Source organism: Lepisosteus platostomus, chromosome 12 (assembly GCF_059453375.1).
Source record: "Lepisosteus platostomus isolate fLepPlt1 chromosome 12, fLepPlt1.hap1, whole genome shotgun sequence".
Classification (NCBI taxonomy): Eukaryota; Metazoa; Chordata; class Actinopteri; order Semionotiformes; family Lepisosteidae; genus Lepisosteus; species Lepisosteus platostomus.
The window spans coordinates 31,595,006-31,667,094 of record NC_142622.1 but is presented as its reverse complement, the minus strand read 5'-3'; the positions used below and the strand labels follow the sequence as shown (position 1 = coordinate 31,667,094).

At 36.3% G+C, this 72,089-nt stretch overlaps 1 long non-coding RNA gene across 1 annotated transcript; it reads left to right on the top strand.

Moving 5' to 3' along the window:
• Window positions 1-38,320: 38,320 nt before the first annotated feature.
• Window positions 38,321-46,041, top strand: LOC148651404 (uncharacterized). The gene is made up of 2 exons (XR_015925533.1): window positions 38,321-38,596; window positions 45,500-46,041. It is a non-coding gene; the product is annotated as an uncharacterized LOC148651404 (long non-coding RNA).
• Window positions 46,042-72,089: the final 26,048 nt, after the last annotated feature.

The following is a 72,089-nucleotide window of genomic DNA, read 5'->3' as shown; positions in this document are numbered from 1 at the left end:
GTTGTTTTTTGTACTGTGTAAAATAGGCCTAATAAAGAAATGTTACATTTATTTAACTCATTTAATGTTCCTCATAAACTTTAAGGTTTGTCTTGGAAAGAAATATGCATTTCATGGCTGAACATGTCAGGTTTCTATTAAGTTATAATAGAATAGTAATGTACAGAATTATAATTTAAAAAGCTATGTATAGTAAAACGAGTAATTTTCCATTTAAAGGCTGTTAGATGAAAGACTTTAGATCATTTAACAATTACCTCTTTGTTCCTGCCCCCCACCCACAGCAATAAGGTTTATTCTTAAGGGTACTTTAGCTACTTTGTGACATTTAATGTCACAGCTTAATGTATCAGGTGGAGTAGTCTTAATTGCAGGCTGGCATAAATTAAATTAAAACTTACAACCATAGTGTCCACAACGGGTTAGGTGCCACACTAAGAAATAATTTCTTGGAGCTCTTTGAAAACAAGAGCCACAATAATGAAACATCCTCTCCTGTTCTCTAGACAAATTCAAAGCAGGTGATGGCAAGTTCATTTCCTTTCCTTGAGCTCCCTGCTCGTACGTACAGTACACTGGAATTTTCATCTCTAACAACAAAGTCTTCTCTATGTTTAATATACAGTAAACATATCCACATTACCCAGGCTCGTTGTTACTACTACAATATATGTACCCATGGAAAGGAAAATCACAAGTTTCCTTTGCACTTCAAGCCTAGGATAGCGAGAGCACATCTCCCAATCATAATTGTATTTTAAAGAATTAAAATAGTATTTGCATTGAGGGCAAACCACTTCTGTACAGAAGGCCAGCTATAATAGTATAATATCATCTTTCCTACAATTCATTAGGAAATTCCAATGATTCAACCACGTTTTAATATTCTTTTTTCATAAGATTTGTCCAGTTTATTAGATGTCCTTGTTGTAAGTGCTCTTTCTACAACAAATTATTATTTTTTTTCCTTTAAGGTAGAAGTAGGAGGACTACCTCAGCTCAGCCACTTTTGTGAGATATACTGCAACTATATTGTACGGACTCTTTTCTGTTTGAAGTTAGTTATATTTTCTTTCTTAACCATATTGTGGAGTATTGTCTCATAGAAACATGTTTGGTAATTTTCAAACAGCATAAATATGTAGTTTGCAAAAAATGGATTTGAATTTCAAATACTTTACCCAGTTATTTTTCAGCATGCCAAGAAGTTATCCACACATTGCCTTTGAAATACTTTCCTAAGCTCCCTTTGTGTGGGAACAATCAGTGCATGTTTTATATTGGTGTGCCAGGAGAGAGCCGATTGAGCCCTTTACCTCCTTGTTATTATGTGTCAATTCCCACAACATGACAGCCAAAAACCTACACAGAATGTTTTCTGTTAAAAATGAATATAGTGCAATAAAAAGTAATTTCAGTATCGACCACAGCTAAAGGAAAATCGTATTGCCAACATAGAAGGAAAAGTAAATGCGATTTGGTATACATCTCAGTTTCTTTACTTTTCTGTAGATGCTTTCATTGTTTCTTTTTTTTTACAAAGCTAGCTTTCTTACTTATTTGGAAATGGGTTGATTTTTTTTGTATGCACAGTAATGTCTTCTCAGGCTGTCTAAAATGCAGAAGGTTGGTACATGTGGAGACTTTAACACCATAAATTCCAATTATTGTGGCATCATCAAGAGATACAGTAAAGGAAGAAGTTGTTCTCTGAGCTGCTGAGTCTCAGCTTCTAATAGTGTACATGCGAAGCCACTCAGCTGTTTCTCACCTCTAGTCCAGCTGAAGAACATGAGCATCACACACTAACAAACAGCCTCCTACAGCTGGGTCTAGCATGTGTGGAAGCAGATGAATAACAGAACCAGAAACAATTAAAGATAAGTAATTATAATAACTATTGTTTAAGGAATAGGACAAAATTTATATCTGGAGCACATTGGTATTTACTTGTCTAGTTGTTTCTAGCTAAGCTCTATAAGTTTCAATGTTGATTATTGTCTCCAACGATTGCTTTGGCATTGTGAAAAGGCAGAACTGAGCAATACATTCACGTATTTCTAAATCATTCAATTTTGAGAATTGCAATCTGACAAGTCAGAAAAATCAAGGTGTGTCAAAAATCAGGTCAACAAGTTAAAGTTTTTTGTAATTCCAATGTGGGTATAAGATCTGTAAAATTTAAGTCCTTTCAGATAATGTTGCTATTTGACTAAAAAATGTATCTGGTTGCTTTTCTATGAATGAATTCCAGAGCAGTAATATATTTTTTTACACGGTGGGCAAAATATTTTAAATTAAGTCTTACTATTGCATTGAGCATAACATACTGTATGTTGATTTAAATTTTGCTCTGTTATTTATATATTCTTCATTTTCTTTACCTTTTTATTGCCTTCCTACACTGTCAAGAAGACGTAAATAATGTGTCATCATAAACATGTCTTTCTCATACATATCCTCTTCAACTCAGTGTATTACATTTTGCATTTAGAGTTTTTTTTTTGATTCCCTCATGACCTTTTTGCTACCTGCATGATACAAGGAGTGAAACTGACCATGAGAATGTTTGGATTATATTCAGTAGAATTTACTACTACCTGTTTTAACAGGAAGAATAGTGATTCTTGTGGCTCATGTATGCAACATTGAGTGGTACTACTACCAGTGCTCAAGTGCCATGGTTTCAATTAGTACAGACAACACATCTACAGTATGTGTTCATTACCTCAAGGTCATTATCATGGCAATTCAAAGAAAGGATTAATCGAATAATACCTGGTGATTCAGAATTCAGAATACAATTACAATAATTTCCAGTTTTAAAATGTAATTGTAGAAACATAAATTCAAAATAGTCTCCTGATGTTAAAGTAACCATAAGTCTTTAAAAGGCCCCACTATTTCTCTCATGATTCACTAACATCTTATATCATACATTGAACGTGGCATTCACTTCCCAGTGATGAGTACTTGAAATCTCTCATTTCCTCCTGCTTCTTAGCTGAATCAGTGCCATATCTGGGATGGACTGAGGCACATCTAAACACAGCCAGGGATGAAAACAGCTTAATCTTCACACTGTACACATGCATGCACGTGATAACATGGATGCCTTTTTCCATACAGGGTTGTTATAATCTTGCTGCCAGGGTGCTGCTTCAGACAATGTTGGTGTTTTGTGGTGATATTTGTTTAGACTGAGAGTATTGCACTTAGGAGGTGGTTAAAAACACACTTTTTATGGAATTTGTAAAGAAAACATTAAGTTATTTTAAATACATTTTTGTCACATAGAAAGTAAAAGATAAAAGGAAATGCTATTCATATTTAGTACTGTACTTTATGAATGTTTTCATAAAGTACAAACTTTTGAATGTTGATTAAACCTATCAAAATCTAATTTACAAAATAGAAGTAAATGTTTATGTTTTATGTTTTATGTTTTATGTTTTATTTCATTGCATTTCATATGCTTAGGTACTGTATACAGTATATAATGAGAGATCTACCACTTCAACATTGAACACAATACAATTTCATATAACATTCTTGCATCTTGGTGGAATCTTAGCAAACCCTAGCTATAGTTTGTCCTCCAACTGTAGTAACAGTTGTTCAAATCTTACAAGATGACTTTTTAATGATCTAGGAAGGGAGAGACAATATGGAAGAAAGGACTAATTATTAGAATGTTCAATGGCAATTCTTCAGATTGTGAATAATCTTTTTGTAGCTCAATTTGCAATCCTACATTGACTCCCCAACCATTGACTGGGGGTAGTGGTGTTTGTATTTTCCTTATGATGTCTACTTATGATGAAAATTAAGAATTCTGCTTTCAGAAAGTTCTGTGCGAGAACATCAAGAGGATGTTGTGTTAAAATATCTATGATTTCATCAAATGTCGAAACAAAGCAAATCTCTTGTTTATGTTTCTGTAAATTTGCCACAGAAGTATGTTTTTGTAAAATCAAGCACTGTGACCGTAGTGTACAAATTAATCTTCATATACTTTATTTAATGATGCATAATACTTAAGCAACTGATAAAATTATATATGATAGGTTGAAAGATATCTGCCTGTTTGGAAAATGAGAAGTCTAAGCCATGTTCTTAGGACATAAAAAACATTATGTAAATAGTAAGAAATTACATAGTGTTGGTTTTAAACACACGCCTTTGCCTTCAGTGGAGTGTGTTATTGTGTTTATGAAATGGGCTATAATTATTTAGAAAATATATTTGCATATTATTATTTAAAAGTATATTTTGCTAGATTTACTTACTATGCAGGAAAAAAAAAACATCATAGCAACTAAACTTACTCAAACAGCAAATTATTTTGTGTACTTGGTGAACATACAGTATCTCTGCCAGGAAATGTTCAGTTCACTACATTAAATGGCTTGCTGCGTATTATGAGAGATTACCCAGTAGATGGCAATGTTTTCTGGATACACCAACTACACATGAAAATTTTAAACTCCTAAAAGAAGGTTGGTACAATGAGTAAAATTTCTAAATATCTAATTAGTATTTGTTGCCATGATGTGTTTTCAGGTGCTGGTTGAATTGATTTTAAGATCTCAAGGGTGGACTTTTGGAGTTGTATTTTCCACAAGAAATTCTACTCGTGAATAACAGATGTTTATTGCATTTTTTACAATCCTAGCACAAAATATACTAATATATTTGGCTATATGTTAGTGCCAAGAATTCAGCTGAATATACCAGCTGATGAAAACCATCATAAAACCAACACAGAATAATCAATACATTATACTTTTGTGAAAAATAATGTTGCTGTCTTGCAAGCAATCCACCATAAATTAATGTGATTCCATAAGCCACAATAATATTGTTTGAGAATCTGAAGACCTGTATCAAAACCAAAGTGTGGATTATTTTTATATTTTATTCATGACAACATTGCTTTGTATGTACCGTAATAATAATCTTTATTTTTATACAGCACCTTTCATGATACACCATCTCAAGGTGCTTTAAAGTAAATGAAAAAACAGACAGTTACACATAATTCAGTAAATAAAAGCTAGAACATTAAAGTCAGTTTTAAGAAAGGGTTTCAAAATTAGAACTGTCTTGCAAGGTCTGATGTGAGCTGGGTGAACATTCTGCAGGTTTGGACCAACAGAAAAGAAAGTGTCTCCATGTGTTCATAGTCTCATTCTGGGAATTTAAATAAACCCAGAATCCAAAGAGCAAACAATATGTAGGTGTATAGGGAATTAACAATTCGAAGAAATTTAACTGTAATTTCTTTTCATTTATAACCTTATTCTTAATAGAAAATATGATGAATATCAGGTTAAATGGTAAATGTAATTGCACTGGCATTCTTAATTTGTCAAAATGCATTAGGGCTATTTTTCTCTTCATCTTGTCTGTTAAAAACTGCTGTGCAGATGTGTTTAGCAACATAAACATGAGTGGAGGTGGCTTTTGTTCTCAGAACAAACCAGGTGTGAGCTGTACCTAGGTGTAAATTGTATTGCTTAAACACCTGTCATCATCACAGACTGGAGCAAACTACTTTGACCACATCCTGAGGAGTGAGCTGACACAATGCTAACAATCATAACACACATAAATACACAGCAACATCATCTCGTGATGTTGGTTATCTGTGTTTCAGCTGTCCCTCACATTTGCTCTGCCGTCATGCTCATAGTCTTTATTTATCAGCGATCAAAGTCAGAATATCAGCAACAAAGAAAAAATGCTTAATAGACCAAAAATGAAGAAAAAAACGTATTCAATATTCTGTATATTAAGTGTCTAAGGAAGGATAAAACTTTTGGTATCAATCTACAGTAAAGATTTTAATGTTTGTGAAGATGGCTTTTGTTGAACTACAAATCATAAAACAAATGCATAAACATATGGAGACTGTAGTTCTCAATATTTATCATCGTATGATAAAAACAAGAAATCCTGGAATGTAAGAACTGCTATGCACAAAATGCAAGAACAGGCATGCCCCTGATATGGGTTTTCAAACTGAAGAAGTTGGATAAACTGCCCTTGCAGCAGAGCAATCTTGTGCAATACTACATACTTACTTTGAAAACAAGTACAGTACAGTACACAAACAGCACAACGACAAACATGATGAAGCACTTTAGTTGAGTGTATGTGATGTTAATAAAGGAGAATAATGCAACAATGAAATGTATTATTGTTTGTTGTCATTTTCACTCTCAAATCAAAAGGTTGAGATAGAGTAGAAGAAAGTCCTCTGCAAACTATTCTAACTTGTTTACTTGGAAAGTTAAAATTGACTATCTTAGCATACAGGGCACTTGACACATAAGCAGTAAGTAAAATAAATAAATAAAATGAGACACAGGGAGCCAGAAAAAAAGCAAGAACACATTTAGACAAGAGTCAGGAAAGGTGACTCCTCTAAAGTTGACTCAACTGTAATTATATCCCAAATCCTGTAGATGTCAATATTGCTGGCTAATACAAACCCTAAAAACTAAAATAAAATCCTAGATAGTATTAGACCAGTAAAAACTAAGTTGTTTTCTTTTTGTTGACTATAAAATTAACATTTTCTGCATAAAGCTAAATATTCTGGGCATAGACAATTTTGTGACAGACACTTGCTTATACATACAGACATGACTTTCAGTCTGAATGACTGAAAGATAAAAATGTCTGTGTTAAAATCAATATGAAAGAAAAGTAATTAGATGAATAAATAGAATATGTGCACTTCTAAAACAAACATTTACAGTATGAATAAGACAGTCAGCTATTATATTAAAGATGTAGATTATTTTGCCATATGTTGCCTAAAAACAAAAAGAATTGCAGAACCAGTTTATCCTGAAAAAAAAAATACTGTGTTGCCACTTCCATCCAGTTTAAACCATTTCATCTGCTTCAGAGTAGTGGGGCAGCCAGAGTCTACACCAGAAAACAACCGGAGCAAGGCAGGATATTTTCTGGATGTGATGTACACACAGACATTCATACTAGGGCCAGTTTCCCCAGAAAATTAACCTACCTGGAGGAAACCCATGTGAACATGAGGAGAACATACAAACTCCATGCAGATAGCATCCAAGACATTGATGCCAGTGTCCCTGTGCTGACAGCAACATTCACCACTGTGCCACTATGCCACCAACATTAAGATCTTTCTTAATTTATCCAACATTTTCTGTTTTATTCCATTTTAGAGCTTAGACAAGCAGTTAAGAATTAAAGATAAAACACTCTTTTGATTAGGAGTTACAGTATGCAGCCCCAGAATGTATTAATAGAGTGTTAATTGAATGTAATTAACCTGGTGTAACTGAACTCAAAAAGTGAATAATTACCCATTATTGACAAAACATAGATATTTCTTATATATAAAAGCTTTGTGAATGTATTATTTATATTATTTATTATGCAATTATATGTTCTTTTGTTGCCAAAATTATGCCCCAATGTTGCCAAAATTTGGATTTTGTACATAATAGTTTTCCATAGTACTAACCTCTTCCACTCTCAATGCACATTCTGGCTTCAAAATAAAAGGGCAAGCACCATATTAACAAAACACTACAGGAAAAACATTGGTTTGCATACAGTATTTCACTGATTACTCTTCTCGTCAAAATCAAAGTTTGAATAATGGCTTGGTTATGTTAAAATCATGAGAAATGCTTTATTGATGTTGCTTCATACCAAAGCACAATATGAAAAATACTAAATCTCTGTGTTGTGTTAGTGTTTTATTGGTGGAAGTGGCACCTTTGGCACTCATTCCACTTTCAGCTCTGTTAAAGTTACAGAGCTTTTTACCTCTGCCAGTGTGTGTCTTTCCCAGAATTATATATTTTCTTTTCACCACAGTTTCTTGCACGTTTAATACAAATCTTCACATCAAACACAAAGCGATTTATTATGATTGCATTATCATAAATGATTTTATAACATCTGCTTGTCAATAATTATTGCGCAAATTTCTTTGACCCATGGCCCTGGCATTCGATGAACCCCAGGTGTACAATTACGTCAGTATAATGAGCTTGTTGGTGCTCCTCATTGCTTAGTATTGCTTTAAAATGAATGTACGACTTCAATTAGAATTAGAGATTGTGTGACTGTATTGTAAAATGAAATAGTAAATAAGATTGCTTTCTTCATAACCGTTTACTGTTGGCATACTAAAGATGTTATGTATTCTTCAGTTTACATTTACACTGAAAGTTAAAGCTTGAAATATGAAACAGCTTACTGTCACATTTAATAATGGCATCTTTATGCTTAGTAAGCAGCCTGACCTCTCCAGTCAACATGACATTGGCTATAGCTTTCAGAAATGTTTCATGGGCTAATTAGATTATCTTGTAGTTTCTTGATAGTTTAATTACTCTGTTTTGTTTTTGTTATGACATCTCAAAAGCAGTTCATTGTAGACCTACTGTATACATTGTGTTTATTTTAAGTGTCAAAACCATAGTTTTATTTTTTAAAGTTCAAAGACTAGGAGGAGCAGATGGCACAGATGTACTGTATGTATACATACTGTAGAATATACTGTATAGTATCGTGTAAGTATACTGTATGCCTCATGTTAACTATAGCATTTTGTGGGATATAATGAGGTGCCTTAATTGTATACTTATTAATGTATTAGTTAATTAAATATATTAAAGGGTTGATATCTACTGTAACTATTTTAGCAAGATCCCTTTCAGCCCTGGAAATCTGCATATTATATTGCATTTTCTGTTGCATTACAACAATATTTTAATTGTTTCACAAACTATTGCATATGAAACTGATTTCCAATGCTCTAAGTACAACCATTAAATTTGTTTTTATAACAGTGAAACTATTTTCTAATAAACCAGCAAATTAATGACATAGCACTGACCACAACAATAAAGACGTCGAGCACAATGTGTGAATTTCATCATATTTTACCTGTAAAATTAAAACACAGCACTACAAACATATCATAAGAAATAAGGCCATCCTCACCTTCAAACTGTTATATTTAAAACAACGCATTCTTTTTATTTATGAGACCATTTATCTGGTGATGCAGTTCACAGATGCCCTAAAGTCCACTGATATTTTTGCCGTTTTTACAATAAAAATACAATTACAAAACCAAAAACTATCTAAAACTCTAATGTAAAAAAAAAAACCAAAACCATGCATGTAAATGTGAAAATTTAATCTCTATTGAACACCTACTCCGTTAAACCCAACTACTCCTGGGGTGCTGTATAAATGGCTTACCCTGTGCTCTGACCCCAAGCTTCTCTCCCTGTCTGTGTGTCTCATGGAGGGCAAATTGGGGTATGTGAAAGGACAAATTCCTAATACAAGAAATTGTATATGGACAATTAAGTGATCTTATCTAGCTTATATTATCAGTATGCACTTAAGGGCTAGCAAGGAGCTTTTTTACAACCTAAACACTCTAATAGCCGGTAAGTGTGCTACAACTTGAGAAATTGACTTTTGAAAAAATAAAATAAAATGTTTTTTGTATTTTCTGTTTTGTCTTGGATATTACTTCTTAATGTGTGCAGTGTCTGTAGTGAGTACGACATATCGAAAAATCTGAAGGTTGTGTCTTGATACCCAATTAGCTTCAATTCAAGCCATCACCCAGGCCTCTACCATTCATACCAAGATGTTTCAGGGCACATCTTTCCATGTGGAGACAGCCTTTGGAGGGCTGGGCTCAGAAATGGTGTTAAATACCTTTACGTATCAAGGTTACATGGATTATACTTTAATAAATCTTTTTTTCATTTTCTATAATATATCCATTATGGGGGACTATTTTAAATATTTTATACGGTATATTTAAATGGGGTCTGATCAGTTTTGAAGCAAAAAACCTTGGTCATAGTAAAAGGACCAAAAGCATTGAAAGACATGCCCAGATGACTTTTGCCAAAGATGTACACAATTTAAGTATATACCTGTAGCCTCTAGAGAAATACAGTAAACACATTGAATAAAGAAAACAAGTGGTCCAACAGATTTAGCCTCTAGAGAAATACAGTAAACACATTGAATAAAGAAAACAAGTGGTCCAACAGATTTATTCAAAATCTGTACATATAACTACTGTAGATAGACTATAATTTTTTTTTCTCTTGTTTGTTCTCAACCTCTGAATGGGCAATCATGTTGGGGTCACATTTCATGTTACATTTGGCTGTTTCAGGAAGAACAAGTGTCTATAATCTCCAAAATGACAAGTCCATTCCTTTTATACATTTTTAAATTTGATTATTTTGAGTATATGCAGAAAAATGGACTGATATTACATTTGCAGCTGTAAAATATACTAAAATTACTTTAAGACGTAAAAAAAACTTTACATCTGTAAATTTAGCCACATTTCCTCTAAGTATAGAACTTGATATACAGTAGTACAGTACAATAAACAGGAACATGAACAAAGACCCCAGTACCATTGTGTTTCTGGCTAATAAGAGCTGACACTTTGTGGTAAGACAGCCGAAAGACTGAGTAAAAGAAGTCTTCTGGGTCCTTGGGCTCTCTGATTTTGAAATAGAGAATCCTGTAGTTTAGAAGAAGAACTGTTCTACATTTGTCAATGTCAGACTTTCATGTGCTAAACACAGCTCGCATTCAGTTTTTTAACCTTATATAACGTCACCACTTACATTATCCCCACTGTAAATATGTACACTCTCAACTGAATGCATTGACAATTTTGGCTAATGAAACTCCACTGAATACTTTTTTGGAAGAACTGACCAAGGCCAAAATGAAACTAAAACATGAATCTATAAAAAAATTATAACACAAATACAATATAAATGTTATTTTGTGGCAAACCTTTGTTAAATGTATTTTTAATCTGATGAGAAGTACTGTATTGGATATAGAAAATTGTTTGAAATTTTGATTTGTTTTCAGTCTTTTGACTTAATCAAGATGTTAAGAGGGTGAAGATGACTAAAATAGTTCATCATATTTCATTACTTTTTCATGCAGAGCTTTCTTCACCAAGTCAAATTTCATTTCAGCTTCATTCTGATATATTTCACAATAAGGTTGACGAAATAATTTCTTTGGTGGGGAAGTCCATCAGCATGCATTGGATGGAAAGGAGTGGTAAAGGTTAATTTTATGTTTAAAAATAGAAAAAATGTTTTAGCTAATTCTTGTTATGTGGAATTTAATGCAGAAAAACAGAGGATACAGAGATTAGCTATTATATGATCAAGATACACCAGTGTATATGTATCTTATGTGTGCTGCAACTGACTTGACATGTTTTGACTGGTATCTGTAACGCCATGGCTGGTTACAGCAGCTAAGGTGGTGATGTGCCAGAGCCCAGGCGCAAGTGACTCTAGAGTGGCAGAACACTCAAGGACACCCGACTAATATAGGGCTAGAATGAAGTACAGTAGTTCAGGTGGGGAGCCGCATCAGCATACGTAGTCCTTTTTCATCAACAGAGGATAACCCAACCATGTTATTGACAGGGCCCTCATCCTAGCCAAAAACAGCCCCCGGACCATCAACTCGATCAGGAACCCCTGGCCTAACAACTGCATTCCTTTGGTGCTTCCCTTCCACTCTAACACACTTTCTATCCCCAGGACTATTAATGACACCTTTTCCATCCTACAGGCTGATCCCTCCACTGGGGCCCTCATATCGCCAACCACCTAATCTGTGTAACCTTTTTGTTCACATCATCCACACCAGGTATTTTCCCTTGCAACAGAGCTTGTTGCATCACCTGCAAGTACACATCTAACACCACACTCATTCAAGGCCCCTCAGGACAATTCTGAATCATTCAGATGACATCTTGTACCTCCAGCAACCTCATTTACTGTATCCTTGCAGGAAATGCCCAGCTATCTACGTTGGGGAAACCGGAAGGAGACCTATTCAGAGAACATGTTAGGGCTGTGAAGATTAAAGAATTCTCCAAGCCCATAGTTTCTCATTTCACCTCAGATGGCCATGATCACACTGAGCTCTCCGTCTGCGTTCTCAAAGAAGCGTTTCTGAACTCCCATAGCAGAAAGACATCAGAAACAAAAAATATCCTAAAACGTGGTTCACACCTTCCCCCTTACCTCAATGACAGACTTGTTTTCATGTAATTTTCTCTATTCACATGCAGGTTTCGACTTCACACCTCCCTTCACCTCTCTCCACTTCGTACCACCTGAGTGGCCTCTCTGCCTCTCCCCTGCTCCTGCCTCCTCCACTCTCACAGCTTTTGTTCTCCTATGCTATTTAATCTTTGCTGTCTGTCCTGTCTTTCTCACACCTGAAGAAGGCTCCACAGCCAAAATGTTGTGTTTTCTTTCTTCTCTTTTCAGCATGGAATAAACCTATTACTTGTTTCTAGGGCTTGGATGCTCTGGGATAAAGGGAAAGTGAATGGGATGGAATTGACTACCGATCCCAAAGAAGGTAAGAGACTGAGACCATACCCAGGCGTCCACTCGACCAAATGAAGGAGACATCTGTAAAGGACGGGAGGCAAGGACTAGTCCTACATCCCTCTCAGTTCTCAGAGCCCTGAGTCATCACAGCTGCAGGAAGGGTACCAGTCAGAGCCCGTGAACAGGAATCTTCAGGGAGCTCAGGCAAATAGGGAAATGCTCTCTAGACATGGATGCCTGCCTCCTCAGGAAGGAACAAAAGGCTCTGCTGTGATACTGGAAGGGGACTAAGGAAAAAGGTGAAAAAAATAGAACCCAGACATCCCTGAGAGACAGAAGGGTGAGGAATAGGTAAGAGCCCTGAACCAATAGAGGAAGCCACCTCCAAAAGCAGTCAGAAGGGTGGCCGGAAAGAGGACAGGGAAAAGAAAAAATGCAAGGGACAGGAGTCTATGGAACAAAACAGGGCCGTGGACAAAGAGGTGAGGGGAATGTATGGACAGAGCCTTGGGGTCCTTACAACAGAAGCTGCAGGACAGAACCATAAGAGGAGGCCAGCAGGAAAGAGTCCAGGGTTCCCAATGTGGAGCAATCAGAAACTGGGGCAGAGGTGCAGAGCTACACAGGGAGAGCCCTTGGATTTTAGACAGAAGAAGCTGCATTCAGCATGCAGGATGGAACTGTGGGTACGCGAGGCCAGCAGAAAAGAAGTCCAGGGAGTTAAGAGCAGAGACCAGGTGCCCTCATGCTGTCTGGACTGGAACTGAGGTGCAGGGCTACACGGGAAGTGGGAAAGACCAACGAAGATGAGAGGCCAACAGAGGAGTAGTCTAGTGTTCCCAGGGTGGAGACCAGGTGCCTGTGTGCAGTCCAGTTCAGAGGCTGCCATACATAGCAAAGTCCTGGAGTGGAATAAAACAGGAATGGAGAAGCGAGTCTGCACGGGGGCGTTCTGGATGACAGAAGCTGCCTCCTGGAAACGGACAGAACCACAGGGAAGGGAGGCCAGTAGAGAAAAATCCAGGGAATCCAAGGCAGAGGCACAGTCAGGAACTGGAACAGAGGATGCAGTGCTGAGTGACGTCCAGAAACTGGAGTGATCTGGATCAGAGTCTGAGCAGACAGCTTCAGGAGCAAGGGGTGAAATTGGTCAGCCTCCAGCCCGGAGTATCTCAACCTTGGTGAATCAGCCTGTCAACAGGAATGGGGCAGCCTCGGCTATACAGAGGAATTCTGTGCCGAGCTCCCAGGAGAAAAAGAACACTTGAGTAACTTGGTCTTGGAACAGAATCCAGTTGCCAGGCCCCAAGGGGAAATGGGAATTCAACTTTGGAGTGGAATCCTGGCACCTAGAACCAAAAACAAAAAAGGGGTGCAAATTGAGCTTTGAGATCCAGGGTAAGATGACCACCTGGAGAGGCTGCTGAGGCACCTGCCCGGGGAACCAGAGAACAGGAACAGACAGGACATGGTAAAAATACTGTATAAACAGAATTGAGAAAAAAAGTGCATACATGAAACTGAAAGGGGGTGAAAAGAACAATGACAGAGCGCCATTTATGCGGAGTTTCAGCTTTACTTAAAGAAAGAAAGAAAGAAAGAAAGAAAGAAAGAAAGAAAGAAAGAAAGAATTCAGTAATGAATGGAATGGAATAATTGGTAAACAAATGCTGGTCACCTGGCTTATGCAGCAGGCCCTGGAAAACCGGGAGCCATCTTGAGAATGTGACAGTTTTCCAGGGCAACGACTAACCGACAGATGCCATACATGGGCACGATCATGACAGTATCTATATACAGTATTTACTAGTATCCAACCTGGATATGTAATATCTAACAACAAATGTATATTTATTGTTAATAATATTAATAATAAATTATTAGGTTGTTGATTTTATCCAGCGTAATAACATTAAAAATCTATTTACTCAGATGGATATTTCACTGATGCCCATTGGAGAATTTTGCTCAAGGAGAAACCAACAGCACTTCACCTGGGATTTGGACACAGAGCGTCATAGTTATACATCCAAAGCTCATTGTGGAGACTTTTCTGCATTACTAAGCCTGATTTAAGACCTTTAGATAGATTTTTGAATAAAAGGTATGAAACTAATGTAATGAAAGATGGGGGGAAATTGATATTCACTTTTGGGAACAGTTATTTGCTTAACATTTCCTTGCAAATCAGTTTTGATTATGGTATTAAGTGTTTTGCATTACATTTTAATAGAGTCACATCAGGGAGGTGCTCTCAGTGAAATCCGCAGGTCAAAAATTCTGCAAAATATAAAAATGTGGATAGATAGCAGGAATTAAATGTCCAAGATCAAGAACAAAGAAAGACAAAGCTAAATTTCAAACATATAAAGATTAATATGCAGACCCACACAGACTGTGTGGAGTGTATTATGTGTATATTATATATGTGTGTATTGAGGTGGTGGCTCTGTGACGAAGGATCTGCACCTGTGGCTGGAAGGTTGCTGGTTTGTATTCCACAGCCGGCAGAGGAATCCTACTCCATTGGGCCCCTGAACAAGGCCCTTAACCCCAGCTGCTCCAGGGGTGCTGTATAAATCGCTGACCCTGCGCTCTGACTGTCTGTGTGTCTCATGGAGAGCAAGTTGAGGTATGCAAAAAGACAAATTCCTAATACAAGAAAATGTTTATGGCCAATAAAATAATCTTATTATATGACTTATCTTCTACTGTTTATGTCCCTGTATCAGAGCTCTGTGGTGATTTTGCCCTGTGCACAAATTCAGGCCTATACTTTAAAATGTATCTTAAAATGCCACAAGGGACAAAGTCCTCAATATGCAGTACTTTCCCTGAAACATTGCACAGTTCACAGATACTTTTGCCCTTGTCAAGATGGCCAACAAGGGAAACCGTTCACAAAATGGCTTCTGTCAACAATAGCTGGAAAAAGAAACAGCTATGTGCCCTGTTCCAGTCTATGTAAGTAGATCTCAGAGCTAGAACAGACACAGATGCCAACTTGTTGGAAACAGGGAGGGTGAAGGTGAGAACTAAACAAGAGAGGGACATGCTGAGTGTGTAAAGTGAAACCTGTGTATGACTAGGACTGCAGGAGAAGCTCCACTGCAGAAAAGACTTATTGCTGTCAACCTGGATTACGAAGGTGGAAATCTCTTTGTTTTAACTCTTTGGAGACAGTGCTTTGCCTTTGTGGCTGAACAATCACAAAATACGAGTAAGCAGCTGTCTGGTATTTTCACAGGGAATATTTAAGTTTAGCCAGGAGCTCGAAGAAGAGCTAGGCTTTCTTTTTTTTTCCTTTTTGTTTCTTAATTTAAAAAAGTATTTTAAATTAAATAAAAAAAACATTAAACCTGAACAGTTTGTCTCAGAGTACATCACAGGTTCAGGAGCTGCCTATTTGTTTGCCCAGTTGTGACCATGTCACAATCTTAAACAGATACTAAAAATAGATAATTCAGTTTGTTGTTTTCTCTTTGTTTTTGCTGAGAAAATGGACATTAACGAACAGAAGAAGGGGTGGTATTCAGGGTTTCGGTACTCTCGGTATAATTTTTAAATATCACAGTGAATTTACAAATAGACTCTGATTTGACATGTCAGCATTTGGCAGTTACTACAGGTAAATATTAAATTAAGCACAAGAAGATATAACACATTGCCTATTGAATTAAAAGTGCCTTTACTCTTATTCTAAGGCAATATGCAATAATAATTATTATTATATTGTCCCTGGCTCTTTTAAAATATTTTTTTACCATTGTGTTTTTTAGTCAGTCACTATAAAGAATTCATTACATTAGGAGCTATAGTAAAACAAGTCTCACAAACTGCAAGAGCACTGTCTGACTAGATAGGAATTTCATCAGAAGTCTGTGTTCTCTAGAGTCCTTGTTGCAATTGACTGTATATGACATACAGATTAGACATTTTTACAATAATTCTCAAATAATTTATTCTGTTTATGTGGCTAATGGAAAAAGATACATTACCTGATCAGAAAACAACTTTCAATATTGAATGTTCCTTTCTTAAATATTGCCATTATGATAGTTTCATAATTATATTTTACTGGATTCTTCATGAGTGCTTCTTAATTATGTAAATTCAGTCCTTATATGGATACTGTTAAGGGCAACAATTTTTTACTATTTGTAAAGGAAATAAATCACAAGCTGTATGTTGGTTTCATATACTATATAAATGTAATTAATTATTATTACTGCATATAATATTGGCATATATTATGAAGAAAATGGCAAACATCATATACAGTAAAGCATTTTTTCCAGTAACAGTTTATTATTTTCCTTAGATGGCCAATAAAATGTTATTTGTTAGTGTTAGAACCAAGTACATTACATATTCATTTTGAGTAATTCATTGATTTATTAGCATATACTGTATGGTCATGGATATGCACAATAAATTCATGTAGGTGATCAAATGTAAAAATGATCGAGAACTATATGAAACCTATAACATTTGTAAAGCTTTTTTAAATCACACTACACAATAAATGCATGCTCATGTATTTGAAATATGGGCTGTATCTATTTAATATTGAACCATTCCCTTTTTTCTTTAAATAGCAGTCTAGTTTTGCTGGAAGAAACAACAGCAATGTCAGATGCAGCTTTTAATTGGAAAGTTAATTATCTTTTTGAAACCATCAGTTGTCATTTAGGTAGATCAGATTCTAGTGGTGTCCCTAGGGACTAACTTTATTTCATTCTTAATGGCTGGGGACCCACCATTTTGCTGTGTATGAACATTTGGTCACTGAATGCACCATTTATAGAGTATTGTTTAATTAAAGAGAAATTAAGAGAACTGTGCACAGAATTTAATTTCATGTATAAATTCTTTTAAACACAAGGCTATATGCAGACAATCTAACTTTTCATTATCCTTGGTTCTCAAGAGGTGTTTGTATTTTATTTTTGTCATGATCTTAAAGTCTTTGTTGACTGTTTCTGAATGGTTTTCACTCATACAGTACAAATGAAAGGTAAACATTCACAATGTACCACACCTGCCCATGGGGATTTTAGACTTTTTGGAAAATATTTTCAACTATTTTTTAACACATAATGAAAGTTGACAGAAATAGACATCCAAACTTTATGTGCTTTAAAACATAGTTAAATGTTTCATTATATTTACTCACAAAGCTCTGCTAAATGTTAATAAATGACCCCTGCATAACCTGATAACAATAACAAATGTGTCATTTCATATTCTTATATTAAGTTTGAAAGATAATTACAGAAATATAGTAATGTGGTAAGAATACGTAAACATCTGAAAATTAGCAAATGATAGGAATAGTTTGGTCTATCCTGTTTGTCAGGTTGTCAAATCCACATTGATCAATTAGCCATATTTTTCATTAGAGGATTGAGTGGGGAGCTGTATCACTGCGCAGACTGCAAAGAAACAAGTAGAGGTTAATTCCATATTGAACAGTAGAAGGAAAAAAACACCTACCATTTTAGCTTTTAAGCCTTCTTCAAGCCAAACATTTTTTTCTTTTCCTTTTTTTTAACTTTTCAGAATGGAATTAACCTCGTATTATTAATTTTCACAAAAGTAAGTTTTGGCAATTTTGCAATTGTTTTACACAAATGTAAGCTTCAAAATATTCCTTTATAAAAATTGTATTGTAGTTTAAATTTATGATTGGAGCTGCAAAAGTGGTTTTGATTTTGTACATATGTTTTGCATTCATTATGTCCATACACTTTCAACATCTCTAACACCTTTGTATTAATTCCCCTAACCTTTTTGCAATACACTAGTATGTAGAGTATATAAATATTTCAATTTAAATTATTTACATATGTACTGTATATATCCAACCCCTTCATATGCATTTGATATGTTGCATTATTGTTTTCAAGGAGGAACAACAAGAAAAACATGAACAATGGGAGCTCACAGACTAATAATGAAAAGCGAGAAAACTTTGCAAGATTGCAAGGTTGTGAAGATTAAATATAGCCACAAGTCTTTTTGTCAGAGTTTTGGCACTGGTGATCGATATTAATTTCCATAAGAACTACGTCTGTGAACGAATGCAACCGAAAGTGATTTGGTTGAAAAGTGTATCTCAGTCTCCACCTATGCTACGAGGGTAGGTTTTTTGGCTGTAATTAGACTTGCCAGTCAAAGACATTCATGTTGGATTATGAAAAGTAATTTGAGAGTTGCTATTGAGAAGGAGCAATTGGGGATTAAACAGTACAAACACATTAGGCACATATGAAAGAACTTTAGGTACATACACCCGAAGATGTTCTGTCACAAGAGACTCTCAAAACATGTGTATTGTAGGTATATTGTACTGTAGTAGGTACACTCTGAGAGCATCTCTGAATCAAAACCGGTGTTCCTAACATAACTGCTCTTATGGGCTTCTCCTGTATGGCCAGGAAGTTTACAATAATTATCCATTCAAAAGGAGATGGTCATCTCCTTGAGTGCTGAAAATTAAATGTTTAATTAGTCTAATTAAAGTTTCCACAATTAAGTGCATGACGCTGTAATTGTAAGATCCAGTATTGAACTAAACAACCTCAACTGGAAAGGCCAATCATATTGTTTCAAATTAGGAACTGCTGACTCACCAAATGCTTTGAAGCACTGTAAAGCTGTAAACTGGATGCTTGACCACTTACATCTCCAAGTGAAATATACTGTAATGCAATTTACTTGTTCTAGGTATTTTAGAGGGAGTGAAACAGGGATAATTGAAAATAAGAAATTATGTGAAGAAGAACATTCATTTTCATGCACAATATTCTCTCATCAGCTCTACTTTCATTTGGTTCAGGACCTTAAGCATATTGTGTCTAGTAGCCTGTTTCATTGGCCCAAAGGAAAGAATAAAACACAATGGAGATACTAAACAGCTTTGTTTAGTACTTATATCCTGAGTAAATTGTAAGAAATGAGCTGATTTGAACATAATGTATGAACTATAGACACTATACTTTTCACTGCTGTAGAAAGTTATCTGTGGCTTCTCTCACAAAAGCACAAGCACACAAGCAAAACATAAGAGTCACATAAAGTCACATGAAATCACAAACAAAAATATGTAATACATAAATAGTTTAAGAAATTAATAGGTAGAAGGGGGGATACATTAACATACCTTCACTGAGTAGTTTTATTGCAGAGGGTACAAAGGACTTCTTATAAATGTTTTTGTTTGAATTTGGTACCCTATACCGTCTTCCTGATGGGAGTATTATTAATTGAGAATGGAGTGGGTATGTGGAATCAGCTGTGATGTCCCTTGCTATTCTGAGAACTGTATTATGATATAAATTGCAGAAATGGTACTGCTGTTTCCCAATTATTTATCCTGCCATTTTCACAATCCGGGACAGTTTGGTTTTGCTTTTCAGTCCCAGGTTTCCATACCGAACTGTTATGTTAAATGCCAGGATGCTCTCGACAAGGCTTTTACTGTACTGTATATGCCATCTCTAGGAGATTTTGACTAACATTAAAGTTCCTGAGTCTTTAGATTAAAAACAGCCTCTGACTCGCTTTCTTAAAAATGTTATGTTCTTAGTGTAGATCATCCTTAGATCTATATGTGTTCCTAACTATTTCAATATTGGCCACATTTATTTCCAATGCGCTGGATTGGCACCAGTTTTCAAGGATATTGATGTTTTTAAAGTAAGTTTGCTCACCCAGAGGTTGGTCCTTTAAACAGAGTCCCACGAGAACCATGTCATCTGCATATTTAATCAGATTGGCTGTGTTCCTCTGAATCTGTAACCCATTAGTATATATTGGAACAGAATAGGTGACAATACACAACCCTGGGGAGCACCTGTATTTAAAACAAGTTCGTCTGAGAATACACCATTCATGTGGGCTCTCTGAGGTCGATCTGTAATGAAATCTTTGATCCTGTGTATAACATTCCCATTCACATTCAAGTCACAAAGACGTCATAAGAGAGTATGAACTTGCGTAGTGTTAAAAGCAGAGCTAATATCGATGATATTTGCTTGCACAAAAGAAATTGAGTGTTGAAGGTGCTTGGCTATGGAATTAACTGTTGCAAATGTAATGTTGCATCCTCTGTCCCCCTGCATGACCTGTATGCAAACTGTAGTTGATCCAAGCCATAGATCACTGATGACATCAGGTGTTTATTTACAACTCTTCCCCTATATTTGGCTAAAACAGAGGTGAGAGCCACAGGTCTAAAATCTTTGAGTAATTTAGCCACTGGCTTTTATGGAATAGGTACAACCGTATATACTTTCCATGTGTCTGACACAGTATGGACATTAAGCAAGAACTGAAAAGGCTGACTGAAAAGACCTTTAAGTTGACTAACACAGACTTTAAGCACCTTCCCCCTTAAAACCCCCTTAAAACCCCAGGTCCTGGTGCTTTGTTTGTTTTGATGCATGCTAAACATGCAGCTACCTCCTGTTCTGACAATTGTATGAGTGGGCATATGGGAACTTTATCACAGATCTCCTCACTTTTGCTTTTGGAGTGTGTTGAGTCAAATCTTCTATAAAACTGATTACGTTCTTTGACACAACAAGCACAGTCTACAATATATATGTTTTGCCTGGTCCTCTCTCTCCCCATCATTATATTTAGCCCATCCCAGGCCTGCTTTGCATTACCGATGTAAAGTTTCTGCTCAACTTTATTTTTAAAATCTGTCTTAGCCCTCCTTACTTTAATCCTAAATTCCTTCTCTTTCTCCCTGACCATACCTGTATCACCTTTAATAAAGGCAAACCACTTCTCATTTAGACACATCTTAAGTTCTTTCGACAACCATGGCTTATTGTTAGTAAAAGACTCTGATAGTCTTTGTATTGCCGTGTCTTCACAAAACTGGATATTTAATATGCTGGCATCTGTTAGCTCATGTGCATCGAGACATGAGCCAAAAAACGCCTGCCAGTCCGTGGTGTCAAAGTAGTGTTCAAGTTCCTCCTTACTCTCCTCCGACCCCAGCTGTACAGATTTTGAAATGGGTTTTTCACATTTAATCTCCTGTCGGTATTTCGGCAGAAGGTGAATAATATTTTGGTCAGATTTACCGAGGGGTGGCTTGCACACTGCTTTATAAGCGTCCGTAATTTTCCCAAAGCGCTTATCCAGGATTCTCGTTGAGCGAGTCGGACATATTGCTGAAGGGCAGAAAAGTGAGCAGACAAATCGCAAGTATTAAAATTTCCGAGCACAAACACCGGGTAATTCATAGACCACATTAGTGTATCGTTAAAGCATTCCGTGATCTTGTTGGCCGTTTCACTGTTGTTTAGACCCGGCACGTAAACAAGAAATACAGTGATCTGTCCAAACTCGTGGTGTAAATAAAAAGGTCTGATTGCAACAGAGATAATCTCATAGTCACGAATGCAGACATTTTGGAGTATTTTATACTGCACTGTCCAGGTGTTGTCGAAATATAAGCAAAGTCCTCCACCTGTTAATTTTTCTGCCTTTTGTCATGGTCTGCTCCGATGGCAGTATAGCCCTCCAGATCAACGTTGCAGTTGTTCTCAGTCAGCCATATTTCAGTTGAGCATATGTACATTGCCGTGAAAAAGTATTTGCCTCTTTGTCCTCTATTATAGCACATTTTTGACACGGAATGTTTTCAGGTCTTCAACCAAAATATAATATTAGATAAAGGGAACCCGAGTGAACAAATAACACATTTTATGCCTATTTCATTTATTTAATGAACAAACTTATCCAACACCAACAGGCACTGTGTGCAAAAGTAATGGCCCCCTAGTTAAATCAACCCAATTAAAGGGTTAATTTAGAGTCAGCTGATTGAACAAAACCAGGCTTGATTACAGTCAGCCCTGCTCAATATAAACCTCACTTATTTTGACCCTAACCATCAGACTCATGTTGCCAACACAAAGATTCAACAAGCACATTATGCCACGATCAAAGAAAAAAGGTTGTTGATATCTATCAGTCTGGAAAAGGTTACAAAGCAAATTCTAAGGCTCTGGGACTCTACCAAACCACAGTGAGAGACATAATCTCCAAATGGCGAACACTTGGAACAGTAGTGAATCTTCCCAGGAGTGGCCGGCCTGCCAAAAGTTCTCCAAGGGCGCAGTGTAAAATCATCCAGGAAGTCACAAAGGATCTTATAAAAACATCCAAAGAACTGCATGCTTCTCTTGCCTCAGCTAAGGTCAGTGTTCATGACTCCACAATCAGAAAGAGACTGGACAAAAATGGGCTTCATGGGAAAGTAGCAAGGCGGAAAATACTGCTAATACTGCTATTGGATAACTTTGTTTATTAAATAAATGAAATAATAAAAATTGTTATTTTTTCACTCAGGTTCCCTTTATCTAATACTAGATTTTGTCTAAAGTTCTGAAAACATCCAGTGTGACAAATATGCAATAGTTGAGGAAATGAGGAAGGGGGCAAATACTTCTTCACAGCACTGTATGAGATTGTAAATGAAAAGATCATATAAATAAATAGCCAAGGCATTCTAGAACATCCCATACTGGCATACTGTATAAAGAAAACACTGAAAAGAGCTACCTGTAGGTAAAGAGGAGCTGAATCTCGGAATCATCATTCTAGCTGGAATCATCCACCTTTTCTGGTCAATATACGTTACAATGTGACATGTATCTCAATCTGCTTAGAAAGATTCTTATAAATGCAGTTTAATATAATGGTTACAAAACTAAATTATTAAAGCAATATGGTCTTTACTGTTTTAAGCAGAAATGAAACGTGTTTTGATCTGTATGAAGTGAGCTAGATTATGATGAAAAACCTTTGGAGTTTACTACAGCTCGTGGAATTTCACCTAAGCCTAAGAAATTGCTGCTTCTGCATCGGTTGCATAGACAGGGCAACTGATTTTAATCCAAAATCTCAGCCTGTTCAGAAGTTAATGTATGTAAAGTTTACTTCTAAGACAAACTAACTAAACCCATTCTGTAAAAAAAATACATTTCTGTTCTATTTCTAAATGTAGAAGTGGATCTTTTGTTAAGTTTCTAGACATCTGTTTGCTGTGTTTTTGTTTTCAGCTTAGAAATTGAAAGAAAAGGGAGGATCTAATAAACAATTACTAGGAGCACCTTCTATAAAGAATATTTGAGTCTATAGTAAAATAAATATTTTACATTATCATTTCTCAGTCACCAAGCTTAATGTGTGATCTTGTGCAAGGGTTAGGAAACATTTAGAAGCAGAAGGAAGGGAGAAAGTAGTTGGAGAAAAGGTGTAAAGATCTGTCAAATAACATAAAAATTATTTTACTGCTATTTGCACACACTGGACATTTGAGAGTGTACATAGTGGATCTTATGGATAAAAAACTGTGTTGTATTAACTAATTGCAAGCACACATTAATTATTTGCACAAACAACTTTTAGTATCACTAATAAAACCATTGATGATCAAATTTATCTTTAAATGCAATAAGCACCACCTTTGTTGATTGATTATTGTTGTTCACACAATGATGAGCAATTTCTTTATAGGGATTATCAGTGAATTTTTAAAACTAATCCTTTATTTAACTTGATAAATCAATTGAGAAGAAATTATTTTTTGCAATAAGACAACCTGGAGAGTATCCATTTTTATAGCAGGGCAATATAAGGTAGCAATTTCATTGAAATGCTGTACCTTGCTCTAGGGTGCATATACTGCATTTCATTGGGATTTGAACCTATGATTTTCAAATCTAAAATTCAGAGTACTAATCATTACTCCACATTGTTCAGTATGTGGTTTAATGTAGTAAAAAGGGATTTTAAAATTCTTAAACCATAAACCCTAAACATTTTGGTTATTTGATTAGGAATTGAAGCCACAAAGGTTCTAGGATATAACATCATAAACAATCCAGTTCAAGAGATTTAAAAACACAGCACTGTAGGGCAGCTACATCCTTAAGATTTTGGACATCCATCCATTTTCTAACCACTTTATCCAATACAGAATTATGGGTGAGGCGGAGCCTGGTGGGCATCGGGCGCAAGGCACCCTCGACAGGACCAATCCATCACAGGGCACACACAGACGCAAACACACACACTCGCACCAGGGCCAATTTTCCGAGAACCCAGTTAACCTATCAGCATGTGTTTGGAGTGTGGGAGGAAACCCACATGAACATGGGGAGAACATACAAACTCCACACAAAAGCCCAGCAATTGAACCCAGAGCCCCAGCGCTATGAAGCAGCAATACTAACTACTGCACCACCGTGTTGTGTGCCAGAATTGGAAATATGTAGCACAAAACATTAGTAACAAGCACAACAGAAAAAAAATAAACTTGTTCTGTGGTTAATGCAGTGTAAACATACAACCAGATGGCAAATACAGAGCCACAAACCACTTCAGACAGATAAACCCACAGTAATGGTGCTATAGTGTACAAATGTAAAAACAGCACCCCAAAAGCAGGGCACCCTCCAATAAATAGAGTATAATAAAAAACCCTCCACTCAGAACAATTTTTGTATTTCAACAACAAGATAAAATAAAAATAAAGGATCAAACTCCAGTACCTAAAAATAGGTATATTGTGTAAATTCAATATTGTGGATATTGAAGTAGCTCCAACATACTGTATACTCTACTTCATGTGCTGTGGTATACAAACTGGACTAGACACTGTGGATGATGATCAATTTAGATAGGAAAAGCAGTAAACTCCGCACTCCAAGCTACAGTATACCAAGGTATTCTGCACCAAGGTGAAATGAATGCTGCATTATGTAGTGAGAGCAGAATATCTGAGTTATAATGCAAACTGCTTTCTATAATGCAGTTTTATAATGCAAAAATGTTACACTATCATATTATCCTATTTTTCTCTGGATCAGTCTATGTCATTGTGCATCAGTGCAATCATAAGTACATAAGTATTGTGCTCTCGTGGCTTAAATGGACCTGGTGGTGCTAATTGAGATTAGCCTTGGTTATCTTTCTAAAAAGTTACAGTATCGTGTCCCTCGAAGCTTTCTTACAGACCAACAATACACAAGTTAGGCTGGTAGCTTTGATCCATCAATTCCATAAGACAATATTTTGACCAGGGTTATCTCCTTTTTCCCTTCCTGATGTTGCCATATTCTAACACTGCTCAGCCTGCAGAATATTCACCAGCTTGTCTCATCAACAGAAGACAAAGCAGCGGTTGTCTTGCAATTAAGTGTTGCTGAGGGTGAGGCAGGTTGGTCCACAGAGTATCACAGACAGATGTAAAATAAGCAAGGAGATTGGTATTCAGAGTCCCTGTGTCAGCCGATCAATAAAACCCCTCAGTGAGCATACAGTAGCTGCTTATCAGAGAGCCATGGTGGTTCTCTCAGTGTTTACACAGGAAAAAGTAGTGTCTGGATCTTCAACCTGTGAGGTAAGGTTCCTCCTGACTCTGATGCCATGAAAAAATGCTGTAAAATTAATTTTAATGTGAGTTTAAAAAAGATGGGTGCTGTACATGACAATGTCCTAACAACTCTGGCATTTTAGGGGTATGCCATTCATCTGCTGTTTTAGACCTGTGCTCATGTTACATGCTTTGAAAACGATTACTCCCTTCAAAGTGAAAATGCAAGACAAACTCCCACCCCCTAGATCTCTTGAATAATAAGAATTTGCTGAACAAGTTAACTTACAAGGCTCGAATTGCCCCTGGCTATAAGGAGGCCAGTGTGCATTACAATTTAAAAATGAATCATTTAAAAAATGTGTTTATTCTGAGACGATGATAGTACATGTTGACCTTATCTCCTGCATTTTGCAGGTTTTTTTTCTTTGCTACAGCTTTGCATCCTTTTGCAACCAGAATGATTTCCTCCAAAACAATATGCTTCAGGTGCTCAGTTGGTATGCAAAGCTGGTCTTGGTTACCTGCCAGTTTTAAGCTTTCTAAATTGTTGGCTTGACTTCTCCTCTGTGATGTTTTATTCACAATTAGATTCAGGGCTTTGCTGTGGCTGATGCAGAATGGATGCAGCCCCTGAAAGATGGCAGAGGTATAGTTCAGATTACTGGTCAGACCAGTTGTTGTTGTTTTTTTCTTTTTACTCTGTATCAGTAACTATGAGAAATACTTTTTTTCAGTCTACCACTATGGTTGAACACACTTTTCTTCTCAAAATGTTTTATATAGCAAAATTTCCCAACTTTTGTATCACTGAAAACAGCACTCAGCTCAGCTTTATTAAAATTAAATAATTTAAAATGGCTATAATTCGTCTGTTAAACACCTTTTTTGTGAATATTAATAGTGCTTCAATGATTGCAATTAAACTTCTCAATGTATGTTATATGTTCTTTATATAATTTGTAGCTTATAAAATTTAACATAAGTATGAAGAGCTGAGTAAAAACTGAGATAAATATATCCATGCTAATACATCTCACTATAAATCCATTTTGTTTTCTATGTCTTGCTATAAGAACAATTTCTTATGAGAGTATGAACATGCTCAGTTTTATGGAAATAAACAGAAAAATCTACAGTATATTAGGTATTTTGTAAAGTTAATATACTGAAGTTAATAGATAGTAAATTGCCTCAGTTAAAGAGAACAGCTAAAGCATCACCATCAACTTTAGTGACTGTTTTGGCTCGGATCCAATTTTATTCATGAATGTTTTTGTCTACCACTTCCTTCAACACTTTGACCTCTCCTATCCACAGTTCTTCATGTCTGCCTCTATCCTGTTATTTGCTATTTATTTCACTTGCAGTACTCTACTTTTGGAGCATATTTTTTTTGTCAATGTGTTTTGTGATATTGTTTCATGAACTTATTATGTTTGTTTATATTGATATCATACTAGCATATTTTGCACTGTTAACATTTTGCATTTCAGAGATTGTCACTTTGGATAAAGGTGTTAAATTATTATAAGAATAATAACCTTGCTGTAAGTATAGGTGTTAATGCTCTTCAAAAAATATGCTACACACAAGAAAGTAGTCTCACTCAATAGACTGAGCAGAGGAAACAAAGCAAAAAGGACTCAGATCTCCAAATTTTACTTTAGCTGCCCATTACATTTCGTTTCTTGAAAAAATATTGTACTTGCAGAAAGGTTATTCTTAAATTCTCTACTAGGTTGTTGCAATTTACATAGAGAATGTATGAGAAGGAATTTGAAATAATGTGGTGTGATGTTCTTCTTGAACTTGTTTCTGTTGTGGGAATTATATGAAGCATTGTAATCCTTTAAAATTCTTTACCGAAAAAATATATTTTGTTCTTGCTTTAATAATTCTGTAGGACTTTATCATTATCAGTCTGGTTTGCTGTACTTGCTATTCTTTTGTGTATTCTGTATGGACTGCATACCATATACAGTACAGTATATAGTAGTCTTACATCATTCTTTGTACAATATTGCAAAGACTAATAGAAAAAGAAGAATCAGGAGAAAAAGTAAATGGACATATGTGAGACATATTACAATGGATATACAATATGTACTTTAGCTGTATTCAAACAGTTTCGTTATTGAGCTCTTCATACATTTGTTTAATTTTTCTAAGCTACAGTTTAAATAATAAACCAGAGTTATATACAATACTTTTAAGCTACAATATACCATTAGTTTTAATGAAGAGGTTTTCAGAGAAGTTTGCAAGACACTTTAATAGTATTGGGGGCATCTTTTTTTTTTTCTTCTAATTTGGACATTTTCCCTAATACTGTTTTCATTTTCCATATGTGAATTTATCTACTACAATTGATCTACAAGTGATTTTCCATCATGTACTGTATTCACATTGTATACATATTTCATAATAATCTAGCAGGAAAAAAAAATATTTTTTGATGTTTTGAGTATACAGTATCCTATAGCAATATTCTTTGATATAAAAGAAATTAATTGGTATTTGCAAAATATGTGTGGGGAAAAAAAAGAAAAACAAAAATGTGTTCCAAATACAGGTTTAAAACGATCTCATTTGTTACGTCTTCTCAAGATCATTTAGAAGGTCAAAGTTATTTTAATTGATTCTTTGTCTACCTACGCTACTTATTACTACAGCAAGGTTCTCCATGGGAACGGCTAATTGTACCTCCCTGGTGGCTATTTTGTGAGAAACAGGCACCTACAGAACAACAGTGAATTCAGCTGTCCACAGGGAGCATCTGTGATAGAAAGCAGTATTTCAATTCATAGTGGGCCAGTCATAGCGTTCCACTGGATATGGGAAAAAACAATTTACTTAACATATTGTAACGAGCAGTGGGGGTGATCACAGCCAGGGGGAAAAGAGTAATTCAGACCAGAGACATCAGGCAATGCAGAACGAAACCCCTGGTGAGGCATTGTTTTATTAAGGATAGCTCTAGTTACCACTGGGCAAGGGGAGGGTCTCACTTCCTTCACAATCATTTTGTTTAAGTCTCTGTCAGAGACCAGAGACATCTTTTACAAATCCAGATTCAACCAAATGTTTAAAAGTAAAGTGCACTATCTAATTTTGATTTGTGTGTGTGTGTGGGGGGGGGGTAGTGATAAAAAAATGCATTGCTGAAGCTCATAAAACTTACCATTTTAGATATTTTAAAATAAAGCCATTTGCTTTACATAGTTTAATCATTTTCAACTTCAAATAAAATGAGCATATACTGTACATTTACATTCATCTCTATTGAACAGCAAAATAAATGTATGATTTTTTAATGCATGCATGTTTTAGAAAAAAATAAAGTACTGTATGTGGATTTTGAATATTGAAAATATCTTGTCAGCATCATTCATTCATTTATCATTCAAGATTGACCATTATACACATCTTGTTAGTGAAAGAGCTGATGGGGCACAGATGGTGAGGTGAGTAACCTGTTGGATGTCAAAATCAAAAAGAAAAACACAGAAAAGGATTATAGTAGAATATTTCAGGTGGGTAGCTGCGCCAGCATGCATAGGCTGCAAAGGAAGAAGTAATAGGTTTATTCCATGCTTTAAAAAAAGAAGAAAGAAAACATGACGTTTCGGCCGTGGAGCCTTCTTCAGGTGTAGAATAATGCCTTTGTTCCTTCTGTATTTTGGTGCAACATTTCAGATGAACTCGCCAGCAATTGTAAATGTCATTTTTAGCATTGCAACAGAATTATGTGGACCACATCAGAGGACCACCCATATAGGCCTTTGACATACTGTAGACTTGCAAATAAGATAATTCTTGAGTACAACAGATTTATTAATAGAGAGCTCCAAAGGTCAATGGTCATTGTTTTGAAACAGTACATATATGCCATTGTAATTTGATGTAATATGCAATACAGTATACAGAATACTCAATTCCAGTTTTTGAATATATCCAATTTTGTTACTCACACACATTTTGTAGCTTTACTTATCACTGAAAAACATTTGATGTGTTTAATGTGTGCTGTTCACATACTCAGGCTGTTAGAAGACACATCTGCATGACAAAATCAAATAATCCACACATCATGAGATGTGTGAAAAATGGTCTATAATAGTCTATATCACAGAACTCATTAATATAACTGAAATGAGCATATCTCAACTCATCTCAGTTTATACAAAGAGCTTTACTGAAAATCAACCATCAACCATTTGCAGATCAGTGGAACGTTGGGGATCATTTCATAGGTTATTTATTGGCTATTGCCATTTGATCTGATTTTAACATAGAGTACTAATGTTTCAGTACAGATTTTGGCACAGAATTTTGTTTCAGATGGCAAGGTTTTAATAAGGTTGCCCTTATGCAAGAGTAATATCACTGCTTAATATTTGCATAGTAATGCTGCCACTCCTTTTGGCTGTCAGTTACAGTACATCTTATTCTGTATCATACTCTCCAATCATCATTCTGTTGTTCAGTTAAATTCATAATATGAAACTTTGTACTTTGATATTGAGAATAAAAGCATTGGTTATAGTATAATGTCCACCTGTCACACCAGCTGAAATGTTTGGTTTTATAAGAACCTAAAGGAAGGATATGCTGTTCTAGTACCCTGAGGATTCTGTTCAGTGCGGTCAGTGGTCTGTCTAATCATGTATTACTTTTGTCAGGACTAATGGCTAATGCTTTCTGCCTTGTTCTCAAAGCCTCAAGGGAATCAGACTAATTAACATGTCACTTAGTAATGCTTTACAATATACTTACTTTTATTATATTAATTAAGTACAATGAAATAAACGTAGGAACACATGTAACATATTGCAATTTATAGTACATACAGTATACAGTATATGTGAATTTGTAGTTTATTTGAATGATTATAAAATAATTTGTTTTGACAAAAGTCCATCATCTGTTATGAAGGAATGTAACCACATTACCACAACCGCAGTAAACTTGGTGTTGTTATGTGCATGGCATTGTGATGATAGCAAAATATAATGCTTATTCCAAGAGGATACACAGTACTCATTGTGTTCTCATTTCTTTCATTCACATGAATCAACTATTTTCTTGTCATATTATTTTAAATACTTTCTATATTCTACAAAGCGGTAAGCTAATGATCTTTTTGTTTCTCCATCTCATAGTTGTATAGTTGATTGTACGTATTACATGTAAAGAGCTAAAATACTCCTTTCGACATGCAAGTAAAGATGTAGTGAATGGAGACTGATGACCCAGGGCCTCTAATGTCTGTTCAAGGATTGATATACTATATTTGCAGATACGTTAGAAGATCTTGTTTTTTTGCCTAGAAAAGCTTCCTAGAAGGATGAATCTCACAGTTGATCAATGGTTTCTTGTCCCATTCTATATGAAATTAGTGGTAGTATTTTAGAAATACATTATATAGATGTGTCTATGACTGATATTTTAAAAAGTAGTTGTAAAAAGATTTCTGTAGAAGAGCACACATTTAAAAAATGCGATAATGCTTTAGAAAACAGTAAGATACTCACAAACACTCATTTCCACCCAGCCAACATCAAATTATAGAAATTACAGAAGACTGTACATAGGACATTTTAGCCATGTCTATAGGACCTTTTTAAAACACCATCATTAATATAATTTCAGTAGTTCGGCCCTCTGTATGAATATAAAGGGATAGCATAGTTAATATTTTAGTGTTTGGCATTAACTCAGTTGGCTGAACAAATGCCAACCTCCCTCACTTACAAGTGAACCAAAGAGACTGTTGTAGGGTGAGGTGGAGATGGTATGGAGGGAGCAGTGCTAGAAAAAATGAACTCAGGAAGCATTTAAAAGAGTGGAACTGTAAGATTAAAATTTGACCTCATCCTGAACTTCTGGTTAACAAATCCATTTCAGTAGTTTGGTCAAATTCTAATTATGATGAAACAAGCCAACAAATACAAAGGGAAAATGCTTAATATTTTAATACTTTAGTGTTTGGTGTTAATAATAATAATAATAATTGCTTACACTTATATAGCGCTTTTCTGGACACTCCACTCAAAGCGCTTTACAGGTAATGGGGACTCCCCTCCACCACCACCAATGTGCAGCATCCACCTGGATGATGCGACGGCAGCCATAGTGCGCCAGAACGCTCACCACACATCAGCTATCAGTGGGGAGGAGAGCAGAGTAATGTAGCCAATTCATAGAGGGGGATTATTAGGAGGCCATGATTAGTAAGGGCCAATTGGAAATTTGGCCAGGACACCGGGGTTACACCCCTACTCTTTTCGAGAAGCACCCTGGGATTTTTAATGACCACAGAGAGTCAGGACCTCGGTTTTACGTCTCATCCGAAGGACGGCGCCTGTTTACAGTATAGTGTCCCCGTCACTATACTGGGGCATTAGGACCCACATGGACTGCAGGGTGAGCGCCCCCTGCTGGCCCCACTAACACCTCTTCCAGCAGCAACCTTAGTTTTTCCCAGGAGGTCTCCCATCCAGGTACTGACCAGGCTCACACCTGCTTAGCTTCACCTGTTAACTTGCCTGGCTGAGGTAATGAGATCCCTGACCAAAAAAACAGAGTTGTTACAATGCCCAAAACACTGATGTATATTTCTTCGATATGGAGCCATTGTTGTGTGTCAGATTGAATACAACGTTTTGCAGGAAGAATTGGAATTGTGCACCACAGAGAAGTGTGTATGATGCACGTGTATGCTTTGAATAGTTAATTGGATTAATCTTATTTCTTGCCTTTTGAAATCCACTTAATATAGAATATGAATATGGAATAATGTAACTAAAAGGGACATTTTGGTTGTAGAAAAAAGTTATATTGATGTATGAATGTAAATATAATATAATATATGACATCATACTCCACTTTCTTCATCAACAAAGTTCCCACTCCATGGTTGCCCCTGCCTGTAGCTGTTGCAGAGTAGCATGAGACCCGCTAACTGGGCACTTCTGTGTGGCAGAAGCCACAAGTGTCCAGATGGGAGAAGTTCAGGAGAAGTTGTCCCTCAATCTTTGCAGGGTCTTTAGCACTCCAAAATGCCCTATGTTAGGGTCACACCCTCTGCAGCCAGAGGGTGCTCTCACTCTGTCCTGTCCCTAGGTTCCTGTGCTTTGCTCTCCTTCCAGTGTCTCTCTCTCCCTGGGGCTATATATTTCCGGTTCTTTCATTTGCCTTCGCTCAGCATTGACGTTCGGATGTCCTGAGACCCGCCTAGCACCAGGTCGCCCCACGTCCGCTACCTGAGGGCATAGGTTTCTATACAGCATTTCCTGAACAGCTAAGCCCGAGCTAACCCCCGTCTCGCTGCTATGCATAGGGTCTTTTTCGCTCTCCTGCCATTCCACAGTTCGTCCCTTCCGACATCCGTGACAGTTAGATGCACCATGGACTATCTTCAACGTTGTCTTACAAAGTGCCCTTGTGACCAGCAGCATCCACTGCATCTCACGAGTAAAAGGCACTGTCCCGTTCCATTACAGCCCTTATTGATGGCTGCCAAAGAGTCCCTAAGGGCCACCAACCCCTTCACAGACCGGGAGAATGGCTTTGCTGTCTCTGGCACCTGTCTTTATTCTAATCAGTCCCACACCAGTGCCAGGTCTGAGTCTTTCCCCTGGAATATGCTGAGCTCATAAAGTTATGATCCAGATTGGGTGGGTTTTCTTTTTCTAAGGTATGTGGTTTTGTATTAATTTGTGTTAGTCTGATCCTTTCTATACCTCATTAATGCACAATCTAAGTCTGGTGACTCCAAATATGTCAGGAACAGTTCATTCCTGGCCCTATGCGGACGACACGATCCGAAAGGTGAAGAAACAATAGGGAAAAATATAATGCAGGAGTCGGTCTGGAGACAGGGGGGCATGTCCGAGGTGAGCAGGTGTCCAGGAGAAGTTTGTCCGGGGCCAACAATCCAAGCATAAATCCAAAAGGGAAATCCAAAACGGGAGGCAAAGTCCAAGACCAGGGTATCAATCCAAAGTAATTTAAAACCAGAACCGGGTCGGGACAGCCGGAGCAAGGAATCAGGAACAGGAACAGGAAACTAAAACCATAATGGAGCCAGACACGGCAGAACCCCGGGCTCTCACGAAACGGGATTCAATGAGAAGCCCCGGGCAAACGCCTGCGTCTGGCTTTAAAGGTGGAACTAAAGAGGGGCTGGAATAAGGAACAGGTGTGGGGAATAGGACAGAACAAGGAAGGGCTGGAGCACCCTTAAGAGGAGGAGTAACGATCGTGACAAAATAGAAGTCAGTCTAGGGATACAATAAAGAGAGCAGCTCTCCTGGTAATCTTTTACAGAAAGACATTTTTTGTTGTGATTCCATTTCTAGAGCAGGTGTGCCTAATTCTATTTGCTAAGATTTTGAGGTAATTAAAGGGCAGCTGTTAAAAGTTCATGTGTGGGTGGGTAATGGGTCTTTGATTTTTGTAAATGTTTATGCTCCAAATAATAGGAGAGAGAGAAGCATTAAAAATAAAACAATATTTTAACACAGTGTCAGGCTGAGAATTTTATATTCTTAGCTGGTGATTTTTACTGCAATGAAAATGAGCAGTTGGAGAAATAAAGCACAGAGCCTCACCCCAGGTCTGCCAGGAAGCCTGTTACTGTGGAACCTGCAGATAAACTGGTGGATGTTTGGCAGAACATCCACTCAACTGTCAATAAATACACTTAGGCTAAAGATTTTTCTGGTTTGGTTTCCTTAGCCAGATTGGATAGATTTTGTTGTTTATACATTATGGTGCTGGAAGGGGCAGCATTCTCGAGGGACAGTATATTCTTTGTTGCATCTTTTGTTTTTTAGACAGGTCCCCCTGCCCAAAATGGCTGACCAAAATTGCCGGCCACAGTGTGACATCTGCTGGCACTGGCACAGGGAAAAGCTTTGCACCCTTATCGATCCTGTATAAATACAGTAGATAGCTGAGTACCAGGACAGAACTTCTACAAGGGTGTGTAGCTGGGAGTGAAAGAGGTAGTTCCTTGCGTGCAGCACAGAGCTTGTGAGAAAATGTCACTGGAAGCCACTGAATGGAAAACCACATGTCTAAAAAGCTGCAAAGGCAATGTGCAAGTATCCTGTGAGGTACAACCTGCTGTATGGAAGTTACTGAATTGAGGCCACTGAATGGAGAGGAACTGTATTCAAAGCTGCTATGCGAAAGCACACCTCTGGAGGAGGACACTAACAAGACATTTTGCTGGTAAGTAAGTAAACTTTTAACACTTTAGTAAGAAACGTACGAGGAGATAGGTTTCAAGTTTATGACTGCATTAAGAAAATCACCATTTTTAAATCTAACCTCTGGCCTTAGAGTATGCCTGTGCATTGGCTCCTGCCTGGATGTGTACCCTCTCGTGACCATCCCCCTGAACCCCCCCACCACCGACAACGTCACAATATCATTTAAATCTACTGACTGATTCCTTTATTAACCTAATTGATTTTCCTGATCAAAGCATGGTATTTCTTAATTTTATTGTTCTCTTGCTTAAAGGTTCAAAGCAAAACTGGATTTTAACACAAACCCATTGAAGGATGTACACTTTTTTTAAAGGTTTCATTTTTTTCCAGGCAGAAGTATGCTTCTCCTTCACTGAGGCTGTGGTGGGATGTGGCCAAGGTGCAGATAAGATGCCTTTGTCTAAACCTATTACTCATAGCTATAGAAATGAGGCAGCTGGAGGAGGACATTACTGAGGACATTACTGAGCTCCATGTGGCTCTCAGTTCGATACACCAACTCAGTTTTTCTTTAGATTACAGAAGAAGCTGACTGAATGAAAACTGATCCACTGCTTTAAGACACAGACTAAGCAGGAGCTGAGGGTGTCCAGGGCAGTCTGGAGGTCATGCTGACGTTCTCTATGCAGATCTGTATACAGCAGAGGCTGTGGACAAGTCCTGGGAGTCAAAACAGCTCCTCCAGTATCTGCCTCAGATACAAGAAGAAGAGGAGGATAACCTTAAAGAAGAGTTGAGCTTTGAGGGTTTTACAGTGGCTCTGGAGGTTTTAAACAGCAGCAAAGCACAAGAGATGCCCATTGGATCTTTAAAAAGTATTTTGGCAAATGTTAGGGAGAGACCTGTTTGAAGTCTTTGAGGAAAGCATATGGGATATTGAACTGCTTTCACTTAACAGTATTGATCCTGTTTAAAAAAATGGAGATTTGTGTGATATGAAGAATTGGAGTCCCATAAATTGTTGTCTCCTTTGCTTAGATTAAAAGATACTGTTCATCCTAATGATACATACAGGTACTGTGTAAAGAGATCTGGTATTGATAACTTTTTAAATACAGGATCTTATTTCTGCCTCTAGGATTTTTAGTTTTGGTTTTGTTTTTTTGATCATGAAAATTATGAGTAGGTTATACATATGTATTGTTTTTAGTTTTTTGTGTTTAGTTCCAGTTTTGTCAAGAAAATTCAGCTGCTCTATAGTAATGTGTTCAATGTACATATGGTGAACAGTGGGTTGAGTTTTCCTGTACAGAGAGATTTCCAATGCTCTTTGTTTGGAATGCTGTATTTCCTTTCCATTGAACCATTTTAGAACAACTATAACGTATTTTTCAAGGCTTGTCTTTTCCCAGTGTTCCTACTTGGTCATTTAAAGTGGTGACTTGTGCAGATGATGTAAATTTATTTGACTGCAAAAATCAGGATACTGCAGTTTTATATCAATGTCAATTTTTGAGAGAGGATCCTTTGCTAAAGTAAATCAGGGTATTACAGAATTGAAAGGGTGTGGTTGATAAGATGAAGGGATGGTAGCAGAGTTGGAGATGGTTCTTATTAAAGGTGTCTTACAGAGACAGGGCCCTAATAATCAATAACTTAGTTTCATCAAAACATTGGCACAGACTGATGTGTGTGGAACTCCAACCAGCTGTTATGACAAAAATTCAAGAACTGCTAGATATTTTCTGAGATTGATTGTATTGGGTAAAAAAGTGTGGGCTGTTTTGGCAATTGACAAAGGGGGCATGGCCTAATCGACATCAGCAGATGGCTTCTTTCTGACACTAGGCGCTACTCAGATTATTTTACTCTCATCTGCTCTGGAGAAATAATTATTTTGCCTTCTTTCATGAAGCAGGAAGTTTGTTTATGAATGTTTAGAAGCTGACCATGTCTTGTTTGCCTGTTTTTGTCACGGCATGTTACTCACCAACAACACCCCTTCAACAGAGTGTCCTTTTAAGAGAATGATCAAATATGGTGACCTTAGATTCAACAGATACTTGTACATATATCAGACATCAGAGTGTGTACTTATGTGAATATAATCCTGGATTTGATAGAAATTTATACAAATTAAATCAGCACCATACTAACCTTCCCACACACCCTGAAGCAAAAGTGTATCCTCTTTTAGGTTTTGCTGTAACCCAAGAAAAATACTCAAAAAAGGAAAGTAAAAGTGTCAGCTGGTAATTTTTTACTGGGGTTAACTAAGAGCAAGAACAATTGATAAATAATATCTTGACCTTTACAAAGAATGTGATCACTGTTCAAAGTTTAAGTGACGTTCAAACAACTGCTGAACTTTACCGATTGCAAGCTTTTTAATCAGATTGACTTGTTCCAAGAGGTGTGGGCAGTAGGACAAATGCTGTGTTAATGATGTGAAGGTAAGGCATGTATTGGGGGGCAATTGTTTTGTCTGAATTATCTTGAATTATATTGTGGTTTAGCATTTACATGCTATGTAGAATAGAGAGTGTTTTGTTGATGATGTTTTATGTTTTTCTTTTAATTGAAAATAAAAGTTGTTTGTAAAAACTAAAAAATATTTTTTCTGCATTGTTATACTGAAAGAGTTTATATCCACTTCATAGTTTCTGCTGCATACAATAGTAAGATTTATGATACAACAAATACATTTGCAAAAACCAATAAAGTTAAAGTTTAAACAAAACTGTTTTTTCATGAAGCCAATCACTTCAAATTTACATGAGCAAAACAATATGTATTGAAATATCTAAAGACAAATCTTTTTTATAATAAATCTATATTTAATATATCTAAAAGTTTCCTTGTTGCAATTAAATTATAACTTTTACAGCCTTATTAGTGGAAAATAGTGATATAAACTGCTCCAAGTATTTCCACAGAACTTCGTTTGCTTACGAAGATATTTTGCCATTCTAGAGAAGTACAGATATTAATCTGCTGTAATTAAATTAATATTCTCTACGTAAATGCCAATGACCACCACATTGTGAATTACTTTATGAGTAGATTCCCATTGATTAAATGACTCTCAAGTCACCTTTTTGGTATTACTTAGAAATCTTTTCTTTTTGTTGTGGGAAAGTTGTTTTTTTCTTAACTCCTACCACCTACCTGAAGTTAATCATTTAGAGTCTTTCCACTGTATGCGAGTGAATAACACGCAAAAGGAAGTTGGTTATTACAACATCAGCAACGAAAATCAAAGGGTGATCAGAACTGACATCAGTGTGGTTTTAATAAGCATGTCTGATTAGAAATTTTTGTTTTAAAAATATTTTGCTTGTGAAAAGTTATTTAAATTTTTTTTTTATTAGAAAGACTTTTGGATATAATTCCCAAAACTAGAAAGCACAGGATTAGCTCAGACTAATAATCCTGAAGTATATGCTCACTACTTTTTTGTTGTACCATTCATGAAAAACTTACTGTACATGTACTGTGCTTACTGGTACTGTTGCTTGAGCATAAATATTCAGGTAAGAAAATTCTATTATCTTTCTTCATTTGTTCTATTTCAAAGGGAATTAGAACCTCAGTCACTGTTGATGCAAGTAGAATCTGACAAAACAGTAAGTAAAAGTGAAACCAACCTCAGAAACTGCTTTCATATATTACCAACATAGCAGGTCAAGCAACTACCATGGAAGAATATATATCCAGAAATAAAATTAGTAAATTAGTAAAAATTATTATTACAATTAGTCAATATTCATACTTTATCAAAACAAAAATAAAGTCTTACTGACAAAATATCACTGAATATGTCATTAACACTCATGTCAGCTCTCTCGCTGTAATTTTTCCATTGTGTTTGAGTTGGGACTTTTTGTCAAATTGAAAAAAAAATCTCATAAATATTTTTGTTTTTTCAGATTGTTTTTCTCTTTTTCCAAGAATCAAAAGAATACCAAGGTAGTTTTATCGGAGATTGTTTTGATGATTTAGCTCACACAGATCCAGCAAAGCAAAAAAAAGTAACATTTATTTTGTAGCATTTCATTTCAGTATTCCATTGCCTGAATACAGGAAAACAAAGTGGTGTCACTTCATAATCATTTATATTCACTTTCCAGCAGGATAAAGTAGACAGTGGCTAAAAGTAAACAATAAAGAGTCATATCACTGCATGGAAAAAAGTATGGTATAACATCTTATACCACTAATGGTAATACAGCATATTTTCCTGCACATCTTTTTACTAATAGCTGTTAATGCTTCAGACAAACATTTATGTGAAATCTCCAAATCTTTGTACCCAGTATTGGTACTGTTGGCTCCTGAAGGTGCTAATTTTATATTTCATTTTCAAACTCAAAGCAAGCTACAGAGAGAGAATTGTATGTGATCTTAAGATTTCACAAATTCCAAGAACAACCCCAAACACTGGCAATACTTTTATAGCTGTGTGGCAACATATACATTAATGAATCACACTATGCATTGATTAAAAATCAAATCATATTAAATAACAAGTTAATAACTTTGAGAAGGTCCAGAATTACTAATACATTATTGAAGATTCACATGATTAAATAAAGTCTGTACACTCCAGATTTAACAATTCTAAACTTATTACACAATTAAGATATTTTAAAAGTGTCAATGCAATCCAAAAAAATCTCATTAGATTAAAAAAATTACTTAGATGTACAAAATATTTCAAGCAATGATTTTATATCCTATGGAAAAAGGCAACCCACACACATGTAAAAAGAGCCTGTTCTGCACACTCTGATGCTGGCTTATCAAGGTTTCACTGTAGTGTTACTTAGCTATATGCATCCATCTTTATAAGCCAACCCGCAGTATATTTCTCTTCAAGAGAAGAATAGGATTAGATCATCACAAACTGATCTATTTTTTATCAGAAATCACTTGTCACAGTGGAATAGACTCCAGGGAGGATCATTAGAATTGCACTTTATAACCAGACCTTAGTATGAAGATACAAAATTACAACACAGACATAAGAGCCCAATACAATATACATTCCCTTATAGAATGCAGTTCAGTAAAGCAGAATATAAAAGTAAAATTAAAATTTTATGTGAATAAAAAGTAAGAAAGGAAGTTTCACTTTCATTTCAACAGGGTGATTTGCAAAAGTTTTTTCTCCAGTAGCAAAACTAAAGTAGCTAACTTTTCTGTAAATGCAAAAGCTACATATTTAATACATAATAACTACAGAATTAGAGAAGGTAAGCAGAACCCTCCAGAAAGTTGTCTTGAATTTTTTGTAGAGGGATGAAAACATGGTACAGATTTCACACAGGAAGAATTAAATATACAACTTTCTCTCTGTAGAGAACAACTAAACAATGGTCTCTTCATAAAAAATCTTTGGACAGGTTTTTCTAGGTTTCAGCTGTAGCATCACAAAAGATAAGCCTCATAATGTGATGCCACACACCTTTCCTGTGTCAGAATCAACAACTGTGTTACATTTAGTAATGGTTTAAAAACAGACTGAGCAGGGAAATACTCCATCAGGCTATGTTAAATATGACCATCTACTATAATTAAGTTAATAATCTGAATTTAACATAATCATAATTGCTGTTAATAATTCAACTGTTGTATCTCTCAGCCAAACCCATTAATAATCTGCAGCATCCTGAATTGAAAATAGATGTCAGTCTTCCAGAGTGTAGCCTGCCATGCACCAATTGCTTGCTGGAGCAAGCTCCAGCTCCCCCACGACTCTGACTTGGAAGAAACAGTTACAGTAGAAGACGGATGGATATCTTAAGATTTCTTTAAGATTTCTAAAATCCCCAATGTCCAAAATAAGAGCGGAATAGCAAGAACTGATATGACTTTTTTATGGAAAGCCAGGAATACCAAAATACAAGGAGGAAAAACTATATTGCTTACAGGAACCACAGGGTAGAAAACAGTTTGTCATACATTACTTGGGAAGTGAGGCTTTGTATGAACCATCTCCACATGGTTAACAAAAACATCCTGGACAGCTACAGTGTTTGTCTCTACAATGAAGTCTACATTAACACATATTAAGGAGGCAGCACAATCTCATGAAAACCCTACTAAATTCTATGAGAAGCTACATATATTAAAAATGGTTCTGAGAGTCACATTGCTGTAGATTGCCCCCGAAATTTGAAACAAGTAATGTTGTTTAAAAAGAAACAAAAAACAGCACATTTTCAATTACGTCTTCAGCTTGTTACCCTGCATTTGAAAAACTATGTCCGGAACATTTCACACTACCCAGGTTGACTTGTTTCATTTGGCCATCCTGCTCTCATGAGTGATGTTAAAGCCCTCATTGACATGATTTCTCTCTTCCACATTATGTCAAATGACACAACATTTAATCTTGGTGTTTTTACTTATGACTTTTTGTGATTCACAATGTAACTTTGGTTGCAGATCCAGTGTTTCCTGTTGCATTCTTTCTACATGAAAGAAAATTCAAAATATATCATGTAGACTTTAAGGCAGAAAGTTTGCGGCAACTAAATGGTGACAAAATACATGCCATTCCTTTAGTTACCGACAGAGAATGAGGAATACTAGAAAGAATTCAGCAGAATTATCCACAACTTCCAGATGTTTTCTGCTCCAGTCATATACTTTCAGATGTAGGAAATGTAGTCAAAAAGCAAGAATGTGTCAAGGATCACCAGTGTGTTTAAATATGATATAAAGCAACTCATCAACAGCTCTTCATTGTTTTCTTTTCAAAAATTGTATAACAGTTTTTCATGGAATATTAACTTTCAACAGAACTTTGACAAACAGCTTAAAAATCAGATAGTTCAACATATTTGTCAGATTTGTTACGAAGAAATTTGTTGACTTTCAAAACAACATAGCAGCTACATATAATATCAGTGACAACGCTCCAAAATCAAAGCATAATGAACTATTGCGGAGTGAACGTTTGGCTTAACCCGCTTGGCTGAGGGCCGACCTCCTGGCCGTAGGACAAGGAGCCTAGGACCCCCCCGCAAGGTAACCAAGGGGCAGCTGCAGAGGTGGACCTGGGGTGGAGGTGGAATGCAAAAGTCGCATGCGAGGGAGAGAGATATCGCATTTGGTATTTATAGTGTTCAGTGGAGGAAGGACGAAGGGAGTGATTGCTAATCGCTGACGGCTGGGAATGATTGAGCGTGGTTGCTGTCATCCCTCCCGAACTTTAGTTATAGACTCCATAACAACTGGAAGAGCAGACTGTATCTGCTGATAGCATGGTGCTGGCAATGTTTTACATACAGTACAAACATACTGCATCCATGTGTTTAGATGAGCATGGTATAGACATGGAAACTATGAACTGAAAAAGGAGTCGTGTTCATACAGTATGTCTCTTCTAGTGTTTCATCCTCTAAAAAAATGTTGAACAAATTAAAAGTAGTACCCTGCCTCAGAGGAAAGTGTGGACATAAAGTCAACAGAATGTCACAAACCTCTATTGCAAGGTACAATGTAGATTCTGGGTATGTTTCACTATGCACACGGGTAACCAAGTCAAACTTCTCTGAATGTTATACTTGCTCTTGACCAAATACTAGTAAATGCTACCACGTAATTGCTGCTCAAATGGTAACAGGATATAAAGGTGCAGAATATAAGCACACATTTTAATTCTCAATACTATGTAAAAGAAAACGAGAAAGATCTACTTAGTCTCGTAAAAAGAAACCAAAAAAGAACAACAGCAATTATGATGTGAAACCAGCTTTCAAAAGCTACATAAAAGAGAACTCATTAGAGTGTGGTGTTAGGTGACAGTATTTGTACCAGAAAACTAAGAAAACCAAATATGTCAGAGAAATAGACATACTGTAACACTCTGCTTGAAACATTTGCTGGAAAATAACATAAACCAATGTGATACACTGAATTGTAGTAAAACAGTTGAATGTACAGTACCTTACATTTTACTGATAATAGCATCTTCTGGATGATTCTGGGTACCTAACACCAGAAAAAAAGTTCTACACCAAAGGCAAATAAAAAGAAAATAAGAATCCATGTAACATGCCTAAAATCAAAAGGGGGTATCAGACACTTACTCAGATTACATCCAATCATTAGACTGAGGACATTGGCTTGATTCATCAGTGGCTTAAGATCCCATCTCTGTCCTTGTTTGTAATCTGAAGCAAATGAGTATAATATTCCAATATACAACATACATATATCAGAGTGCAGCAGCTGGAAAACCTGATCATTTCTGTCATTTTTTAAAACAACACTCTCAAAGATACTCTGTGGACTCCATTCAACACCGATGTGCTCGATTATGGATATCACTGATATTTGGATGTTGTAAACTTTGCTACACATGATATTATAATTCTTGGCTCTAAACAAAACAAAATGAGAGCTCAAACACAAAGTCAAGTTTTATTATTCATTGTCACTGCTTGCAATCAGATCACTAATGCAGCCTTCAGATCACTAATGCAGCCACATGTAAATGTGATGTCATGTAGCCATTTTATTGGTTTCACTGTCATTCCGTTACAAATTAGCCTGATTTGTTTTAATGTTTTCAAATCAAATGAAGTCCTATTACTGTTTTATTATTTTCTATTTGTTTCTTATTACTAATGTAGTTCACCTAACCATTTGGTGTTAAAATTAATTAAATAAATTAAAGAAAAGAAGATATGTGTGTTTTTACTACATAATCAGCTGCTAGGACAGGTTTGTAATAATAAAATTAATAATAATATGAGTATACTTACAATTCTATGTCCAACTAGGAAAAATCAACTATATGTAACTAATATACAATTTTTAACTGTCTTTATACAATATTTCCTCTAGGATTCGCACACATTGTAACCTTGTTTCTCAAACCACGTATATTTACATGCAGAAGAAATAAAACTACCAGGACTATCATTTTTTATTATATATTCTTATTTTCCTTTTAGCCTTATAAATGATTTCACGAGAAAATGACAAACACCCAAGAATAAAGCGTCATGGAGGGACCCCATGCAGGGTGACCAAGGGGCAGCTGCAGAGGTGGAGATGGGGTGGAAGTGGGATGGAAGAGATGTGCAAGAGAGAGATAGATATCTCATAGGTACTGTATTAATAGCGTTTGGGAGAGAAATGGATTGTCAGGAGAGATTGCTTATTATTGACAGCTGAGTCCAATTGAGCTTGGTTGTTGTCATCCCTCCCAAACGTTTGTTATAAACTCCATTAAGTCTGTTTTCAGTAATTATTTCTCTGAATATGCTTTTCAGTGGTTCTACAGTATGTCATTTGGTCAAGTTCTTAACAACTACAGGCCTGTCTCAAACATCCCATTACTATCTAAAATTCTTGAGAGAATAGTTCTGGCCAAACTTCAATCGTATCTGGACTCAAATAATATACTTGAGAAAATCCAGTCTGGGTTGCAACCAGGTCACAGCACTGAAACTGCATTAACAAGAGCCGTAAATGATATCCTGTTAGCTACTGACATGGGGAATGCAACAGTGTTTGTTCTTCTAGATCTTAGTGCTGCCTTTGACATGGTTGACCACTCTGTTTTGTTACACAGGCATGAGTTTGAGGTTGGCTTGTGTGGAACTGTCCTTAAGTGGTTTACTTCATATTTAATTAATTGTTTTCATTATGTTCAAATATCTAAAAATTGTACTGCTTCGTCAATATCACCAGTTCAATTAGGGGTACCACAGGGATCAGTGCTGGGACCAATACGAAAACAGGATATTACGAAAACATAATATTAACTTTCATTCATATGCTGATGACAATCAAATATACATTTCGTTTACACCTAACAACTCGTCTGTTATCACTTTAGTAAATTGCATTAATGAAGTAAAGACTTGGATGTGTTTGTTACTCAACTCTGATAAAACTGAGGTTCTGTTGTTTGGAGGCAACAATGCTGATAGGACTACTATAACTTCAGCACTTAACTCAGAAGATTTAAAAATTTGCTTCAAAGACTCAGCACGTAACCTAGGCGTCATATTAGACACAAGGCTCTCGTTTAATTCTCATCTTAAAACAGTATCAAAAACGTGATTCCTACCATTAAGAAATATTGCAAAACTACAGTTGTTTCTTTCCACTCAAGATACAGAGAAATTAATACATGCTTTTGTATACAGCAGGTTAGACTACTGCAATGCCCTACTACTTATAGAACACTCTTCCACCCCATGTTAGGGATGCCGACTCAATCTCAGTATTCAAGTTCAGACTGAAAACCTATTACTTCAGCCTAGCCTACTCACACCTTACATCATACCCTGCTGCAACAATGGCTGCTGGTGCTGCTGTACATACCATTGTGTGTCTCAGTGTTGGCCCACCAGGTAGTTACATCTGTTCTGACCAAACTATCTTATTCTACTCCCCACATGTCTAGATAGCTCCCGGGCTAGGCACCATCTGAGTTGGATGCTGCATCACTGCTATAGATCCAAGAGGGATGTCATGAATATAGGTATCATTTAGGAGGATTTTGCTGGTCTACACGGATCTGCATGGAGTACTGACATACAGAAGACATGATGGATGGATTAATACCCTTATTCATTTATTCTTTTTTTGAATTGTATAATGTTAGCATGCCCAAAGGGGTTGGGCAGCCAGTTGACCCAACTCTCCTCTGTTGTCTTGTGGTTTTTTCTGTTCTGTATTCACAACATGTACTGTATGGTCACTTGCTTTGTTAAGTGCCTTGAGGCAACCTTGTTGTGAAAGGCGCTATATAAAAATAAATTGAATTCAATTGAATTGGTCACTTGGTCTAATGCCATATAGAGGAACTATAGCAGTACAAAGTAATATATTGTTCTACAACAGTAATGCATTAATGAAATTTAAATAGCACGTTACTAGCATCAGTATGTGATGTGGATGAATAAGTGTTGTTATGCCATTGTAAATTAAATAAAAGTATATGAAAAAAGTGAATCTACTTTGCCATAATGTTTATTAGATAATTTTGAAGCATGTCTGAGTTACAAAAATTCAACACACCCTCACAGCATTGAGATTTGTGACTCTGAGACCATCTAATTTGCTCATTTTGTAAAACTATTAGAAGGAACATTATACCAAGCCATGCTGTCAAAGCTGATATCCCGCCATCTTTCTTTGAACAAAATGAGCTAAATGGCCAAATAGCCTCCTCCTATAATCTGAATTATACTCTTATTATCATTATAATTTTTTGTTAAGAGGCAACCCGTTAGTAGAAATGAACAGCACTCACCGTTGTACATTCCAGTATATTCTGAAGTGCTAGTTGGATTATTTGCATATTAGCTTAAAGGGTGTTATCAGTAATAATTAAACAGTGTAAAAGGAAGACTTGATATACCATAGAGACAGACAAAGGTGTTAATATGGGTAATTACCTTGTTACATCTGGTATGTTTGATTATGCAGAAATCATTTTATGTCATCACCTTCAGTTGCATGAGCTGCTGAAAGGGTAGCAAATAATTATTGCTTGATGGTATTTGATATTTTAGTTTAAGTATACATAACAATTCCTTAGACCTCAAGGGGTAAATGTCATGACCACACACTTAAAACTAAAATTACGATGATAAATCTGGAGTAGGAAACAATCAAGAATAGTCTTGATATTTATATTTATCCTGCCCAACCAAAATAGTAAAGTAGAGATGTCAAATCCTTTAGTTTTGATTCATCTGTAGGTTTTCTAGGTTTCTTCAAACCATGTGAAGATTTGGGAGAAATTGTTAAATTTGTCCATGTAAAACAATAATGAGTTGATTTAAGTCATTGAGTGAAATGGAGTGAAGCCTGATGAGATACCAACTCTTCAAAACCTGGATGGAACAACTCTTTATTACAGAATAATTGTAGCAGTTGGAGGTGGCACCATGACACAGTGATTAGTATTGTTGCTTTGCAGTCCTGGGGCCCTTGGATGATTTCCAGATCTGGGGAACTATCTGCATAGAATATGTATGTTTTCCCTGTGTTTCACCCAGGCAATCTGGTTTCCTCCGACAGTCCAAATACATACTTGTAGGTTAATTGGCCTCTGAGAAAATAGGTCCTGGTGTGAGTGTGTGCTTGACTGTGTATGAGATAAAGTGGTTAGAGAATGGATGGATATTACAGTAGGTAGGTCCACATTTAACATTTCACAGCATCAGTTCCACAGATACCCATGGAGATAATTCAGTGTTCTTTTTACACAAATGTAAAACCTGCCATCAGTCCCTGTTTTGTTAGTTTGTTGTGTGAATTGTACTTCGTGTTAGGCTTTTTCATTGTCAGCCATTGGTTGTAGGCCCTAGAGGGTGTGTGAATTTACATAATCGGCATGCCTGCTGTTGTCTTCGTTAATGTGTTCAGATGCTTTTCTACCTTCATCAGAAAAGCCTTGGTCTTCTACTTCTTCAGGTAGAATGGATTGGATGATTGTCTAATATTTTGGTAGGGCAGTGTTCATATAATGGCAATAAACAAAAAGAAAACTATTTTTTTATCAGTTCCAGCTGTGTAATTGAAAAATATATGGTTTAAACTTAATTGAATTCTTCAAAGGCACTGAAAAAGTCATCCCAGCAGATTTCTTCACAATGAACACAGTGAAACACAAACCAGAAAATACATTAAAGTTAATTTAAAACCTGAGAACATGATGCATTTATTTACATAAAGGGCTGTAGAAGTATGAAATAAGCTAACCAGTGATGTTTTTGAAGCCAATATCCTGGTTTCAGGAAAGGGCTAGTGTCATGCCCAGTACACCTAGGGGGCACTCTACTTCTGTCCTGTTCCTAGTTCCCTGTGTTTATTCATGTCTTTCCGGTGTGTCTCGTTGTACTGTATAGCCTATTTACTTCCTCTGTCTGCTCTGCACGTCGCTCAGCATTGAGGGTACAGGTGTCCTGAGACCCACCTAGCACCAGGTCACTCCTGTCCACGGCCTGAGGGCATAGGATTCTCTCCGACATCGTCTGACCCCCTGAGCCTGGGCTAACCCCAGTGTTGCCCCTTTCTCAGCTACGCTTAGGGTCTCTACTGCTCTCCTTGTCGTTCCACAGCTTGCCCTTCCAACATCCGTGACAGCTAAGAGATCCTAGAATCAAATACTAATTAGCAAACAGGTAGTTTTCTTGTTTTTGCTATGTTTTTATCTGCTTAACAAATGCATGAGCCACACCTGTGTTGAAAGCCTTGCTTGCAATGTAGTTGGTGTCACTTATTTACCCAGTTGATTCCATTTTATGTCAACTACATGAGCATATTTGTACTATTAGTCATAAAACAAAATAGACAAACTGAAAATATGGCAAAGTAACAAAGTAATCCCAATCTTTTAAATCAATGGATTTTGTAAATTACGACTTTAAAATTCACTTATCCCTCATTCTGCAGAGGACAGTTTCACTGACATGGAATTTCAGGTTTCAGGTGTGAAGTATCTAAAATGAGAAAAGTTGATTTTAAACTTATGCACTTTAATTCAGTATTTAGAGACAATTTTGAATGATACAGCCACAGCATCATGAGTAATTTCATTCACTATCAGTATCAAAACGTCTTCTCCTTACTCCTCTAGATTTTCAGAAGTAAAATAATTGCATCTAAAATCTTTTTTGCAGAATATCATTTTGATGAAACAGCTACTAGTAAAAGAATAGAGGTGAGCACATGGAGATTAATCTATGTGCTTAGAGCACAAAACAGACATTAATAAAAGTGGAAGGAAAACTTTAGTTGTTGGAATTTCCCCCTTGTTTTAAATACTAAATTCAATATTGTTGATATTCTATACAATATATTCGCACTCTGGGTATTTTTATGAAATATTTCAAATTTCATTTTAAATGCATTGTCTCTAAACCGCAACAGTGTTATCAAAGGTTTGATTCAGTCAAAGGGTGTAAGTGCATTGTTAGTCATGGACTAGGAGGCTTTCATCTCTCACTTAATTCAAATCTTTTTCATTCTTACTTGAGTTCAGTACTGAATAATTGTATGAAATAGATACTTAAATGTTTTGATGGATCTGGAATTCATGAATTCATGTAAAGAGAAGGTTTCAGATATTACCATGTGTTTTCTGTAATTTGCTGTTTTTGGTTTTCCCTAGATTGCTATTTAGTATACAGAATGTTTCTGCAAAAAGTTTTAGTTTAGCAAGCCTTGTTGATCCTGATAACCTGGATATTTTCTGGATTTTTTAGTTTCAGAATTAGGGACAAGCTTTAATATCTTGTGATTGTCCAGACCACAGAACATCAATTATTATTTTTGTTTTTCGTTACATGAACATTATTAATGGTGGCATTATCCATCCATCTAGTATCAGTAAGACTCTTATCCTGATTACGGTCATGGCAAACCAAAGCCTAATGGTAAGTATAGTGCTCAAGGTATGCTGGAGAGCACACAATATCTCATCTTTTGTGCTCTCAAGCATGACTTGAACCATACAGCATACATGTCTACAAGGTTTACAAAAAGAGACTGTGACAGAGTGCTTGTTTTTTCTTTTGATGAATATGAAATACTCCAATATTTTCCTCTACCCTTCTGGTATGTTTGTGAGTGTGTATGTGATACAAATGAAGTATGAATGATACTTACCTTTTTTGTTTCCCTAAAATCACTGCAGTGTTTCCCCCCAGTGGAGTATTGTATTGTGTTGATCTGTTTGTAGTATCCCACAATGCTCCCACAAATGATCTTCAAGGGAAAGGTTACTGGTGAGCCATCTATAAATAACAGATGTAAGACTATTTGTTTTGTTTAAGTGGATATATAACTGTTGCATGTCTCTGTTAAAATGTATACGTTTTTATGGATGGTTAAATACTTTATTTTGATCAAATTGCCCGTCTCTGTTAAACTTCTTAAAAAATGTGAGCGAGTCCCTTTAAGTGGATGGTCCACGGAAAGGTGGGGCTATGAAAGGGACTGGGAGAGTTCAGTAGAGTGAGGGTGCCTAGGAGGAAAGGTGTGCAGAGAGTACTCCTGTGAGGGTTTTTTTATCCCTATTTTGATGGCAATAAATCCAGTTTTGTTGCATTTGAAGACTGCTGTTTGGGAGTTTCTTTTCTTTTTAGCCAAACCTGGTCGCTTGGCAGGTGACAGAGACACAACTTGGAACAATCAATCAAACCTCGCCAGCATGTCTGTGGGAGGTAGAAAGAAAGTGTAACACCTTTTCAAAAACCCTTGTGAACAAAATCCACACAGACTGATGTCAAAAGCCAGGACAAAACTTGGGTCTTTGGTGCTGTGAGGCAATAGCACTGTGGGAGCATTATCTTCCACGTTGCGAGATTGGACCTTTACCTCTGAGGGAGACTGGAAGAAAGTTTTCTGAATGCTGATATTCTAAGGAGAGCTAACAGAACAAAAACAGAAGGGGTGCAGAAGGCCAACATACTGTACATTACACGATGACTGGAAAAGCCTTGGAGGAGTATGAATGGGTGTGGAATTTTTATACACGTTAAACCTTAATTATCCTTATGAAATCTACATAATTTACTCCTCTGCAGAACTCAGCTCTGGAAAAGATTTTGGAAAAGGCATAGGCTATCTTAAGATATTCATAGGTAACTTATTTAATACACACTAATGGAAAAAGGAGTTTCTACTCTGCATAATGAGGAAGAGATGGAAACAATGAACAGCACCATATTTTCCCTGAACCTTCGCAAAGTATAATTGCATTGAACTTCTGAGACTTTAAAATGTTGAAACTAATTGAAACCTAAGATATTTTGACCTTTTATATTGTAATTTGTCATGGAATTCTATTTATTTGTAATTCACATTTTAGGCACACATACAGTACCAACAAATGTTGAAAAGTGTGATTTAAAAACTACACATTTTATTATAAGAAAATATACCCTTATAAACAAGTATGTTTATAAGGGTGTTTAAAAGGAGTTTTTTCTGATGTTAATATAAGAACTATGAAATTTAGAACTATATATTCAAAATATATTGTGTGAAGAATTGAATTGTGATAGTTTACTTACAGCATTTGTATTATTATTTTGTAAAAAAAAACATTGAATTATTGAATCAAATGTAATTTTACATAGTGTCATGGTAATCACCATTTTTATTTAACATTTTCTCATTGATGGTTTTTGATGAAAAGAAAATCCCAATAAAATATTGAAGAAATGTTGAAGACGTACGTGGTACACTGACTTCTGGACTAGAATTTCACAAATTTAAACAAATGTCCCATTATTATGATATTATGAAAAGGGATACTGTGTTGTAGTAGTTGTCTAACTGATGTTTACTATAGATCCTTAATACTTGCTCATAGAGCTGATAGCAAGAGCAGATGTGTTAAATTCCACTTTAAGCTTGCACAATGTTTGAATACCTTAAATTTCCTGTTAATTACGTTGGCTGCTGTACAGTATGTCAACCAGGTAGGTGCTACAAATCAGTGGTGGATTAATTGAGTACCTTCCTGAATATAAAAGTACTTTGGGGTGCTTAAAGTTGATAAATAGAGTCACATAGAAATTAAGAATAAAAATCTCTGTCAAATTGACAGTGGCAGAATTCAACAAAGAAAATACGAAAAATGTGTGTATGAAAGAATGTAAGAGATGGGTAATATTATAAATTAACTTAAATATTTACCCATAAAATACTTTTTAACTATTAGTTTATATCTAGCACCATCAAAAAGTAAGACATCTTAAAAGTGAATAGCATTGTTATTGACACTTTAATAACATCAGAAATGTTAATACTCTACCTGTACTGTAATACTGTAATGTATTCTTTCGGATGTTTGTTTGCTGGTACAGTACAGTATATAGAGCATGCCCATGGACTTCAAAGCACTGATTTTGTGATTGATTTTACAGACTGCTGAACATAATAATAATAATTATTAGTATTAGTAGCAAAAAATAATTTAAATACAAGTGTTAAATGGAAAGTTGGCAATTGCTAGTTATATAACTTCAATTATGTTGAAAAGATTTACAGTTATACATTTACTGCATGTAACAATATTTAAATTTCAATGTCATTCCTGTCTACACTTGGAGTCATAACTGCCACATGCATTATTCTTTTCTGTGATCTTGCCTTTCTCTGTGATATTCTCTGTTTTGCTAGTCTATGTATCAGAACAATACCCTTATCACATTGGTCAAGAATAAACATAATGATGTTAATATCATAGCATTTGAGATTTTTTTGATGTTCAGAATTATTGTAGCTAGGCTTTGTCTATTGCAGATGGCAACTAATGCTATGCGGGTTAGAGGGCTTAATACCAAAAAATCAGACCATCAAAGACATTGATTCTTTCACTTAGGCTTGCTCCTCAAATGAGTGGGAGTCGAGTCATTTCCACATGCAAGCCTCCCTCACACAAAAATCTCAGATGGGAATGCAGCCTAACAGTTTCTGTATGTTCGCAGCATACATAACACAATAAATGGATTTACCGTGTTCCATACAGCAGTATGCTGCTGTTTCTCATTTAAAAATTAAATTGTAAATTGTTCTATTTTTCTTTGGCTAAGAGAATAACAGGCGATTGTACTCTCTTATAGAAATTTTACAAAAAAGTTAAGCCAGTATTGGCACTTGTGTAATGCATTTCAAATACAGCAGGATACACTGCAATCACACATATCATGGTGATTGCCTTTCAAACATCTATGCAAGTGACTGATACATGGGAAATGGCCTAGCATTCTTATCGACGCTTATCCAGATGAACAAAAAGACATGCAATCCCAAGATTTCAGGGATACTTGCACCATATCACAGCAATATTAGAAGTCTTTAACTGTGACAGACCTAAGGCAAGGGATCGTGAACTGCCAAAATACAAACAATTAGCTGAATTACCTAAAGCTGCTGGGCCTGCAAATGCACCAACTGTGGTGAGTTGAAGCTGGTCCCAAAGGGAGTCCAGCCAACTGGAATATTTGGCAGGCCTTCAGTGATGGATCCCAGAGCAATGGATGTATATGATATGCTTTCACCAAAGGCTATTTTTGTCATGCTAAATTATAAGGAGAATGAATACATTCGTTTTAGGTGTCTCAACACATTAATGCAAGCTATGGTTTTTGAGGAACATTCCCTTCCAAATATAACATTACATATTGTTACAGATATGTGTTATGAAAATAGTGAATGTCAGATATTACTGGATTAATGAATCAATAAGTTAAATAATTAAAACCCTTAATTGTAAGTATTTTGCCGATAATATAGCCGAGCGGTTGGTATAATTAAAGGCACCTGAGTTCTTTGTTTTCTGTTACTGCTTTGGTGAAAAAAATAGTAAGTCAGGTACACTGGGTTAAACACGTATTTATTTGTAATGACAAGAACACACACTAAACAACACAATATACATCATATAAAACATACAAGTAACTTTATTTACAAACAAGGCATCACCGAGGCCTGTGTACTGACTAACCAGACAACTACCAGGTATTCAGATCTTATATAACACCTAAAGTACACAGGCTATCAAGACAGACAAATCTGTCTACTACAGCAAACAGAATATGACTAACAACTTATCTTTAAATCTGGATGCTACAAAGTATCTATCTGATTGTGCCTTTGTTACTACTACAGTATATATTAATACTATTCTGTATAACATTAAGTGTTTTAGAATGTAAAAGTTTTTGAATATTGTTCAGACACCAATTTGGAATTGCCAATTATTCTTCAAACCAACTCTCTGCAATAATAACCTTGTGGAGACATAGACTGTATACATCGTATTATTCTTAAAAAACATCACCAGTTGACTGACATTGGGCATTTCATTCCTGATATCTGACATCTGTGCTCTACCCTATTTAAATATCTTGCATCTTCTTAGCAGGTGTGTGAAGTAGCTGGGAAAAAGCAAGAAGAGTCTGAGAGAGAGATAGAGAGAGAGAGAAAATGGACCCCAACCGTAAGAGAAAGCTACAAGCATAAGTAAAAAGCCACTCACCAGAGGAAGAGTGGATGAAGACTTTCGTTTTTCTTAAGATCATTTTGGGTTTTTACTGAATTCAAACTACCTCGTGCAGTCATTTTTTGTCTCCAGCCTGTAACAAGTGGGGCCTTATGCTTGGTTTCATAAAAATTGCTGAAGAATAAGACTGGAGAAAACAGCATTGTAAATCGGTAACTTGTGTTAGCTGCTGTATGTTTTCACACCCAATGTTAGACAATTCTAGAATTCACGAGGAATGACAGCAGCCGAAAGTTTGGGAGAAATTAGAATCGTTTATTGGGATGTGGAGATTTGGCGTAACCCGCTTGGCTGAGGGCCAACCTCCCGGCCGTTGGACGGGGAGGATAGGACCCCCATGCGACCAATTGGGCAGCTGCAAAGGTGGAGGGAGGTGGAGGAGGGATGCAGAAAATGAACGGGGAAGAGGAGAGGGTGATGTTTGATATATATGGAGACCGGTTGCTTACGTCAGAATTAGTGGGAATTGCAGCAGCAGTGTCAAATGAGCATGGCTGCCTTCATTCCTCCCGAGCTTTCATTAAAAACTCCATTAGCGTCTGTGACTCTAGAAGGGCGGAGAGACCTGGGGTGGTTGGGGTCAGTTGACAACCCTAAAGAATTCATTGCGATATTCAAGTGGCAGCAGTAGCAGTGGAGTGGCTTGAGGGTAGTTGGCATATTGACTTGCCCTGCTGTTGCTTGGAGGGGAGCAGGAGGTGGATAATGTCTTACCAACACAGGTGGCCAACAACTACAAAAAGCTGAAGGAGAGCATCATGGATCGGGCGGGGCTGCATGCAGAACGGCACCGCCGAAAGTTCGGGGGTTCAGCTACACCAACATTCCTAGGATGAGTGCCTTTGGCCAGTGTCTACTAGAAAATGTCCTAAGGAAATTCTACTACAGAAAATGCTGGAAACAGGCATCCTTAAACAGTTCATGGAAGGGCTATGAACCCCACTGGCCCACTTGAAAAGAATGCAGCACGGCATAGGTTCATGTTGGTTATCGTAGACTCAGTGAAATACAGTCCTGTCAGGATTCCCTGTTATCTTAAAAAATTGATACACATAAATTGAAGATGCCCATAGAACTGTATTGTTGCTCAAAGATGGAAGAACAATTAGTGAAAAGTAAAAAAAATGCTAAATGTCTTAGACTTACATAATATAATAAAAAAATTTAAGGTTGTAGGTTCAAGTCCTTCCTACAGGCATTTGAATCCTTGTGCCAGGTACCCACTTCCACCACTCTTTCTGTAACAGCATTAATATGCTTAATCCCATGATTTTTCCAGGGTAGAGCAAAAGATACTGGGAGACTCTCGCACCTTATGAGCTTCAGGGATCAAATATGGACTTTGTCTATCTTCCTTCTTTTTGCTGTGCAAGATTTTGTGCTCAATTCGACAAATAAAAAAGAGGAAACCATCTGTATAAATACATTAAAAATGTGTTCTTTGTGCCTTAAAGAACTTTGAAATTAAAATGATTTCACACACTTGTATGTTCAGTTGAATGCATTGAAATCACAGCAACAACAATTTGGAAAACAACAAATGCATCAGGCTTGCTATGTTGTTTGAGTTCTAAGATGACTCTGAATTTAAATATCACTCTGAAAGATTTATTACTTAAACATAGCAGGGCAATTAATTAGTATATTCTGCAATCAATCAGAATCACTCCATTGTTAAAACACATAAAAGAGTCACTTGAACAACAGAAGTCTCATGTTAACTTAAAGCATTTTAAATACCAGTTTTATTAGGATCATTTTAAATTTTATTCATTCATGTTTAATAATGTGGGATCTTACTGGAGAAAGATTATTGTTTTTCATTTAAATTATGTTTGATGAGGCTTTGTGTAGTGGGTAAGCCTTTGAAATGATCATTGACATGCTTATCTATGGAATTCAGGACAAACTCTGACCTGGCCCACTGTTGTCTTGGTATGGTCTTCACCTTTTTGTATTATATGGCAGTCTTGTGTGTGTTATATACATGCAACTATCATTATAACTATCGTTATACTATGTGCAATGTACAGTAGGTACGTGCGCCACTTGTTTAATGTACAGATAGCTAATGTGTCAATCAGCTTTAGTAATAAAGTTGTAAACCATGCCTTTGTGAGTGCTGAAGCTTTAATAATGTATTAAGCACATTTGCTTTGTCTGTTGCTTGTGATTAACTTAATACCAATAAATACGTGTTTAATAAACACGTGATATTGTGTGATCACTTACAGTATATCATCTTGTTATATAAGCAAGGCAGGACCTTGTCAGTTTTAGGGCGGGACATCTCCAAAAAAATCCAGGTTCCTGCTGTTAGTGTTCCTGCTGTTAGTGTTGATGGTGGATCAATCCACTCTTTCTTTGTCCACCCATTTTCTAAACTGCCTTATCCAGTACAAGCTCACGCTAGATCCTAGACCAAAACCTGGCAAGCAACCGGCACAAGAGAGGATTCATCCTGGATGGAACACCGGTACATCTCAGGGACACACACACAACAGACACAATTTTTAAAGAATCCAATTAACCTACCAGTACTGTGTTTTGGACTGGGAGAAAATTGCAGTATCAGGAATAAACCCACACAAACAGGGAAAATATACAAACTCCATGCACATAGCATCAATGGAATTGAACCCAGGCCCCCAGTTCTGCAGAGTATTTATGTTAAGCACTGTGCCACCATACCTCATAAATGCACTCATAATGTAAACCATTTATTATAGGATACACTAAACCAATGCCTTGACTACATGGTCATTCAAGAACCCATGGCACTTTTCCTTAGAGTAACATCATCAAGTGTCCTGGCTAAAAAGGCCTATTTGGCCTCCCCAAGTTCTTCTATGAATTAAATTGCCAAAGCAATTTCTCCCTTTTCTACCTAATCAGTGGTGTAGTGGGGCTGATGAACCATAATGGATGCTGCACGTTACTCAGGAGGGTGCTGCACTTCAGTGGCAGATGAAAATGGGTCTCCATGTATATGAAAAAGTACTTTGGGATCCTTCAGGTTGAAAAGTGCTATACTAACTCATTATTTATGATGAATAGTCACTAGCCAGTACTGAGGATCATCTCAAAACCAAGGGCAATAGTCTTCAGAGATCTATCTGAAGAATTAGTGGCAATGCAACTAATTGTTCTTCATATATGTTTCATTTGTTAAATGAGTGTCTAAATGAGACACTGGAGCATGCTGTTCCACACCTAGACTACAAGGCCCTCTAGTTATTAAAGTCACAAGTCACTTGTAGCCAGTCAATATCTTATTTTCTCCAAAAGGTACTTAATTACTGCCATGTTAGGTCATAAATGTGGGCAGTGAAATTGCCAGTTTCTGATATTGTGGCACTCTCTAGACATATGATGATGTGCATTGTCATGATAGAGTGTTTACATAACTCAATTACACTTTGTCTTTCTATTAATATGGTCTCTAAACATGAGGAAGACATGCTTTCTCCTAAAAGCATGTAATTTCAGTTGTGGACACAATGCAAATGAAGCTTACCTAAATTAGTATGGTTTGGCTAGGGAAAACTCCCTGACTTTTAGCAGTGCTAATGCAGCCGTTAAATAAGGTGATGACAATAATTTTTAGACAATGCTTCTTTATAGTATTCTATAAATATTTAGTAAAGAATGAACAGAGAACTTAACTTATAAAGGTTTAATGGCTAAAACAACATTTAACATAATGATATATTTCAATGAGGTGAGTATTCACAGAATGTATTTTTGATAGTTAAGGATGCTCTTTCCAGTTGTAAGGGGTTAAAAAGATTTATTTATGATGTATTACTGTAATTTTTAATTTAGACATGCAAATTTTTTAATTTGCACTGACTGCTTTGCCTTAATGGTTTTGATTAATACTGGGAGGTAGTGTTTGTGAAAGAGATTTATACTGTGATTCATCTGCAAAATAATCAAATCATTACCAGCTAATGACAACACTGTGAAAAATGATATAGATATTGTGTAACTCCCAGCTATTGCAGAGCTTGTAGTGGTATCTGATCCAGCCTGCACATCTGAACCTTGACTAATAATTGCTTCGGAGCCCTTTTCAGATCCACTCTAATTTGGATGAAGAGAAAACGTTGATCTTAATGAAGCTGTCTGATAAAAACGGCAGCAATTACAGCCTCTGCTTTTACCATCATCACTGTAGGCAACAATGGCACTCAGAATCCATCTCTTGTGAACTTGATTCATTCTGACTCACTTTAAGTCTTTCTTCTTTCAATCAACTTTATTATTATTATTATTATTATTATTATTATGACTGAAAATTTTAGGAATCTTTGTGCACCATTTAAGTAATTCCTGGTCATGTGTTTTACTAGAGTAAAAGCATTCTAAAACAGAATTCCAGCTTCCTTACTTATGAAAAATCAAGTCTGGGGCTGTGACTTGGGTTTTCTCCTCCTCTAGGGCTTTTTAGTGTATTAATTATCGAGCAAATAGCACTCTTAAATCTAAAGAAGAGCAAAATACCACCTTATTTTTTGTTGAAATCATTTTTTTCTTATATAATTAAGTTTTTTACTTTTGCTTTCCTCTCATTTAACAGATTTTTCTTGTTCAGAATGATAAGTACAATCCTGCCAATGTGTCAAGCCCTACCTCACTAAAATATATATATATGTATGTACATATATCAGTATATAAAAACTTCAACCTATTAAAAAATGAATTATCTGAATATTTGTCCAACTTTGCGTTCACCAGTATTGGGAAAGATCATTAGATTAAGATAATGGACTTGCAATTAGAGATCACTTTTTCACAGAGGACACCATCTGTAGGTGCAGTAGAATAATAATTTGAAAGGATCATAAAATTACTGTCACATTCCCTATAATAAAAACAATTAATCTAAGGACAATAAAGGTGGAACAGTGTTATAAGGGCACCACATATGCTCAGTAGAAGTACAATTCTGTACTTTACATTTCACTAAAAAGTTACATTAAGGTAACAATAACAGAAAAAAAAACATAATTCAAAGTATAGTACTTGAAAAGTCAAAACAATTGTCCCAAAATTAATTGCAAGAATCATTTAGTTAATTAAGGTGGGTTTCAATTGAAGGAATCAAAACTGATTTGAAATACTCAAATGCAAATGTTACAAAGTGCAAATAATGAGGGTTTTAGCTTAGCAGAAAATTGAACTTACAGCTCTTACTGTTTAAAAAGTATAAACATTTTATGTTAGTTCTGTTTTTTTCCATTAATTAATTTAATTCTTGAAAGCAAATATACTTTTTAGTGTCAAAAATTATTATTTTATTAAATTTAAACACTGAAAAGTAAAAAAGTATATATATTTGAAATTTATTAAAATGTGGGATAGAATCTGAAAATCTGATATTAGAACAAACAAACCTTATTGTGAGCTCTGGTTCCCTTGGTTAACAATAAAGCAAAATTAAATTAACAAACAGAGGGAAAAAAATGAAAGCAATGTATATTTGTGTGAAAGGGTTCTTTTCCAAAACAGAATTGTGTTGCCTTTGAGCTATTAGATATTAGATATAGATTTTAAATTCTTTACTTTGAAGAATTGTGATATACCTAAACAGAATTTAAGGAAAAAACATGAAATCTCTTCATGGTAATGCTGGAAAAAGTACAATAAATGCATTTTAATTTTCCTTTATTGAAGATGACAGAAAAAAGATCAAAGGACCATCTGATGGTCATTTTACATCCATTCACAATTTCTAAACAAATATGTTTTCTTAGCTATTTGTTAATTGAATTGAGGCATAAATGCTGATGGAAAGCAGTTTCAAATCTTTGATCAGGCTTATGCTTTGAGAGCAAATTGCAAAGACTGTACTGACTATCCTCAATACCATGTGTAAAGTGAGGGGAAAATAAAGCTTCCATAGTAACAGTATGCTTTCAAGTCTTATTTTTATAATTATATACAAGACCTGGATAAAAACTACTCACAACTGCATATTTGGTTGTTGTTTGTTAATGTTATATGTTGAAGTGCTGAAAGAATTGCTGCATATGCAGTATATAGTTACATTGGTGTTTTCTCATTTTGCAGACTATGTCAGATAGCACAAAATCCATTTTCTTAAAACCGTCTTTCATTTTTTCAATTGTTTTTGATCCTGGCAAGACCAACAGGGCCCTGATGGTTAGGGGTGAGCAGACCATCAAATTGTATTTTAATGTTGTTAATCTGGATGAATTGTTACGAGGGTGGCACCACCCAGAGGCAATGCAGAATCCAGACACTTACACAACTACAAGCACTCACTTTCAGAACAGAGAGAGAATTACCTAGCTCTTCTGCTCTCTTCCTTCCAAGGGTACCAGACACTTTAAACTAAAAGAGAAACATTGTGCATATGGAGATAGTTACAATAAAAGAGCAAAAATTGCAGAAACAGCTGTCTACAGCCAGTTCAGTCCTAAAATGTCCAATCCTGGTCAAGTTCCAGGTCCAGTCAAAGAATATTATAGTGAGAATGCTACTGCACTGAGTGTTCAAGCGTCAACTTGAACAATTTTACAAAGATTAACTTAATAACTATTGTCATCTGTGATTACGAAGGTTGGATTACTAATTGTATTTAATGTACTGTATTGTTACCTGAAAAAAATTAAAAAAATTATATCTTTCATTGATGGTTGTTTCTATTAATAACAAAACATTGACTATTTCTTTAGCTTGAAACTAATTTCTAGAGCTAAAATAAATCACACGTTGTCATAAAATAAATGCTGAGTATATTATGCTGGAACTTCCCAAAATACTTTAATTTAAGTCGTTTTTGTTTTCTATTCTTATTATTTTTTATCTTCAAGAGCACTTCTACATTTTGTTATGTGGAAATGGGCTATGCAGAGCCAAATTAAATAACAGTAATACATTTTATTTGGTGATGTACAATAAAAATAAACCCCCTTGGAGCCATGTCAGAGAGTGCCCTTTTGCAGTCCAAAAATGAATTGGATTGATATAAAAACACAAGATATGTTATGAATGAGAGAAGGCAATTCAGCCACTCTAGTCTGTTTAATAGTAGCTAATTGATCCTGATAAAGAGACTTCTTGAAAGAAGACAGGGTACTCACTTCAACAACGTGGCTGGGTGGTTTGTTCCACATTCCCACAACTCTTTGTAATAAAATGCCTCTTTTCTATGGTTAAATTGCATAATGCAATAGGTTCTACTTGTATCCTCTGGTTTGTGTTTGTGTTAATTATACATACTGTATGTCCACTGGGTTGACTTACATGTATATTCTGTATACATGTAACAGAAGTGCAAAGAATATAAACTTAACAGCATTTTCAGCAATTACCATAGACAGTGTAAATTGTCACACCATTCATTAGTGAACAAGCAACAGTAGAAAACAGTAAAGTACCTTTAAAGCAAAGCTTGGTACAGAGGATTTGTTGATGTCTTACTTTACCTCTTCCATCTATCCATTTTCTAACAACTTTTTCCAATTCAGGGACACATGGGAGCCAGAGCCTATTCTAGCAAGTAATTGGCACAAGCCAGTCCAACAAAGGGCAGACAGACACAAACACACACTATTTTCTCAGAACCCAAATACCTTACCAGAATGTTTTTGGACCGTGGGAGGATCCAAAGCACCTGGAGTAGGCCTATGTGAACATGGGGACAAATCACCCAAGTCTGGAATTGAACCCAGGGGCCCAACACTGAGAGGCAACAATACTAATCCACTGCACCACCATGATACCCTATTTTTTAACTTTGTTCAATGCTTATTTATTTATCTTTCCTATTTTTTTCTGTAGATGTGTAATGTCTTTTCCAACTGTCTTCATATCTCAGAGAATGACTCTCACTTGTGCTCCAATTAACAATAATAAATCCTGTCCTTATGTCACAGTATGGCCATGGTTGTTGAATTTACACCATCATCTTATTGAGTTTGCCTCTCTTCCCATACTTCTACCCGCAGATTTCTGCTTACCCAGCAGATCACAGATTTCTTGTTTGAAAACATATGATAGCAGCACTTTCAGTCTCTTTTTCTTTTCTTTTTTATTGCTGTTGCTTTATTTTAATTCAATCTGAATTAAAGCACACATGAAGTCCAATCAAAGCAGAAAGATTGTTATTTTTCTTCTTCTTGTGTACCGTACATGTTTTTCTTCTATCCAACAGATGCTAATGTAATAATGCCTCTTCCCTATGTAATAGATCAAACCCTGGATAGCTTCTACTGTTAGTGGGTTCCCTCTAACACACTGCAGTGTTGGACTTTGGATTCATTAGTGTATACTCATGTTTCTTCATTGACAAACCAGAGCACATTGAAAAATGTAGCCCACAGTTAACACCAGTGAAAAATACTGATAAACAATCAATAACAGTACAAAGACAGGAAACCTCTAAGGAGAACCAGGTTGCTGCTGTAAGTTGTGTTGGGTGACCATAGATGACACTCTTCCCTATAGACAGAATGCTCTGAAAAACAGTTCTCCAGGAGCACTATATTGTAGGATGTGCCATACTTTGTTTGAGGTGTTAAACTAAGATCCCAACTACTTAAAACTGAGGTTATTCTTTAAAGATATAATGGTTTTGTCACGAACAGTTCTTTCCGGGCCCTATGCGGACGACGCAGTCCGACGGAGTGGGGGAACACTGGGGAAACGTCATGCAGGAATACGGGGCAGAAGACAGGGGGGGCGTGTCCATGCAGTGCTAGTGTCCGGGGGGAGTGAATCCAGGGCGAACAATCCAAGGGTAAATCCAGATGAGGAATCCAAGACGAGAGGTTTAGTCCAAGACCAGGGGATCCATCCGTAGTTAAAACCAGAACCGGGTCGGGACCGGCGGGACAGGGAATCAGGACCAGGAAACTAAAACCATAACGGAGCCAGACGCAGCAGGACCCCGGGCTCTCACGACACAGAAATCAATGAGAAGCGAGGAGTGAGGTCAGCGTCTGGCTTTTAAAGGGGAACGGGAATAGGGAACAGGTGCAGACAATGGGAAGGAACGAGGAAGGGCTGGAGCTCCCTTAAGAGGAGGGGTTAGCGATCGTGACAGTACGCCCCTCCTTTCCAGGGCGGCTCCGAAGCCCTAAACAAAAAAAAATAAAAAGGATGGAGTCCAGGTACCAATACGCCGTCCGCGGGGCCCGGGTGTTGGCTTCTCATTCTGTCACGATCGCTAACCCCTCCTCTTAAGGGAGCTCCAGCTCTTCCCCGTTCCTTCCCATTGTCTGCACCTGTTCCCTATTCCCGTTCCCCTTTAAAAGCCAGACGCTGACCTCACTCCTCGCTTCTCATTGATTTCCGTGTCGTGAGAGCCCGGGGTCCTGCTGCGTCTGGCTCCGTTATGGTTTTAGTTTCCTGGTCCTGATTCCCTGTCCTGCCGGTCCCGACCCGGTTCTGGTTTTAACTACGGATGGATCCCCTGGTCTTGGACTAAACCTCTCGTCTTGGATTCCTCATCTGGATTTACCCTTGGATTGTTCGCCCTGGATTCACTCCCCCCGGACACTAGCACTGCATGGACACGCCCCCCCTGTCTTCTGCCCCGTATTCCTGCATGACGTTTCCCCAGTGTTCCCCCGCTCCGTCGGACTGCGTCGTCCGCATAGGGCCCGGAAAGAACTGTTTGTGACAGAATGAGAAGCCTTTCTTAGTATTCTCCAGTGCGTGTTTCCAAACCTTTTGACTGATCTCCCGTTACGAATCTTCTGCTTCCGCCTCTTGACCTTGCCTTCTGGATTTTGCCTTTGAATTGTTTTGGATTTCTCTCGTTACCGGACCCTCTGCCTCCCTTATCGACCCAGCCTTTGGATTTTGTCTTTTTGTTTGTCCCTTTGCTACTCTGTGTCCTGTGGGATTCCGGTCACGCATAAGGATCCTTCTATTCCACGTATTGGTTCCCTGACAGGTTTCTGTTTGTAAACGTAGAGGTGTCAACCCAGCTGTCTTAGTTAGACTCAACTAGGGGGTTGTGGACAATCTAAAGTTTCCCTTTAAATTGCTGAATACATTTCTCACTTCTGTACATGATCTGCTGTGCAGATCAATGTGTATGGCTGCTTACACACAACAGCTGCCATTTGCTACCCATATGTGAGCTGTATTAAAGTGGAAGATTAAATGGATCCTGTCCTGTACAGTATGTACAACACTGGAATGAAAATCATCATATACTGTAGGTTGAATTAATTTAAATTATATTTATTCCTTTTCCACATTGTGTAGATTACAAGAAAAAGTATGTCTATTTACTTTAGTAAACACTAACTGTGACATTTTCATAGACAGCTTGTTTTTGTTTTTATTATATATCTGATGTCAAATGGGATTTTATAGGCAAAAATGCCTAAACATGTTCAATGTCTAGTATTTGAGTTACAGTTTCCAAAATGAACCACAATTAACAGCAATTCAAAAAGACATGGTAGGAACAGTGATAGATATGACCAGACTCAGCTGGAGTAATACACCTCACCTTGTTGCTTTTGGTATGAAGGTGGTCTCTCTGTGAGAGAATTAGAATTTCAGTGTAAGATTTACTGTATTATGCTTCAACAATCGGCACTATTGTAGTTCAGAGAAACCAGAAAACTGGTTCTGTGAGAAACAGTCTTGTCCTGGACTGGTCATGACCAGTGTTGCCAATAATTTTTTTACACAATGAGCAAACTACAATGTCTCAGGCACACAAACGTCAATGCTGTGAGTTACTTGAGGACAAATGTGTTAAGACATGTCCATAAAATTAAAAAAAAAAACAATATGGGAAAGTTTGATTCATTTGTAACCTGCTTTTATTTCATTTGCAATGACATAAACAATACTTATTCATCCACATCACATAATGTTGCTGGGACCTAGTTATTTAAATTCAATGATTGCAGTAGGATCTCCTTATAACATAGTTCCCCTATAGCAGATTTAGGATGTAAATACTTTGGTGAGCTCTGTGAAAACTCAATTCTGGCCCTAGAACTCATCACTTATTATGAACAATCAACAGGCCATTGATGGATACAGTAGCTTCAGCATGTTCATTGTGCAGCATCAGAAAACAAAATGACCAAAGAGAAAACTTTAAACTTAACCAAATAATCATCAAGTATACTAAGAATATCAAATAACTAATTAAGTGTTTATAAAAGCCTAAACAATAGTTAGACCTGTAGTACTGTCTATTTAAATGAGGTCCAGAATCCCTCTGCACTGTAATGATCTATGGTTGAATGAAGCTTTTATTCCTAAATTGTTGAGTGGCCTACAATGTTCGGGGCACAAGACCTTCAAGGCCACTCGCATGCAGCTTAGAAGGAAGTCTATCACATTTGCCCGTTCCATCTGCATAATCATGTTCAGATTGCAGTGGTTGGAGAGCTGCAAAATCTAGAACGATCAACAGCATGAGCAGGAGCTCACCATCCCCATGAAAATGATTTTAGAGGCTATTTGGAGGGGAACACTGACAGCTGAGAGATGAAATTTAAATCTTCTGTGGGCCAGAGAACGTGCAATCTGGTTGCAGGGAGAGAGATTTTTACTTATTGGAGAAATATATTGTTTCTTTTTCAGACCTGAAAGAAGACAAAGTGAATGGAGCTGCACAGGAAGTGCTGAGGAACATCTTGTTGCAGTCTGTCCAAAGACTGATCAGGTATCAGTGCTAATAAGATTTTCCAGGGATGATGTGCTTTATACTGATGTTGAATTATTTCTATTTTGAGAGTGTGTCACATTTTAGCTTATAAACGTTCTTTGATCCATAACTGCTTTCACATTTTCTTTTATTTTGTTTTTATGTCAGTCTTTAAAATAATTCTATAAAATATGCATGTTGCTTTTCCTTTGTTTATTGGAATATTTTAAATCCTTAGACTGTCTCTTGAACCACATTGCTCCAGTACACTTGTTCTTGATTTTCTGTACTGTAGTGTACTATTGGGTTTTCTTTCTAGCACTTTGTAAGTGTTACATGATTCAGTGCAGGGAGCAAGTAACAGCAGTGATGTCACTGACTTATAAACAGTGTAGAACGCTGTCATGGCAGATGACCTGGTCTTTTGGCGTGATGGAACTAGTTACTGTGTAAGGAGTAGCATTGTGCATGCTCTGTGAGGCATGCACCTAACGCTAATCATGACTGAAACTGAACATCGGTAGTACACCAGAGAGCAAGATTCTCCCAAACTCAGTTTTTTACCCAAGAGAGGTGATAGAGAGTTACAATATTAAGAATTAAATAGGGAAATATTAGTAGTAAATCTTCATTTGACTTCATTTGGTTCTAAAAGGTGAGCTCTTAAAATTTTGGATGGGCTGCAGTGGTTAGCATTGCTGCCTTGCAGTGCTGGGACCCTAGAGTCAATTCTGAACCTGGGTTGCTATCTGGCTTCCTTCCACTATCCAAAACATGCTGGCAGGTTAATTGGCTTCTAGAAAAATTGGCTCTGGTGTGACTGATGTGACTGTGTGCTTGTCTGTGTTTTTTTTTTACTGGTGTCCCATCCAGAGTCTACCCTGCCTTGTGCCTGTTGCTTGCCAAATTAGGCTTCAGCTCCCTGCAATGCTGAATTGGATTAAAGTGGAATAAGTGGGTAGAAATCGATGGATCGTATTTTGTATTTGAACTGAGAAAAAAATGCTTTGTCATAGTGCCATCAAGCTGGAAGGAAGTAAGGCTTCCCATTATTCCATTTTCTCTTTAATTTCTAAGCAATTGCTAATAACTATTTAATTTTTAACTTGAATTTTTACCTGAAAAAAACATAACTTTGTCTAGTACCACTTTCTACATGAAAACCTATGGGGAATGCCTCACAATAATTCATTTTTCACATTCTTAAATTCATATTTCATGGTAATTAAGATTTTCTTGTGCTGCAGGGATTATAACAAGGCTTACTTTTCCTGCTTTCATTCAAAACCTGGGGATTAATGGTTAACAATTTTGTGTCAGGTTTTAATATGTCACATTCATTTAATTCATAAATAGACATATTATTAACACATCAAATGTCTAGCTCTTTGAGTAGCATGTCTCTTTTTAATAGTTACCTTTAATAATGACTAGTGAAGCGAGACATGCTTTGCTTTGGGCTGGTTTTATAATGGAGATCTAGTCGCACAAATTTTGAGATGAATAATCCTATTTGTCTAATTAGGCAGGGGTAATAGACCACTATGAAAGATGTGATAGCTTGCTGTGACTATATGGCATTGTTGAGATACATGTCAATAACTGAGGGGTAACTAGTAATTACTAAAGAAATTTATATTTTCATACAGTGCAAAGAACATTTCTGAATACAGCAGATTTTGAGGTTTTATTACTGTCGAGAGAAAAATATTGGAGGAACAAGTTAGTAAATTCTTCATTCATGGCACTTTTATGCTTGTTGTACATTTTTTATTGCTATTCCAGTGTTCATAAAGAGAAGCAGGTTGAAAAAAGGACTTGTCATGATCATCAAGGAGGCTTTCATCAAAGTATTTTTATGCTGCGCTATTTTATTGCATTAACAAGGCAGGAAGAAGAATGTCTAGTCAGCCCCATATTGATTTATTTAAAATAAGTTTTTTTAAAAATGTTTTACTTTCATATAGGTTGTCATTGATGTTTATTTGTTTGATTATGTTTTAAGTTTGATTGAAAATAAAATGAAATGTTTGTTAAGTTCCTGACACATTTATTCTTGACTCACAGTTACATTCCCATGTATAACTAATGACAAATCTTTATTTTCCTGAGTTAAACATTTATTAGTTTAAAAAAACAGCTGGATTTAAAGGCCATTTGTCTGTACGAATGTCTTTCTCCTGACCCTAGGGTCTCATTATATTAATTGTTTCAATTAAATCTTGAACATTTTCATAAACAATAAAGTTGCAATATTCTGTGTTTTATTCATAGGTCTTTAGCAGGCATGCTCTTACACCGAAATGTGTGGGCACAAATCTTCTTCTCTATTAGTTGCTATGTTTATGTAGAGAAGAAAATCTTGGTAATTATGTAAAAGTAATTTAGTACATGAGTTTTTCTATAGACTGATTTCTCATACATTCAAGAAAAGCTTGGAGTGCTGCAAACATGTTGTAGCTGTTACATTTAATTTAAATTAGCAATGTCTTATTAATGTTCCAGCTGTCTATGTACAGTATAGTAATTACATGACACATTCACTGACAGAAATGTATTGGATTTGAAAAGCATGATCCTGTGTCATATAAAAATTGCAATGTTTATTTTAAACTGCATGGGCCTTTTAAATCCCCTGAACTGTCTCCCATGGGTTGAAAAGTGCCAATTAATTAACAATACTTCAAAGAGGTACAGGAAACAATATTAAGGAAATTATCCCCTTATCATTAAAAATGAAAACAGTCTTTCATAGTAATATTGATTTTCTGCAGAAATGTTCATGTTTAATTTATTTTTTAGGCTTTATAATTCAGTCTTTTTGATAATAAAATATGTCTACCTACCTATAGAAAGTAGGTATCTGACACATTTCTACTATACCTGAACAAAGTTAGTATTTCAAGCTCCCATATGCTTAAAAATGATCTAGTCCATTGACATAAGGAAAGTATCTATTTTTACAGTAAATTCAGTCAAGTTGATTGGTATATCATTAGATATCCTGACAGGCTTGCCTTCGAGAATGATCAATCACACTGAAGCTTATGAGACAGGGTCAATTTATTGCTATATTTTATTCTCGGCTTTAGAATCAGCTATTTGGAATGTATTTCTAATCTCTTCTGACATGGCGCAACATCACACATGAAATGATTAATGGAGATTAACAGTGATTTAACTGTAGTAAGCAGTTGTTTAATATGCCATGACACATCTTGTTAAAAATCAAAATACCGCCTCATAGCCCCGAACATGTTAACATTTATGAAGCACTTACAAAACATACTGGATGAGGGAAACTATGGGTCTTGTATCTGTTTCTAATGCCACTACTAATCAGTTCTATTGTTGCAGCTAAAGGATAGTTGACCCCTGTCAAATCTCAAATATGGACATTCATTGCAATGACAACAAAATGTCATACTATGTTTGGACATATAATGAACTACAATACATATTACTGAGTAGTATAATGGAGGCAGTTTCTGACAGGTGATCTTTTAACCATCATTACAAATGACAGGAATGGTTGAGTTAAGGTACTCTATATTGAAGTTTAAAAATCAAGATACAGATATAGTAAATGCCTCACAATCATGTTTGTAATATATGCTTTTTAACTCCTAGTCATACCCTTCTATTGAATTTCTATTGATCAGATTTCTAATGAAATATTTTTTTCTTTTCTTTTAAGTCGTTATGTGTTATGCAATCTTTAATTAATTTGTGTGAAGCTGAATCATTACTAGAAACTACAGTTTTGTCTCATTAAACTTTAAACATTTTATTACAATCACTTCACTCCTTTTATTTGCTCCCAAGGAATGCTGGTCTAGGTTGATGTATTGGAAGATTCCCTTCAAATCTCAAATTCTCAGATGTAGTGTAGATGGATACTGTAAGGACAGTAGGTTTAGGCAAGATGGCAAAAGGCTGTGGGTAATGTCCTTTTACCATCAGTTATCTGACCATTTCCAAACAATAGTCAGAAGATTTACAAACAGGAACTGGGGGCTTCCTGAGGAGGTGAAAGGAGAAGCACAGCAAGATGGAAGATCAAAGACCCTGTGTGGGACAACTAGTAAGCCTGTGTGGAGTCAATGTGATGTTAATGTTTTGTGTTTTTGAAGCTGGTAAGCAGCATAGCTGCCTGATGTTATAGTGAGGCAACCAGAAGAAGTGGGTTTAGTTAGGAACTCTAAGAATACCTTGACATTTCTTTTGTTTTTGGACATTCGATTTTGTTCCCTGCATTATAAACAAATAATGATGCTTTCCATTTACATTTGAGCCTGTTTTTGTGAGACCCTCTTATAAAAGTATAGTTGTTCTATCACCCTAATCCCCAGGGACACATTACCTTTTGGAATTTAAGCTTCACCTTTTCATTGATGACCAAGAATACATCAATACAATTACCAAAACAATTTTTTGTAAGTCCAAATAATAGTTTCCAGGAATCTTCATTCATCAATCATGATAAAGCTTCTTATTCCTGGTTAGGGCAAAGGCACTGCAAAGCCCATCATGAAATCAAAGGGAGCAGGGTGATACTATCCCCTACCCCACCCCACCCCACCCCACCCCACCCCCCTCCCCCCTTCAGGTGTTGCCAGTCCATCAGAAGTAATACATAGCTTAAATACACCAATTATCAAGGTCAGTTTGTACTTGGAAGTTAGGAGGAAAACAGAGAACCAGGAAAAACATTCACATACATGCCAACAGAACATGCAACTCCAGACAGAAGGTACCTCTGCTAGAAATCAAATTCAAAACATGTGCCCTACAACCATGGCTCAAGTCAGTGCATCATCATCTTCACAAGAGTTCAGTCCATTTCCTTTTTCTGTAGCTGAAAGCATTATTTTAATTCCATATCATTTAGCTTCAGGTTTATAATTCATGGGTTTAAAAATGGTGTCTGCATGTTTTAAATTCAGGCTGATCATCTTTATAATTTCAGTTTAAACAGCAACAATCTACAGGCAAAGCAACAAATCCTTCATTTCACAAGTTGAAGCTTGAGGACTAGATAGAGATAAATTCCCCAGATTATGTATAATTTATGTAGAAGAAAAGCAGCAGGATTGTTTAATATAGAAATGTAATTAATTAATATAATATGATGGAAAAAAATATTAATTATCATAAGGAAATTTTAATATAACAATATATTCAGGGGAAACCTAACAGCTAACTTGTTTTCACAAATGCCAGATGAATGCTTACACATTGTGTGAAAACACATGTACACATACTGTTTAACTTAAATGTAAATACTTAATGGATAAGTAATGAAAACATTTAGATGTGTGGGAAATTATGTATAAATCAGGAAAAATAGTTTTTTTTTCAATGAAAAATGTTAGAATTTCAACTTAAATAATTTGAAGCAGGGAAATTGCTTCCATTAGAAACAACAGATTATTGTAGGGATATGGATTTCAGGATTGGATAAGATATTTAACTGATAGCCACCCAAACACACTTAAGTACAGTTACAGTATTGACCTGTTTTATCTAGTATACAGTTCGCAACATTATATCAGTTTCTGATTTTAAGGATCTTTAAACGCATTTTTACTTTTACATGAAATTTAGGTTTTTAGTTGTTTCAAGAGTAATTGAAAACCATCTTCATTACTCAGTGCACAGTTTGATTTGAAAGAAAATCATGAAAAGTGAACAACTGCATTTCAAAGAATTCTAAAAGTTTATCATGAACTTATAATAGTCTCATCTCATCAGATGTGAAACGTTAAGCAAAGCTGAATCTGGTCCACAGCTGGGATAGTGTAGATTCAAGGAAATCCAAGTGGCTGTTACTAGTGGTGTTGGTAGACCACTAAGTGGCACTGTTCTCTCTGAGCAAGAATTTCCAAACCAATATCTCATTATCTGCTGTAGAAGGTACTATCCTTTGGATGAGACCTTAAACAGAGATTTGGACCACATCGTCATTAGGTTATTAATGACCTTAAAATAGTAAGGGCATTAATCCCAGTGTTTTAAGGTCAACTCAGGGCTTGTACTGTCTAGAATAAAAGCAAACTATTTCCTGTTAGTTCAATTGATAAAACAATTTCTGACTTCTGTGTCTAATTTTCTGTGTAGTGGGCCTGATGTAACATGATGGCTGCAACCCATCGCCCAGGTTAACGTTGTACTTAGTTGGTGGATGAAGTGGTTCCTTTTCTACAGTATGTATAAAGAGCTTTGGGATACTTTGGGTTGCAAAACCTTATATTAATGTAAGCAACTATTTTATTATTGTTTTTGTGTGTGCTGGTGTACCAGGAGATTAACT